We start from the raw sequence: 72089 nt of genomic DNA on the forward strand, positions 1-72089 counted from the left end.
TGGTCCGGTGTGCCCGTGTTCCCATGTTGAGATGCATAATTGCATGTAATTGCATAATTGCTCTGCTTCACTAGAAAGCAGGTAGCATCCGAGAGAAAGGCATGCTCTCCAGTGGATCTCGTAGAACCACTCCCAGACAGTTAGGGAGAGTAGTCAAGAATGATTATAGGACAATTATATATACAAGAACATTTTGCCCATGTAACAGCAGAAATGTCACATGTAATTTTGCATGTAATGTTTATGCACTTTTTACAGTTTTGTTGATTTCCCTTCTGTTTTTCCACAAGTTTTATTATACTATAGTAAACTTATTTTAAGTGAAATCTAATTTATGTTATAGAATTATGTTAACTCTATCTGCATCACTTTGAAAAGGGAAGAAATGAACTGACTTTCAAACTATGAAAATTGTCATATTTGGGTTATTTTGGAGACTCAATTGATTACTTTACGGAAAGGTTGCTCCCGGTCATTATTTTATAAATATGAGATGTTTAAAATGGTCTTAAATTTTCATTTACATTGTTGTGTTCCATAAAATCTAATCTTCATAAGAACAAAATGTTCACATTATAAATTCCTTGTTTTAAAACAAGGGGCTGGTCCCATAGTGCACTACCTTGGTTTGGGTCACTTGGCCACCTGCAGTTTTACCCATTAAAATAGGCTGCTGAGTCAAGTTTTGCCTCCAGGGCTAAAATTTGCCAGCCCTCCCCTGATGCCCATATTTTTCCATCAGCAGCCTCTCATTTACTTCCATCTAGATATTTATCCCTTGCTTGCCCACCTTTTGTATCTCCCCTCTGTGACGGAAGGCGCATTGACGTAATTTGCATCAATGCGATTATTAATTATGTCATCAAGGCACCGCCAACTTCAGAAGAAAGTGAAGCAGGATCCGAGTGAGTAATCTACTCTGTGACTCCCAGGCAATTTGAGGATCCCCCAGACATTTCTGTATTGTTTATTTTGTTACACAGATAATTGGCTGGCAGTAAAAGTTTAATTCTACGCCAATTGTTTTCATCTGATATTTGCAGATAGTATGTTATGTCATTAGCCTATTATAACCATATAAGTAGGATGGTGGATTCATGGAGCTACAAAACAGTATCCGTCACTTATATATGATTGCACTTTCTTCTGATCTGGGTATTTGAATGGTTAATGATAATAATCACTATTGTACCTGTAACTGTCTAGACATATCAGATAATTCCGGCTCCATGCACTATGAAATTGCAAATTATATCTGATCACTGACCTTAGATTGCTAAGTGTGACACCCACTAATCATCCTATGAAAACCAGATAAATTTCGCACATGTTGGTAAATAACCGCTATCAGCCTGTGTGAGTACCCATATTATGGTATGTGTTGGGCATATGTGGAGAGGTGCATGTGGCAGGTCAAAGCAAGGCTGGTAAGAGGAATTCAGGGCCCCGGTACAGCAACTTCATGGGGCCCCCCTTATAGTTCAGCATAGCAATAAATTTTGTGCTGCCGCTAAGCGGTGGCACGCCATGGGAGTGGATGTGGTCATACAATTAGGGGCGTGGCTGTGCGTCATTGGGGTATGTCTAGCAGGTGTAAAGAGCTAGACCACCCTCCTACAGAAAAAAACCCTGCATTCTTGTGTACATTATTGGCAGAAGTGCGCAGTGCCCGCTCTCCAGAGCGTGACATATGTCCCAGCAGTCAGGATAGTGACCTCATAGTGCCTCTTAGTTGTGCCTGCAAATGATATCATGCCCCATAGTACAGGCCCAGTTAATACTAAGATAAATTGTCATACCCACAATTCATAACATACCACATAGTAGAGTCCAAGTTCATATTATACCCCCAATGCCCCCAATTCATTGTATGCCACACATAAGTGCCCCCAGTTCATGTTATGCCACAGTAGTGCCCTCAATTAATTTTATGCCACAAATAAGTGCCCCGATTCATATTATGCCTCACATAAGTGCCCACAATCACATTATGCCTCACATAACTGCTGTGTCGGACAGGGGCATGAAGGGTCCACAAGGGGAATACAGTGGTAAAGGCCACCAGAGGGGGTGTGGCCAGCCACTAGAGAGGCGTAACCAAACCACCAGAGGGGGTGTGGTAAGCCCATGATGGACAGCTAGCATCATAGAGTAGTATATAAAGAATGCAGTTTAGATATAAAGAGTACACAGTCTTTACCTGCTCCTTAGATTGGGCAGAACAGTCACCAAAAATCAGGATTGTCCCACTAGAATCAGAATATTTGACAGACCGTCCTGCTCTCTCCTACCTGTTCTTGTCACTTTCACCACCTGTGGCTGCTGGTGTTTTTAGTTGCGACTTGTCTGGGTCCTGGAATGTTGGGAGCCCTATTTGAAAAAAAAAGGGTACATTTAGAAAATTCCAACCAGTCCTGGCATTAAATCAATAGCACCCACAATTAAAAATTAGGCCTTTCTCCAGCCGCAAAATGAAAAGAATAGTATTCCCATTTGATAAATAGATCTATAACCATCCAACCAACTTCAACATTAAAGTAATAGTATTCCCATTTAATAAATAAACCCATTTCCAATTTCTCCAATCAGCCCCTGCAATAAATTAATAGTATTTACATTTCATAAATATACCTATTTCCCGCAACCATCACTGCCATTAAATAATTCATATTCACATTTACTACAGACCTCATTCTCCCAAAACTCACCCCCACATTCAATTACATTGCCACATGCCCCCTGTGCCATTATAGATACTACCTTGCCACAAGCCCCCTGTGCCATCACACACACACACTACCACAAGCCCCCTGTGCTACAACACACACACACTACCACAACACCCCTGTGCCATCACACACTACCACAAGCCCCCTGTGCCATAACACACACACTACCACAAACCCCCTGTGTCATCACACACACACTACCACAAGCCCCCTGTTCCATCACACACACACATTACGGTGCCTCTTCATCATCACCATGCTGTGCCTCCTTATGATCACACTGTGCCCTCCATGCTGCTTTCCCCCCTTCATCGCACTGTGCCATTCTACTTCCCCACCTTCATTACTCTGTGCTATGCTGCTTCACCCCCTTCATCGCACTGTGCCATGCTGCTCCCCACACCCCTTCATCACTCTGTGCCATGCTGCTTCCTCCCCTTCATCACTCTGTGCCATGCTGCTTCCTCCCCTTCATCACACTGTGCCATGTTGCTCCCCCCTTCATCACTCTATGCCATGCTGCTTCCCCCTCTTCATCACTCTGTGCCATTCTGCTCTCCCCCTTCATCATTTTGGGCCATCCTGCTCCACCCCTTCAACACTCTGTGCCAGGCTGATTTCCCCCTTCATCACTCTGTGCAATGCTTCTCCCCCCCCCCCTACATCACTGTGCCATCCTGCCCTCCCCCCTTCTTCATTACTCTGTGCCTTTCTGCTCCCCCCCTTCATCACTTGCTGCCTTTCTGCCCCCCCCACCCCCCATCTTCATCACTTGCTGCCTTTCTGCTCCCCCACCCCCTTCTTCATCACTCAATGCCTTTCTGCTTCCCCCTACTTCATCACTGCGTGTCTTTCTGCCCTCCCTCTTCATCACTCTGTGCCTTTCTGCTTTCCTCCCCTTGCCTTCATTTTTTTACTTACCTGTGTATTGGCTTCTTTCAACTCTTTTCTTCTCTTCTTCTCTTTTCTTCTCTCCTTGCTGGCTCCTCTCTGCGCTGCTTCTCACTGAATGTCGTGCATGACGTCACCCCGACATTCAGTGCGAACGGAGCAGGGAGGAGGAGAGGCGGTGACGCCGTGATGAGGTGAGGTTTTTTCATTTTCTTTTAGTACCCTGCTCCCCCAACCACCGAAGAGAGTGGAGGAGTGGAGCCAGTGTGACCCTATCATACAGTGATCCCGGCAAGAAAAAAAAAAGAGAAAAATAAATTTAGGTTTAAAAAAAATAACGGCGGTCGGCAGTGCATGCCCCGGCCCAGGTAATTAGTACCTGCCCCCCCCCTCCCCACCCCCTCGGCGGCCCTGGGTTCAAGGAGAAAGCCACGTGCAGCACAACAGGAAAAATGAGTCCAGAAGGACCAGGAGAAAGGCGAGTGCAGCAATATCAGGTAGGAAGAGATTGTGGTGGCTCGCATGACATTTCTCATTTTTCTCATAGAGACTTAAATATTAGCTGGATGCTCGCAGCTTTCATTCAGCCCAGAGGCCCATATCATCCATGGCTGCATGCACATGGCTTATATTAGCCCAATGACCAGCTTCAGGTTGTCTATACTAATATATGGGGTATATTTTATAGTAGAGAAGGAACAGAAATGTTGCTTTAACTTGTCTTTATGGAGTGCAAAGAACAATCCTATTCTTTGATATCACAATTTTTCATCCTGCTCTTAAGATATGCAATCATCCTATTAAAATACAACCTGAGCTTATTAATCCCAGCATATTGTACATAGCATCTGGTCAGATACTTTATAATAGAACTGTCAGGTGAGTGATTTCTAATTACTACTCATACTCATATATCTGCTCCCATTAAACAATACCATCCCTAACCTCACTGACATTTTGGTCATCAGCAATAGGCTTCTAGCTTTTTAATGTGACCATTTCCTTTAAATATAACTGCACTTTGTAACTTGTGGTTATGTTATAATGCATATCTCTTTAGTGTGATGAGTGTAGTTCCTTTATATTGCCTGAAAGTGTTACAGTTGTTATTGCTATGAATGTAATGTTTAGTTGGCAACCCTCATGATCCAGCATTAGTACAGAATCTGCAACCAGTAGTATGTTACATACATGCCAACTTTCAAAACTTTTCCCCCGTGAGATCCCGGGAGAAGAGGGGCGTGGTGACGTTGCCCCACCCCCACCAAAAAATGCCGACATTCACGGCATTAAATAGCGGGGTTATCGACGTGATTAAGCCCCACCCCTGCCATTCAATGCCTTGAATTTTGTCGAATCTGAAAGGTTTGCCTACTTTTCCAGGAGTCCGGGAGGACTCCCTGAAATTCGGGAGCCTCCCGGGAATTGCGGGAGAGTAGGCAAGTATGGTATGTTATGATATTCTAATCCCTTAAATCTTTTCCACTGTTAAGACTATTGTGCATTGTAGAGATGTGCCCCTCGGATGCTGTGCCCATGACGAGGGCGAAGAAAGAAGAGGAGATTTACTTACCGTTCCTGCGATCTAGCGTTGGTAAGTATTTTCTTTCTTCCGCAGGTCCTGTCGGCACCGCGGCGAGCCAATGAGCGCTCGCGGTGGCGCCCAGTAATGACGTTGCGTCGGCGGTTATATGAGCCGCCGGGCGGCACCATTACTTCAGGAGTCTGGCAGAGCAGTGAGAAGAGGACGTAGTGGGACGTCCGGAGAGATCTTCAAGCAAAACGCCGGCGGAGGTGGCAGGGTGCCCTTGTCAGGGCAAGGAGCTACCCTGCCACAAGAAGAAATCACCGCCGGAGACGTCGGCAGGGAGCCCTTGAAAGGGCTACAAGCGCCCCCGTCCAGAAGATAAGAAGAGGGCAGCGCCGGAGATGCCATCGGGGAGCCCTTGTAAGGGCTGAGAGCACCCCCGCCCTGAGAGCTCCTGCAAGACACGTGCCGAACAGGAGAAGAGGCGCCGCCGGCTAGAGGGTCTGGAAGACCCGGAAAAGAAGACTGCTGGGCCAAGTTGAGTATCCTGCTCAGAGTAGGTAAGTGTACTCTGCTTTAGGTCGGGCACAAGGCACGTGGCCACAATCAGGCACTAGGCTCGTTGGCACATGTTAGGGACATAAGGCCCAGGGAACTGGGCACAAGGCCCTTAAAAGTAGTTAGGGGGCTATAAGTCCACTAAAGTCAAAGGGCACAAGGCCCTAGGTAGTGGGCTAGTGCCCATAGCTAGGTAGGCCGCAAGGCCTAGTGAGGCAGACGCTAGTGCCCCTAGGTGACAGGGCACAAGGCCCTAGTTAGTGGCCTATAGGCCATAGTGGATCCTCCCTCCCCCTTCCCCACCCTCTCTAGCTGTGCATTGAGCGTACTGAGTTGCTGTGTTTACTGTACTGTGCTGTCTCCCATTGTATTGTGATTTTGTTTGTCTCTGTACGGCGCTGCGGATGCCTTGTGGCGCCTTATAAATAAATATTAATAATAATAATAATAGTGAAGGGCACAAGACCCTAGTTAGTGGGCTAAGAGCCCAAGGCATAGAGGGTGCCAAATGGGCTCATAGTCAAGGCACCAGGCCCTGTAGGTAGCTAGGTGAGAGGCCCATGGTGTAGGATGCGAGGACCTTGGTAAAGAGGGCAACAGGCCCTATATGCAGTGGCGTGAGAGCCCTGAGAGAGTAGGGTGCGGTCCCATGTGTGGTGTGTGTACTACGTGACAGCTTCCAGGTACAGAAGAAGGGTATTATTCCGCCTGTGCGGCGAATATTACATTGTGCTTTATATTTTGGTGTGCTGTGTGTTTCTTTACAGGTGCAAGATGTCAGGCCCCCATTAAAGGTAGGCTCTTGTTACTTGCTGTTTTCCTGCAATAACCTGTACTGTGGGGACAAGGTGTAGTTAAGAGCTTACACATAACCAGGGAAGAACACACAGTAGTTTTCTCGTCCCGTAGGTCCCTGGGGTTACACTGGTTTCCAGAGGTAGTGACTGAGTATCTCACTGGCAGTGCGGCACAGCTCATTTGAGTTCCAGGGGCGTCCCGTGGTTCTATTTGGGTTTTCCAGTCCTCAGTTCTGGCAGGTTCTCTGGCGGTTCTGGACTGGGACAGGGGTTCCGCTTGAGTGAAGGCAGTCGTGTCGAGTTCCGGCGGTGATGACTGGTGGTTCCGTGCGGCAATTGACACTCCGGTGGTGTGCTGTTCCAGTTAGCCTCTTTCGTGCCCTGTGCGACTGGTCCTTAGGATTCCGTTGGTGACCCCATAGCGAGAAGACAGTCTTCACGGTACGACCTGGGTGAGGGTGTTAGGAACAGCCCTCCGGAATAGACCGTGAACAGTGGCTGGTGTGAAGGGAGGAGGTTTAGGTAGTGCACTACACCCAGTTCTAGTTATATAGTCAAGTTGCTTTCCCGGCTTTTAGTTAGTTGTTAGGGTCATATCGCCTTTTGTAGTTAGTGCAGTTCTGTGGGTGTACATACTAGCCTCACTGGTAGAGTAGAGGAAGGCTGTGTGTTGTCTGTCGTGCACAGGTGTCGGGAAGGAGCAAGAGAGCATGGACCGGACGTTGGAGTGCCCTGTGAGTAAAACGCTCTATTCCTTCTTTCGGTTAGGCCCTCACCGAGGGGTGACAGAGGTTCGGTTGCTGGTCTGCTCGGATAGGACAGCGGCTGGGGTGCATCGGAAGCGGACAGGAGGTGACCATCGTTTGTAAGGTAAGTTCATCTGTGTTCCTCTGTCCTGTTCCCCGCAGGCATTACAGCATCATGGTAGTATCGCTCAGAAATGGTAGTGCATCCATGTTAATCAGTGAGGTTCTGCTCACTTTTATAGGATTCCCATAAAGATCATAAAGTCTCATTTTAAATTACTGTTCTTCATAGTGTGCAGCGCAATACAGGAATTCAGTAACCAATTACTTCATAGATGTCCTATAAAGATAGAGGCTGTGATTCCCTGTCCAACATTACCATTTGGCGGCCATAAGGGCCAATGTCTAACTAATTTGGTCACCACTCAGACATTAGAGTACAACTGCCATGAGCTGCTGATGTGTTTTATATTCACTACACTGTGAAATAAAACATCTCTCTGCCTTAACAGCTTTGTTTGCTCACAACATGTCTAACAAGGAAAGGGTTAATGTCCCACTTTGTGCCATCACTAGGAGGAAGGAAAGGGGTTAATGGAGCCTGGCGGCCCCACAGTTCCTGTTCTGTAAGCACCGCAATGCAGAACAAGGATCATAAATTTATAAACAGCTCTGCTTCCCCCGAGACTGTAACCTGCATGTTCCCAAATCCACTCTGCACCCTCCCTTACATTCCATACAGCTGGGAAGTGGATCAAGTGTGTGTCACCAGGCAGAAATATAGGAACAATTCATTTACATTATATATCATTCCCACTTCTCACTTCAGAGCAGAGGCCGCTTTTCCAGTCTGCTGCGGCACATTGTCAAATTTAAGTCAGAGGGAGCAATTGTTGGTGGTTTTTTAAGGGATGTCTCATGGAAACTACCAAAGTAGACATGTAGGTTGTAATCTGTGGGCACAGTTTAGAGTTGGATGTACAGTAAACATTCACCTTTTGCGTTCAATCAAAATGCCTCTGCAAACTTGGGTTTTTATATCTGTATTTTGAGTTGTATTTATCTTGTACATATAACCTAAAATACAGCACATAGATGCATTCAGAACAAAGATACCTCAGTCATCATTATCAACACATAAACTTGTATCATGCCTATGCGCAAAAGATCTTTCCCATAAGTGGCGCATCTAAATATACTTTCAACTCTAAATAGGACGCATCTCTAATGGGCCCTCTAAACGTGTGTCTGCATGCCCTGATTGTATTGCATTTGCATGTGAATGCACTCAATCCGTCTCTCCAGACACAAGTGCAAGATACATGTAACTCTAAATAAAGATGCAGCTTGTGTGCATGCACAATGAGAAAAATGTTTATGCAAAATGCAAATTTACGACATGCAAAGGCACTTATGTGTAAATCTGGATTAGGTCCTGTCTGTCCGGCTGAAATCACATGCCCGGGGACCATTCTGCACAGTTTCCAAAATGCAGCTGTATTGCTAACACTACAAACAATCACTTCCATTCATGTGACCCTGGGGGGCCATAATACAATTCCAGTAATGTGACCCTGTTGGCACTCTAGAACAGTTCTAGTCCTGTTACCCTGTCTGTGGCACCTAGAACAGTTCCAGTTCAGTGACCATGCCTGTGAGCCCCTAGAACAGCTCCAGTCATATGACCCTGCCTTTGCATATGACTATGCCTTTGCATAGTTTCAGTCCTGTGTCCTTACCTGTGGGTCCTTATAACAATTCCAGTCCTAAGTCCCCACCTGTGAGAACTTAGTACAGATTCAGTAATTTATCATGCCCAATGACCTCTAAAACAATTTCAGTCATGCCTTTGGGGCCCTAGTACAGATCCAGACCCTGCATATAGGTCCTTAAGACAATTACAGATCTGTGATCCTGCCTGTAGGACCCTAGAATATTTCAAGTTATGTGACCTGGCTGTGAGTCCCTAGAACAGTTCTTGTTCTGTACACCTAGTTGTGGGCCATATATTGTAAGCTTGCGAGCAGGGCCTTCTCACCTTTTTGTCCGTTTTACCCAGTTTGTTTGTTAGTTTATTATGTTTGTCCCCAATTGTAAAGCGCTACTGAATATGTTGGCACTATATAAATAAATGATGATGATGATGATGATGATGATGGGCTCCAAGAATAGTTTCAGCAATATGACTCTTCTTGTAGAAGTTTTACCCTGTTTAAGAGTTTTTACTTTAAATACATTAGAGAAGCCTGAAACTCCTTTCAATTGTCTTGGAATATTCTACTTCCCATCAAAAAACATAATTTTTCCCAACCTCCTTCCTTTTTTGCATCAATGCCTAACATGCATTGGTACTGCCCTAAATCTCATCGTCCCTTACTTATTCTTTGCATACTTAGAATCTCATTACTTATTCTTTGCATACTTAGAATCCCATTTTTTCCCTAGTAATGTTCCAGACTCCTTTCTTCCCAAATGTTGCCATGATCTTCAGACACGTCTCCCCTACGATATGCCTGGGCAGAGATGTGGCTAGGCATTCATGGGCCCCGTAGCAAGATTTTGTAAATGAGGCCTCCTGTACCGCCCCATGGTGGAAAAAAACAAATATACATATGGTGCTCTGCCAGGGAAGACAGGCACCCCAAACTGCAGGCCCATAGCAGCTGCACCCTTTGTTATTATGGCAACTGGGTTTCTTTAAACCATTTATGTACATAACTTCACTTTTTGCATCCACTTTAACTAATCTTCCTACTGGATTATAATGCCTTTACTTTATAGGAATAGTATAGGAGCCATGTATTTTGTTGTAGTTGGTATATATGTTTAAGAAGTCGCTGCATATTCTACCAACTGTCTTTTACCTGAATCCAAATGTAATTTTATCTTATATATTATAGGGATGAGCGGGCTCGGATATCTGAAATCCGAGCCCACCCGAACCTTGCCGATCCGAGCCGGATCCGAGACAGATCCGGGTATTCCCGCAAATTGCAAAACTGAAAGCGAGGCTCCGAGTCATAATCCCGTTGTCGGATCTCGCGATACTCGGATTCTATAAATTCCCAGCTGGCCGCCGCCATCGTCACTCAGGCATTGATCAGGGTAGAGGGAGGTTGTGTTAGGTGGTCCTCTGCCCTGCTATATCCTGTGCTGTGCTGTGCTGTGCTGTGCTCAGTCCAGTGGTGCTGTGTCCTGTGCTCTGTCCTTCTGAGTTCAGTGGTGCTGCTGGGTCCTGTGCTGTGTCCTGTTCAGTCCAGTGGTGCTGTGTCCTGTGCTCTGTCCTTCTGAGTTCAGTGGTGCTGCTGGGTCCTGTGCTGTGTCCTGTTCAGTCCAGTGGTGCTGTGTCCTGTGCTCTGTCCTTCTAAGGGCATTGTTATTTCCCCATTATTCCCAAGTTATAAAAAAACATTAAAAAAGTTATAAAAAAAAAAAAAATTATAAAAAAAAGAAATTAAAAAAAAATATACAAAAACAATCCTGCAGTATAACTCCATTAGTACTGCAATATTACAAAGTTCACTGATTCTGCAGTATAAGTCTACCAGTGGTACTGCAATATTACAAAGTTCACTGATTCTGCAGTATAAGTCCAGTGGTACTGCAATATTACAAAGTTCACTGATTCTGCAGTATAAGTCCAGTGGTACTCTCCTGTGCCGCATATAATTTTTAAAGGCTTTGCCGAGTGTGTGTGGCTTAGGGGTACGCTCTCTTGTGCTACATATAATGGAAAACAAAAATTTGGAGGATAAAGCTGCGAGGAAAAAGCTCAGTTTTCCTAAAAGACCCGCTGGCGGGGATGCTGATAACATCTGGTCCGGACTGAAGGACCTGCCAATCATTGCAGACATGTCTACTGTTGCTGCATTGGATGCTGTCACAATTGAAAAAATGGTGGAGGATTATTTTGCTGACACCATCCAAATAGACATGTCAGACAGTCCATATTGTTACTGGCAGGAAAAAAAGGCAGTTTGGAAGCCCCTGTACAAACTGGCTCTATTTTACCTGAGTTGTTCCCCCTCCAGTGTGTACTCGAAAAGAGTTTTTAGTGCAGCGGGGAACCTGGTCAATGAGCGGCGAAGGGGGTTGCTTCCTCACAACGTTGAAAAAATGATGTTTATAAAAATGAATAATCAATTCCTCAATGAAGTACAGCACTGCCCTCCAGATAGTACAGAGGGACCTGTGGTTGTGGAGTCCAGCGGGGACGAATTGATAATGTGTGAGGAGGAGGAAGTACACACTGTAGGGGGAGAGGAATCAGAGGTTGAGGATGAGGACGACATCTTTCCTCAGTAGAGCCTGTTTAGTTTGTACAGGGAGAGATGAATTGTTTTTTTGGTGTGGGGGCCCAAACAAACCAATCATTTCAGCCACAGTTGTTTGGTAGGCCCTGTCGCTGAAATGATTGGTTTGTTAAAGTGTGTATGTCCTATTTCAACAACATAAGGGTGGGTGGGAGTGCCCAAGGACAATTCCATCTTGCAACTCTTTTTTTGGCATTATGTGACCATTCAACAGTCGTTTGCCATGTTCAAAAAGTAAAACAAAATTTCAACAAATTCAAAAAATTAAATCAAAAGTTAAATGCCCTGTCATTATTTAAAACAAGAGGTATTGACGTGCTAGAATTAGTGTAGTGTTAATATGTTATAAACACTACACTTGGAACTTGGAGGAGGTATTATGGCCCCGGGTACCAAATTTAGTACCGGGGCCACCCCACTACGCAGTCCAGATACTTGTTTGGTGGAATTCTGACCAGTTGAGGGTGTATTAATTATATTGTGGCCCCGGTATCAAATTGGGTACTGGGGCCACCCCACTACGCAGTCCAGAATTTTTTTTTGGGGAATTCAGACCCGTGGAGGGTTTTTTATTAATTATATTGTGGTGACCACTCCTCTACGTAGTCCAGGTACATTATTTGGTGCGATTCATACAAGTTCAGGGTTTTTAAATTATATTGTGGTGACCACTCCTCTACGCAGTCCAGGTACATTTTTTGGTGCGAATCATACAAGTTCAGGGTTTTTAAATTATATTGTGGTGAACACTCCTCTACGCAGTCCAGGTACATTTTTTGGTGCGATTAAGACCAGTTGATGGTTTTCTTATTATATTGTGGGGACCACTCCACTACGCAGTCCAGAAAGATACCTCGTTGCAACGTTTTGGACTAATAACAATATTGTGAGGTGTTCAGAATACACTGTAAATTAGTGGAAATGATTGTTATTGAATGTTATTGAGGTTAATAATAGCGTAGGAGTGAAAATAAGCCGAAAAACTTGATTTTTTAACTTTTTATGCTTTTTTCAAAAAAAATCCGAATCCAAAACCTTAAATCCGAACCAAAACCTTTCGGCAGGTGTTTTGCGAGACAAATCCGAACCCAAAACCTCAAGCAAATCCGAATCCAAAACACAAAACACGAGACATCAAAAGTCGCCGGTGCACATCCCTAATATATTACAGGTCTACCTGTACTAATGTTTTCTTACATCTACTGTCAACATATAAATACATGAGAGACAAGTAAGAAGGGCAAAGGAGTCGCCCATCCGTCTTGTGTGCTCATATGAATGGAAAAAGAAAGACCAGACTAGTGTACTACATCAAACCAGTATATAATGACTATAAACCCAGTCCCCAATATATATGCATAGCAGAGGAAAAATAATATTTCTGCATAAGTTCTTGCCAGAGCAATAGTGTTTCCATCCGATTCACTCCATCAACAGATCTAGGAAAAAATAAAAAGGCCCCATATGGTGTAGTATTTTATAAAACAAATTCAATTTATTAACAAACAATAAAATGCACACTCACAATACAAATAAGAACATAAGAGAGTCATTAGTTTCCACTTCAGTGGATAGGATATCAGGCAAACTCAGCAACGAATGTATCTGGATACAGAGGTTAACAAATGAGAGTACTAATGTGAGTCCCTCCTCCTCTACACGTTTCATCTGAAGACTTCCTCGGGAGGGTAATAAAGCCAATAAACAAGTGTGTTTATAGAGGAAGCGACAGCCATGTGTGGCACGATCGTGACCACTCTTTTGTAGTTTACTTCATTACCATTGTCCAAGGTTTGTATATAAATCAAGGGCCACATTAAGTTTATATAAATACTGTACGCCTATATAGCATACAAGAAATACCCACTTAAGGGTTGACTCTGGCGCTCACGAGGGATACGGGATAAAGAATCCTTTAAATAATATACAACCAACAATCTCTATATCAGTAATATAATCTCCACTAGCAATCTATATCTCTACTGCTGCTGATCCGTGGGTCTGTGAAGCCCAAATAGAAAGAAAACCAAAATACAAGAAGGATCGCGCTGCGGATAATATTGTAATGATGGATGGGTCAGACAATTCGTCTGTAATGATATAAAGAAATATATATAGAAGAAGCTACCTCATTTAACTTAGGCAGAAGATGGTGCAATATAAAATGGACATTTATTAATACTCCACAATAAGATCAAATGCAAAATACATCATATACATTCAAATCTTTGAATACATATATACACACACATGTGCGGTATAAAAATAAAATAAATATAAAAAATACATAGATAAATATCAATAATAGAGAAACATATATAATAATAGAGAAACATATATAACTCTCACATTATCCTCAAGGATGTGGTAACACAAATGCAATAAGACATGTGTTCCACAGAAGAACTTACTTCTTATTGCATGATCTTATTGTAGAGCATTAATAAATTTCCATTTTATATTGCACCATCTTCTGCCAAAGTTAAATGAGGTAGCTTCATGAATATTTGTTTACATCATTACAGACGAATTGTCTGACCCATCCATCATTACGATATTATCCGCAGCGCGATCCTTCTTGTATTTACGCTTGTTTAGCATACCTATTATTTTTTTGGAATATACTCCTTAAAATACTACACTACTAGGACCCCGTTTGTCCTTCTTATTTGTCTCTCATATTTTGTGTATCGACTTTATCAACTGGAGAATTGAAGGAAGACCACCGCTTCATATGGAAGAAGTGTTTTGGTGTGAAAGATTTATCATATGGTTTATCCAACTCTGAACTGAGCGCCATCATTTATTGTTTTAGTTTGTATTCTTAAATATAAATACATTGTAACTTGACTTAATTCAGGCACACCTTATAAGTGAGTTTGCTCAATGGTGTCACCAGAATAAAAAATTTGTAGTGTATCTATCTCTATTTCTATATCTTTCATATCAATCGTATACCTATCTATCTGTTTATCAATCTCATATCTAATCAAATTTATTCAGGTGAAGGAAAATTTGAAGTCAAGCTCAAACATCAGGTATTTGCATTTCAGTAAAAAAGCCAGGGCTTCTCCTGGAAGGGTGATGCAGTCTAGGTTTCATGGTTAATACATGAAAATAGCCCAACTCTCTGGTAAAATAATTTCTTCAAAGTGCTGTTAAGAAATTTGCTTCAATTTCTAGTGAAAATTCACTTGTGGATACCTGATGGCTTGCCATTGGCAAAGCCAGAGAGTACACCTTTTCTTTAGCCCCTCATAGGGTTCATTCCCGTATAGATTTCCTCGTTGTAGATTCAGCTTTTACTTTGAGAGCTAAAAGTGCAGATATTAGAAGAGATGTTCACTGACCCCCGTATTTTGGTTTTGAATCTGGATTTAGTTTGTATTTTGGTTTTGGTTCTGGTTTTGCCAAAACCGCCCTCGCGTGTTTTGGTTTTGGTTTTGATTTTGGATCTGTATTTTTTAGAAAAATCGCTATAATATAAGCACGGTGGCTTAGTGGTTAGCACTTCTGCCTCACAGCACTGGGGTCATGAGTTTGATTCCCGACCATGGCCTTATCTCTGTGGAGTTTGTATGTTCTCCCCATGTTTGTGTGGGTTTCCTCCGGGTGCTCTGGTTTCCTCCCACACTCCAAAAACATACTGGTAGGTTAATTGGCTGCTATAAAACTTGCCCTTAGTCTCTCTGGGTCTGTGTGTGTATGTTAGGGAATTTAGACTGTAAGCTCCAATGAGGCAGAGACTGATGTGAATGAGTTCTCTGTACAGAGCTGCAAAATTAGTGGCGCTATATAAATAAATAGATGATGATGATGATGATGAATATGCTAAAATCACATAATTTAGCTCTTTTTTGGTTCCTACATTATTATTAACCTCAGTAACACAAATTTCCAGTCATTTCCAGTCAATTTTAAACACCTCACAGGTCACAATATAATTTTCATACACTTTCGGACAAAGACTGCAGCGAGCTGGCTGGATGCTAAGCGACAGAGCAGTGACACAAACACACATCAGTTCATAGCACATGTATGAAACATAGCCACACAACAGTGGCAGAAAAGAAAAGTGGTGCAAGATGGAATTGTCCTTGGGGCTCCCACCCACCCTTATGTAAGATATTGAAAAGGACATGTACAGTTTAACAAAGCAAGCACTCCAGCGACAAGGAGTGCCACTTTTGTGGCTTAAGTACTTGGTTTGTTTGGGCCCCCACAAAACAAGCTACCAATAGCTTAGCTGCCTTAAGGCCAACAGAGCTGTCAATGAACTCTACATTATTAAAGCATGTCTGCTGGTGCTGCATCTTTAATCTCCTTCTCCTCTATGGATACCTCCCTCTCATCCCTGAAGAACTACCAAAATTATGTAGACACAGGAATGCATATTATAACTGTAGTGGCATTAGATCTGTTTCAGACAGACTGTGACATGGAACATGTGGGCAGCATGAAATCCGTCTTGTTGGAATACACTGCATTGAACAGAGATTTAAAGTAATATATAGACGCAGTTGAGGGCACTGGAGAATACTTTCCGTGTTGTGGAATGTGCTGAAACCATTCGAAGTAGTCATCTGTGAAGTGAGTTCAGACACTGCTAGCTTGAGTCAAGTGATTCCCTTAATTAGACTTTTGGAAAAGCAGCTTGAGAAACTGAAAGAGAAGATTAAACAAAGCAATTATGCTAAGTATGTTAGACTTGTAGATCAAGTACTTTATTCGCATCGCCAGGATCCAAGAGTTATAAAAAAAAGTAAATCGGATCACTACATTTTGGTGACTGTGCTTGATCCTAGGTTTAAGAGTTATGTCTTCTCTTTGTTTCAAACTGACCCAGATCTGAAGGGATCCAAGGAGCTCCTTGTGTGCAAGATGACAGCTCAAGTGTTACGTGACAAGACGCCTCCTTCAGTTTCTCACTCAACTGCTGCTATGAAAAAACTTAGCTTTTCCAGGACACCCAGGGATGATGCAGATGACTCAGCACCAAATTTTGACATCTGGTCTGGTCTAAAAGAATTGCCCAAAAAGCGTGACACCTCTGCCGTAACTCCACCTGATCCTACTATCAACATCCAAAGGATGGTGGAGGATTATTTTCACGACAGCATAGAAATAGACACATCAGACAGTCCCTTTACATACTGGGAGGAAAAAAAGGGAATTTGGAGACCCATGTACCAACTCGCTTTGCGCTGCCTAAGCTGCCCACCCTTCAGTGTGCGCTCGGAAAGAGTTTTCAGCACAGCCGGGAACCTTGTCAGCGATTGGCGTAGGAGGCTACTTCCTCAAAATGTGGAAAAAGATGATGCTCATAAAAATGAACTTCAAGTTCCACGAGGAAGGCCTTTCCCGCCAATTACTTCAAAATATTAAGACTTCTGTAATGGTGGATTTCAGCGGTGATGAATTAATAATGTGTGAGTATGATGTACACACTGATGAGGGCGAGGATGAGGCTGAGGATGATGACAACAACATCTTTCCACAGTAGAGTTAATTAACAGCACTGTTACCTTAGGTGGCTTAAGGCCATTGTTGCCTTGTTTTGTGGGGGCTCAAACAAACCAAGCACTTCAGCCACAAGGAGTGGTACTTTTGTGGCTGAAGTGCTTGGTTAGTTAAAGTGTGTATGTCCTTTTTAAGATCCAACATAAGGGTGGGTGGGAGGGACAATTCCATGTTGCACCATTTTTCCTTTCAGCTACCGCTGTGTGCCAATGTTACCTACATGTGCTACATATTGTTGTGTGCTTAGTAAAAATCTTAGACACCCATTGATGATGCAGATGACTCATCACAACATTTTGACATCTGGGGGTAAATGTATCAAGATGAGAGTTTTCCGGCGGGTTTGAAAAGTGGAGATGTTGCCTATAGCAACCAATCAGATTCTAGCTGTCATTTTGTAGAATGTACTAAATAAAAAATAGCTAGAATCTGATTGGTTTTTCAACCCGCCGGAAAACTCTCAGCTGGATATATATACCCCCTGCTCTTGTCTAATGTAAAAGAATTGACCAGAATTAGTGACACCTCTGCTGTAACTCCACCTGATCCTACTATCAACATCCAAAGAATGGTGGAGGATTATTTTTAATTTTTTTGAACCGTATAAAGACAACAGTTTTAATAACAAAGAACAACGTTGCTTGCAGAAGTAATGTAAGCATGGATATCTAAATGGACGTGTATATATACTACCTTCCACTTTGCTGCTGTTTCATCAAGTGTTTGTAATCTGCACTTTACATCAAAGGTACCTAACTAGATTATAATTTTGTGGGAATTGGGGCTGATTTCAAGCTCACTGATGAACTGGGTTTTTGCTGGGAATTACAATGGCACTTTTTAGTGCATTGTCTGGCACCCTGGATTGGTGTGGATCAGATAAAAGCACGCATCCCAGGGGGGTCATCCCTCATTGCCATGTATTAGCTGTAGAATTACCTCACTTATCCAAGAAACAGTTGGAGCGATCAAATGAACCATAACTGGTTTCATGATCCAAGGACAATTCCATCTTGCCCCACTTTTCTTTTCTACCACTGCTGTGTGCCAATGTGTCCTAGATGTGGAAGGAACTGTAGAATGTGACTGGAGACTTTTGCCAGCCCTCCTCTTTCTCTTTCTTAACAACGCTCCCCAACTGAACTGAAGACTGCCAAGAACCCTGCTATCCCCTCTGTCTCTCTGTGAAATGGCGTTGGATCTCCGTGGAAGGTGGTACCTACAGAATCGCAAGATCCGACAACGCGACAATGACGTTTTGCCTCATTTTCAGTTCCGGATTTTCGCGCGGTTCGGCTATGTTCGGGTGGGCTCGGTTTTCAGAAAACTGAGCCTGAGTATCTCTACTTTTAATATGTGTGGGGGAGGCGGAAAAAGGGATTTCATGTTAGTGTAGGGGGGTGTATTGTAATGTGATATGGGTCAGCTGTGAAACATTTATTTCCTAGTAGGGTGAGAGTGGGGTTGGGTACGTCTGAACGATGATGGAAAATCCGACAGTGAGAAGACCTGCAAGAAAACAACAATTTAATGAAAAAACTACATGAATATTGACAGACTTACCTCCAAAACGACTCTGCAAATATCCGATGGAGGCAGAAGGATGACAGGAACTCCTTCCGACTGGCCAGCTCTCCGGCAGCACTGTCTGAAATCAGTGTGACCTGAATTAATTAAAATTTAAAGCGGCAATGTCGGGACCAGGCAGGTTAACTGTTTAAGCAGTTAACTAGCAGCAATACCTGTTTAAGCAGTTAACTAACAGCAATATCCTTGCCTGTGAATCCCTTATTGTGCAAAGCAATGATGACTGCACGTGTATCCTTGCAGATAACCATGCTTAACAGAGGAAAAACAATGATTTCAAGCACCACCCTCCTTTAAAAGCTTCCAGTCTGTTATTATAACTCAATCAGCATGACAGAGTGATCTCCAGCCTTGTCCTCGTCAATACTCTCACCTGTGTTAATGAGAGATTCACTGACTTTATGTCAGCTGGTCCTTTTGTGGCAGGGCTGAAATGCAGTGAAAATGTTGTTTTTGGGACAAAGTTCATTGTCATGGCAAAGAGGGACTTTGAAATTAATTGCAATTCATTTGATCACTCTTCATGACATTCTGGAGTATATGCAAATTGCCATCCTAAAAACTGTGGCAGCAGACTTTGTGAAAAATAATATTTGTGTCATTCTCAAAAGTTTTGGCCATGACTGGATATGCTGACACATTAATTTTTATATATTGTTTGTTTCTGAGCGCTGGACAACAATTTTCTTTAGATTTGGAGAGCAGCCTAGCACTGTCTTAAATTATAGCCACGCCCCCATGCATGCTGGTTATGTCCACTGGCATGAAAACTCATCTCTAGAAATCTTACTTCTGCCTCTGCTCTGTGGGCCTGATTCATCAAGGCACGTATCTGCTGATTTTGAGCGTATCATACACAAAATCAATCTGCGCATGCCCAGAACCGGACCATACGCCAGTAAAGGCAACTATGTCTGCTTTGTCTCCATACCCAAAGGACACTTACTACAGCCTACGATTCCAAGGAGTGAACGGGAAAGGTGCGTTTGGCAGTAGTCAATTTACAGTAAGGGTGTGCCAAACTCAAGCGAACGCTGCCACGTCCGAATCAAGCTCTGGGCATCGCAAACTTACTTGCTTTTCTGCTGTATGTCTTGCTCCAGCTATAGAGCTAGTCTAAGCCCCGAGTACAAGTGATGACAGTCTCATGCATGCTATAACATGTGTTTTCAATCAGGAGCAAATGTAAAAATGTATTTTATGTTCTGTAGTCATTAAGATCAGCCTACTAATGTATTTCATGAGGGGAAACTGTTTAATCATTAATGCCTATATTATTAACAGGTGACATTAATTATTATTTTTTTCTGTGCATTCTTTTAAAAATTTATATTCCACATAGGTATTGGACATCCTGTAGTGTCTTGTCAGCACACGTATATATCGTCAGATCTGTTCCTTGTTGAATTTGGGAATACGCAGAGGTGATTTAAACAAATCACGTTACGCTCAGAATGTGTGCCTTGATGAATCAGGCCCTGTGTGTCTCTATCACTGAGTACTTTATACAAGTGGGAGACGTTTATGGGAGAGTCCAAAATCCACAAAAGCCCTATGTAAATAGCTTAGTCACTGTGGTTTCTGCACTGGAGACACATTTGCTTGTAACAATTGATCACCAAGTGGTGAATTGGGATCGGAAGGGCTAGTATAACATACCATTGCATTCCGGCCCACTGTTAATAGAATATTATTTTTATACTGACCGTAAAACTTTCAAAATAATACATAATAATAAAACATCAAAAACAAAAGTAGTCAACTTGAAGCATAGCTTGTAGTCACAGTTTCTGCTACACTAACTAATCTGTCAAGGCATAAATGGAAAACCTTTTTTAATTCAAATTCATACTTACCTACTTTCTGTATTCTGATTCCGGGAGATGGGCGTGACTGGAGGGCGGGAGGGGGCGGGGCGGGGCAGGGCAAGACAAATCGCGTCATTTTAGCCCCAGGGGCGGGGCCAAAATGTGCGCAATTATGGCTGAATCGTGTCATTTAGCGGTGGCTGCAGCGGGATGCGGGAGATTTGCCAGCTCTCCCGGTAGCCCGGGAGATTGACCCGAATTTCGGGAGTCTCCCGGACATTCCGGGAGAGTTGGCAAGTATAGTCAAATTATGCCAATACTGCTCAATGCACTGGGCATAACAAGAAGAATATTAGTGACCATTTAGAATTTGGGGCTTCAATTACAATTTTAAAATATAGTCCTGATTAAAAGCTTACAGTTTTATTATTACTGAGATTGTAGATAACAGCTAAATGTACCCCCTAGTGCCAATGATAATTAGATCAGGACTGCTCACATTGTAAATAAGACTTCTGGCTTGGTAGTTGGTACAAGTACCAGTTGTCATCAACTAAAACATTTACAAGTGTTTCTGTACTTTGAGCATACTTGCCAACATTTAAAATGGTTCTTCCGGGAGCTGCCAGGGAGAGGTGGGCGTGTAAAGGGCGGGGAACCGAAAATTGCGTCATTTTAGCCCCGCCCCCGTGACGTAATGACGCAAATCGCGTCATTTTACAGCGGGGCAGGGCCAAACACCGCGATTCCCGGTGAATCGTGGTATTTGAACCGAATTCTGCCCACTTCACTAGGATTTTAACTGCGAAATACGGGAGTCTCCCGGACGTTCCGGGGGAGTTGGCAAGTATGACTTTGAGTGATGCAGAGAAATTATCATCTTCAATCAATCCCCAGCCCAATCACTAAAACAAATCAACATGACAAGACCCCAACATCCAGACCGGGTTTCTTTCAATTTTAAAAATGAAAACTTTTTTTTTTTAATTTCACCACTTCAAGGTTCATGGGTAATCCTCACTTTCCACCACTGTACTAAGCGTATTCTTTAAAACAAAACAAAAATACCCCGCTCAATTTATTTATGAGCAATGTTTTGGAAACCTACTTAAAGTGTTTTGGAGTATAAACCTCGAATATATTAAAACAAACATCCATCTTTCAGGTGATCTCCAGAAAATTGATACCATCTTATGTATGTGAATTGTCAGAGCGCGACTACTGTGAACTCTGTATAACATTTTACACTGCATTGTTCGACCTTTGTCTGATTATTTATTACCACTTCTGTACTCTGTTTGTATACTCACTATGTTCTCTTTGCGATGCTACCAATAAACAGTATTTAAAAAAAATAAAAACAAACATCCATCTAGCCTAGTTAGTGTTGTATTCTCAGTGACCAAGGTCGCTCTATAGGTACAGCCTACATGGAGCAGCACATGAACAATTTTACTCACTAATTACATTTATAGAGTGAGAAGACAATTATTTGGCATAATTTCTAATTACTGCATTGGAGGATGTAAATTGTGCAGAAATATTATATATCTGTACTCAAGACACTTATCTGATTATGAAATGAAATACATGTGTTAGGACAAAAATAGCAATTGGTCTTTGAAGTTCCTAACTAATTTATTTGCAATAAATTATTCTGCGGTTGTAAAAAATGCGCTTCTTGTTTTGTTGCGTATCAAACGACTGATGATTAAGTGAGATGTTTAATCAGAGTCTATTCTCTTACAGCAGCCATAGTAATTATCTCTCTCTCTTTCCAAAAAATACATTCAATCCAACTTTAATTCAGAAGCTTCTATTCCCAGGGAACATTGAGTATCTGATGCACCGGGCTGATAATTATGCTATGATTAGTGATCATGAATGTTACAGAGACAAATCACCAGCTTTCTTTCTCCATCCTCGGTCCCCCACTTTACTTTTCTAACTGACCAACTCCTAATTTACCTGTCCTCTAAGTCTCCTCTATCTATTTTCCCCAATTTTTCCTACCTCCCTCCTAATATGTGAGTCTCTCACATATCACTGTCATGGCTAACAGTTATTGTCATAAGCTTGTAGAACAGGTGGTAGAGGTCTTCACCTATAGCAGCCGCCTTTCTCCTGGAGCTTGTTGCGCTCACAGGTACTCAATCGCCCCCATGTCTTAAACTCAGCACAGTACAAGCTTATGGATACAACTGTAGCGCGGCAAGGGGATGATGGCAGGAGATAAGAACAGGCCGAGGTCACAGGGCAAAAGCAGGTAGCGAGTTGAGGTCCAGGCAAACAGTCAGGTCCAACAGAAAGACAGGATATTCGAGTCACAGGCAGAGGTCAGCGTCACCAACAATAAATCACAGTCAGAGGACATAAACAGAAGGATCTATCCAGAAGTACCAGAACAGAGTACAGGAGCAAGTAAGCAGCCAGGAAACTAAATGCTATAACCAGCAGAGAGGCTAAGCTCCCCGTGCCCTAAATACTGACAGTGGCCAATCAGGAGCAAGCTCCAAAAAAAGAAGATAATGGGTCTCAGCTGACAAGGAACCAACTGCGCACGGCTACCCCCTTGCCGGGTCGTGGCGTTAATTATTCCATTCAATACACTGTGAATATTTGCCGTGATGCGGGACTAGGAACGCGTCCCGCCCTTTGTCCTGGCAATGGCCGGGTCGAGGAGGAAGTGACGTCTCCCGGTCATCATGACGACAGCCGGGACGAGGGACACTAACAACAAACAAGCCGCAGTTGCTTGTGGTGGCTCGTAACTATCACCCCCAGCAATAAACCTAACTCTTGACCTATCCCACTGCTCTGCCACCCTTCAACCCCTCCAAGTTGTTCCGCCCTAACATAGCAGTCTCCTTTTCAAAGCTTCACCATCTCTATACCCCTGGTTGAAGCCGCCCCTGACACCACACTTCACCTCTGTCATTCTAAACCCCAAGTTTGGCATTTCAAACCTACTTGCTACCCTCAGTGGTGCTCCCTTTTGTCTGAGCGCTGCTGAAAAATTACCCGCAGACTTTATCCTTTTCAAATTCATCCTGTCCTGCTATTACGCTGCACTCTTTCCAAACAGTCCTATTTCAAAACCCTTATCTCCTCCCATTCCAACAAAGCCCGTTACCTCTTTTCCACCATCAACTCCCTTCTCTGCCCCTCGCTTCCAACTTTGATTCTTACTTTAAGAGGAAAATCTACTCCATTTGTCATGACATCTCCCCCTTCCAGCTCTCCCTTCCCTCACCCCACCCCATTTCAAATCCCCTTGCAATCCTGTCCATCTTTTTTCCTCTCACTCCATCCCCTCAATTCCCACTCAACTTGTTCTCTCAACCCTGCTCCCTCCTGCCTAATCCACTCTCTGTCCCCTGACATTTGCAGTCACATAGCCCACCTTTTCAACCTTTCCTTCCCTACTGGCATAATTCCTTCTGTCTTCAAACATGCGCTCATCACTCCAATGGTCAAGAAAACCTCTTTTGATACTGCCATATCCCTAATTCATTATCTTTCCAAACTTTTCGAATGGATAGTCTACAACTGCTTAACAAACGTTCTCACAGATAACTTCCTCCTTGATCCCTTACAATCAGGCTTCCGTCCTGGCTGGATGATACCTCAAGCGCAACATATCCAAAACTGAGCTTGTTATCTTTCCACTGCATAGTGTCATATACTTTCCTGTATCCCTTAAGGTACATGGTGCCAACCTCTCCCCTGGTCCCCAAACATGTGACTGGAAATCATCATTGACCCATCATTGATCCAGAACCCATATCCAGTCCCTCGCCCAATACTGTCACCTACACCTTCCAAACATTGACAAGGTTCACCCTCTCCTGGATATCACCAAGACCATCATCCATGATCTTCGTCATTCCACCTTGATTATTTTAATCTTTTCCTATATGGCTTGCCTAATGTACATCTGCCCCCCTGAAATCTGTTCTGCGGCGTTGCGACTAATCTTCCTCTCCAGACACTCCTCTTTGGCTGTGCCTCTCTGCAAAGCTCTCCACTGGCTCCACATTACCTTCAGAATACAATTTAAGATTCTTACCCTCACTTATATCTTTAATGCCTACCCCTCCTACATCTCCGACCTTGTCAAGAAATACTCCACTTGCTGACTATGTAATGTCAATGACCATCGCCTTTTATAACCTGTCACCACCTCACACTTCTGCTTTCAGGACTCTGCCTGCACTGCTTCCTACATTTCGAACTCCATGCCCTGCCCAACCAGACTTGCCCCATCCTCGAATCTTTCAAACACTCCCTCAAAACTCACCTTTTCACTTTGTTACCCCATCCCATCCTAAAACTGTCCCCTCCTCCTGCCTCTTATTCTTTCTTTACGTCACTAATTCTCTCGAATGTTAATTCGCAAGCTTGGCTGATTCTACCTCAATCTTTGCAATGTTTGTGTCAGACTGAGAAAGCGCTGTAGACTCAAGACTGAAATTCGCTAACTGGTGTTTACGCCACTGAACTAGAAGGTGCGGAGTCTGACGTATCTCTGGTTCACCAGAGACCTACGCAAGGAGGTTTCGGCTTAGCTGCAAAGGGTACGCAGGTTTCAGTCCTCCAAGACAGTTACCAGTGTAGTGATAGAAAACAGTCAGGACGGTCTGGGTCAAACCAATCAGGAGGACACGGTACTGAAGGGAGATCCTCAGAGAAGTCAGACAGGCCGAAGTCACAATGATAAGGCAGATAACGAAAATCAGGAGAATGGTCGAAAAGCCGGGGTCACAACAGAAGGCAATAATGAGCACAATCCAGAAGAGTAGCCAGAGGAAGCTGGGACAAACCAAACAGGAGCAGGAACATACAAATGCTGGAGACAGGAGTAATGATACTCTGGCACCCTAATGGTGTCAGAGCAGAGTGACACGCTGACCTCCAAAGCCCAAAAGCGTCCTGCTGCATAGCAATGGGGCACACTACCACGCATGCGCCAGACTGAGCGAGGGCGGCCGGGGGCGCTGCGCACATGTTGCCTAGCAGCAAGATGGAACTGTAAGTCCCTGCTCCACAGAAGAAAAGCGGGTATGGCGTCTGACAATCCACTTCTCTCCCCCAGATAAGGATCAGAACTACCAAGAAACTCAGCAAGGAGACAAGGGGCATGGAGGTCATCTTTATCTACCCAGGATCTCTCCTCAGGGCCATAGCCGTTCAAATGCACAAGGAACTGAGTTTTGCGTTGAAAAGAACAAACCTTTAAGATTGACAATCAGATGAGAAGCATCGCAGAAAGCACTCCAGGGGGTAAATGTATCATAGTGCGGGTTGTACAAGTCGCCGGAAATCGGCGAGATGACAGCTTAAATTTTAAGCGGCGCTGTCTTGTAAAGGAAAGTTGCCATTTACAAGGCAGCGCCACTTTAAATTTAAGCTGTCATCTCGCCGATTTCCGGCGACTTGTACAACCCGCACTATGATACATTTACCCCCAGGTCGTCAATGTATCAAGGTCCGATTTTTTCAGCAATTTAAAATCGCAGCAAATCATGGGTGATAACCCCTGATTTTAGTCCCCAAGTTGCCAGATGTATTAAGCTGCAATTTTTACTCTGATCTTCAAAATTGCTGGTCATCACTGGTGATTTGCTGCGATTTCAAACACTCACGTGTTAAGCAAACTCTTCCTGTGTGTCTTAGCTGCGAGATTAGTAAACACATCACTTTTACACTGCCCTGTCTATACAGCTGCAGCACCCAGTGGCTGTCAAAAGCTTAAAAACAGAGAAATGTTAAAAAAAAAAAAAAAAATGTGTGGGTTCCCCCCTGCCCAATCACTGTCAACCCATGTGCTGCCAGCCTACTGCTGGTTGCATGAAAATCGGGGAAAAATTTGCGTAGGGTCCCCCTGATTTTCACATAACTAGCGCTAGGCAAACAAGCAGGGGTTGGAAGCACTATAGCAGGGGGACACGCGGCAGGGGTCCCCCTGCCATAATGACAAACTAACCCCAGGCTGTTCAGCGCTGGGCTGGATTCCCTAGGGAGTGGGGTCCACCCAAAAAAAAGTGCAGACCCCCCCTCTAGGAATAACCAGCCCAGTGCTGAAAGGACTAGGGCTATTCCTACACACCTTGGCGGTGTGTATAGGGTTATATCGGCAAAATTAGTATTTAAAATAAACAAACGGACGCTATTTTGTTTTGTGGAACTACAAGTCCCAGCCAGCCCAGGCTGCCCTAAACAGTGTGGGCATGCTGATGCTTGTATAACTACAAGCACCAGCATACTCATGGCAGTCAGGTCATGCTGGCACTTGGAAAACCACAAGTGCCAACATGACCTGACACCCATGGCTGGCTGAGGCCTGTAGTTCCATAAAACATAATTTAAAAAAACATAACTCCCTGTTTAAAACCACTACTTTCTATTACAAATATTAAAACCCCAATATACTTACCAATTTGATGTCAGCATCTTTTAATCCAAATGTGTTTAAAAACCATGTCCAAATGTCCATGCTTGAGAGTCCCAAATAATTTGTAATTCCAAATGTCCATGCTTGTAAATATCTTCTGCTTGCAGTCTTCTGTGCTTCAGGCCAGAAGGGCCCCCTTGTTGCTTGCAGTCTTCTTTTCTTCAGGCTAAAAGGGCCCCCATAACTGTATTCCAAATCCGGAACATGCTTGGTTAAAAAAAAGAAACCCTGATCACAGAGATGTAAAGTTAGCTTGTACCTAATACGAGCTCCGATACGTAATGAGTTTAGCACAGGCGCAAGGTCTATTTATAGTCTAAGGGATTTTCCCATGACCGCATCGCAAAACATTCAGTCTATACCATAGGTTGCGGCAAAGAATGGAACGATATATGGAGCTATGAAACAAGAGTGGCATATGAAGTTTTCTGCGGATCCAAAATCCACAAAGGCGGGACATACAAAAGAAACGTTCGAAGTATTGAGGGTAACTGGCATCAGAAAGTTGTCATTCTTGAGGGAACAGAGGGTGTTGGAACTGGATCCTAGGAGGATGCCCCTCTCATCGCCCATTTCCCGGCCTTAGTGCAAGCAGACAACAGGTGACCGGCCTCTCCGGGGTATAAACAGAGGTGATTTTTTTATGTGGTGCTCACGTTCATCCCAGGAAAAACGGGAGCGTCCAATCTGCAACCGAAGAAAGAGGAGACTAAAAGCGAGGGGCCAAGCGGGAGAAAAGGCGTTGGTTTTGGTCCCTCTCCAGGGAACGTTCCTGATGACTAATGTCCACCTTGATACTAAGAGAAATTAGGTCATCCAGATTAGCAGGAAGGTCACATGAGGCTAGTACATCCTTAATTTGGTCAGCAAGTCCTTGCCAGACGGTAGCAACTAACAGCTCATTTTTCCACTTTAGCTCAGAAGCTAATGTCCGGAATTGGACAGCATATTGCTCAGCTGAGAGCGAATCCTCACGGAGAGCAAGAAGACTTGGAGCGGCAGATGAAACTCGACCAGGCTCATCAAAAATGAAGACCAAGGAATTATGTAGAGAAACCTTATCACATTCCCATAGAGGGGAGGCCCATACCAGAGTCTGCCCGGTAAGGAGGGAATACATGCCACTATGGCTCTTTCTGAAGAAAAGTTGTCCAGGCGGGTTTGAACTGGATAGAGCATTTGTTTAAAAAGCCTTGGCAACCCTTTGGATTTGCATCATATCTCTCTGGAGTGGGTATGTGCAAATTCCTGGAGGTGGTAGGACTGGCACTGGCGGAAGGCACAGCAGCAGATACTGGTTGTGATGGATTCAGGGATCCCTGAAGAGAATCTAATCTAGACATTATCCCCTGAGTACACTGAAGAAGTTGTGTCTGATTTGTCTACTGTTGTTCCACACGCTGAGCCAGATGAAGAAGTTCATGAGCAGAGTGACCCCAGTTCCATATGATATGGCCAGAGTATACCGTCAGACTCAGAAAGAGCTGTAGACTCAAGATGTACTGAAAACCACTAACTGGCATTTACGCCACTGAACTAGGAGGTGCGGAGTTTAACATAACCCTGGTGTTCACTAAGGACCCACACAAGGAGGTTTGGGCTTAGCCGCAGGTTGCGGTCCTCCAAGACAGTTACCAGTGTAGTGATAGAGAACAGTCAGGACGGTCCAGGTCAAACCAATCAGGAGGAGACGGTACCGAAGGGAGATCCACAGAGAAGTCAGACAGGCCAAAGTCACAATGATAAGGCATATAGCGAAAATCAGGATAATAGTCGACAAGCCGAGGTCACAACAGAAAGCAATAATGAGCGCAACCCAGAAGAGTAGTCAGAGGAAGCCGGGTCAAACCAAACATGAGCAAGAACATACAAACGATGCTGGAGACAGGAGACCTGATACTCTGGCACCCTCATGGTGGCAGAGCAGAGTATTAATAGAGGCTGGAGGCAGTGGGTGGACAGATACGCGGACCACCAAAGCCCAAAAGCGTCCCACTGCCTAGCAACAGGATATGCTAACACAAATGCGCCTGACAGTGTGAGGACAGCCAGGAAAGCTGTGCACCTGTTGAATAGCAACAGAACACCCCCGGCCGGAACGGCACCTGACAATTTACTTTGTTCTAGATGTGTCTTCTTATGTATTTTCTTTCTCTATTCTCTTGTACTGACTTTTACTGCTTCTATTTTTTCTCTTGTCCCTTGTGTATCTGTATTTTAGTCAATTTATTTGTTGTTTATTGTGTGGTGCTGCGGATTCTGTGAGATGGTGATGAGATGATCCCTAGCCTACTCTCTCCCTTTATTTTCACTGCTCCTATGCGGACACACTTATCGATCTGGCATAAACATACACCACAGCCAGTCATTCCGATGAGGCCGCTGTCCGGCACTTCACTTGGACGTCAGTGCGCCGTTCATTCATGTTAATTTAAAGTGGCAATGTTTGGACTCCTCAGGCTTAGTAAGGCTTAGTAAATCGTGTCAGGGTTCTCGTCCCCATTAACACGATTACCACCAGATCAAGGGAGTTCCTTGCGAACTGGGGATTAGGATCATACGTGTATTAATGTGCAAAACAAGATTTATGTTTTGTAGCAGATTTAAATAATGTAAAGGAGAAGGCAGATTCTGGAGGGGGAGCACCCTGCTTTGCAGGAGGGGACAGTCTTTTTCTCCAGGCAAAGGGACTCGATTTTACACGTATTGGTGCCAGAAATCGGGTCTCAGAATATACATAATGGGACATTTTTATACCTTCCAGTTGCACTTAGGAGGAAAAAGAGTATTTCAAGGTGCACTTCAAGCAATGTAATGAACAGATGCAAAAAAAAACCCAAAACAATTGCTTTATGTAATAAAGACAGCCACAATGTAACAAATTGAAGCTGTAAATGAGCCTAAGCTAGAGGAGCTCAACTCAAGTCCACAAGTATCACCAACAGGTTATGTTTTCAGGATTTCTTTAATCATGCACAGGTGAGAATCTATTTTGCTGGGTCTTTATTTATCCCGGAATAGAGGAAATACAGTTGATAATAGATATCAACTGAACAAAGTAGTATGCGAGGCACTCCTATCCATAGAATTTGTAAATATAAAATCTATTTTATTAATTATTATTAAAAAGTTTTAGAATAACCAAATGTCATAACAATCGGCGAATTTAAAAATATATAGATGTGAAAAAGATCGAAATAAAGTGACGTCATGACGTCACGGATCCGGAAGTAGGGAGCCGGTCAGCGGTATTTCACCGCGATCGTGTCTCACAAACAAGGGTAATTTTTAGAAATAATTAGCGGATAGGTTTAATCGCGTTGTAGGAAACAATCTCAGGGGCTTATTTAAGGGCTCTATATGTATCTGCGGGCATTTCGATGATCCAAGTGGGGAGTTTAGTGTTCTATTTGATAGCAGATGTCACGGCTGTGAGACTCTGCAAAGAGGGATTTCTCACTTGTTGATACTGCCACGCAGATATAGCGGTCCCCAATTAATACCAAGCCACAATAGAACATATAATCCTATGGTGAACTTATCTCACCTGTATAACAGGGTTCACAACTGGATTATATTTTGGTTTGGATAAAAAAAATAAAAAATATGTACATTGATGGGCACTTTTGCTACACACATATAGTGTCCTTGTGATATGACTAATTATCTACAACCTTTGCCGATATTAATCTGTAAATAAACTGAAAGAGATTTTTCTCTAGAATGAAGGATGTATTGATTAATACAGGATAATATCACGCAGATACATATGACCTCATTTTTACTCATATGGGGTCAAAAATAAGAGTTGGGATTGTATGTGGAAATTAATTATAGCTACTGGCACTGTGTATGAATACAAACCTTTGTCACAATCTTCTTCTTACAAGCCCAATAATATTTTCCCTACAAAGGATACACTAACAACATATGAGAGTGTCTCAGATGTGTCTATGACAGTATCCCAATTCATGTGGGATAAATATTAACCCTGTGTTGGCCACAACAATAGCGAAATATATTATAAATCTATACCCTGATGAGACCGAACATATTATTTAATATTAGAAACAACCACTCAATTAGAGATTAGACCAACCCCTATGTATTGAGCTATGCTTAGCCAACATACGAATCCGTTAATAAATAGGGGCAACTGACCCTCCCTACGGGTCAATTTTTATATATTTTCTCTGACACTTTATTTGAATCTTTTTCACATCTATATATTTTTAAATTCGCCAATTGTTATGACATTTGGTTATTTGTCTAAAACTTTTTAATAATAATTAATAAAATTGATTTTATATTTACAAATTCTATGGATAGGAGTGCCTCGCATACTACTTTGTTCAGTTGATATCTATTATCAACTGTATTTCCTCTATTCCTAGATTTGTCTAGTTATGAGAGCACCCCCTCATGTTATGTGGTATTTGTAACCATATAAATTTGAGGTTTATCCTTACCTTAGAGCGGATTGGAAACCCCCCCCCCTTTTTGTTTTTATTTATCCCACCTGTTTCTACAGACAGATGACACATATGAAAACATGGCCTGTTTGTGGTACTTGAGCACCCATGGCATGAGCAGTATTTTTTGGGGGGAAAAATTTAAAATCTGAAAAGTGGGGCTCTCACCTAGGAATCAGATTACCCTTTCCCATTGATACAGCATTTTTTTTCTTCTTTCTTCCACATACCATAGCTTCAACAGCTGATTCCCTGCAGGCAGGTGGTGCAACTCGCAAGGCTGCACTGACCTTCCTATAACAACACTTTGGTTACCAATGACACTAGTATAGAGTACAGCATGCAGCACACTATAAGGCAACCTACTGTGGCAGGAAGTATGTATGACTGCAAAGTAGATAACGCAATCCAACTGGAAGAGGAATGATATCCACCAAATGTAAGCTGTTTACGGTCTCCCTAGTGACATACATGCAAATGGTTTCACTGTCGGACATATATATAAGTATATGACCCTTATGGATAATTTAGTAGGTTCAAGTAGTTTATTTTCTAATCAAAATGTCGAAGTGAATAAAATGCTGCATGATTATAGTCATTGACCTGCAAATAACAAGTTTCAGCATCAGGATCAATTATCCGAAATTTTTAGCAATTCTACAGCACTTTACTTGTAGTCCATTTATACCACGATCAGGGCACTGATCCCACCTTCCAAAAGCAGGCTACTGAACACTCTGGGCCTTGCACAGAGCCAGTTTGCGAAGTGCCTTGCTAGAAATCGCTCTGCCCAGATAAGTGGCTATATACACATGCAGATATCCACGATTCTGGCAATTACACCAGGAGAGGAGGGAAGGGGCAGATAAAAGGTCTTGCCTCACCCAATTCTGCTGCTTTCTTCTTCGCAATATTGCTCAAATCTGACCCATCCATTCTCTGATCATTTCCCACCTTGACTACTGCAACCTCCTCCGCTCCTGTCTTGCTCCTTTTCAGTCCATACAATGCTGCAGCGAGACTAATCTTCCACTCTCACCATTCCACTTCTACCTACCCTGTCAAACTCTTCACTGGCTCCCCCTCCGCTATAGAATCATCTTCAAGATCTTCTCCTTCACCTACAAAGCCCTCTCTACCTCATCAGCTCCTTACTTCTTCAACCTCATTTCCATTCATACTGCCTCTCGACCTCTACAGTCAACGACCAGCATCTCTCCTCTCATCTGGTTACCACGTCTCACTCCCGCATTCAATATTTCTCCCGTGCTGCTCCGCTTCTATGGAACAACCACCATCATTCTATCAGGCTTTCCCCTTGCCTAAAACCTTTAAGTGATCCCTGAAACCACACCCTTTCAGGATCGTCTACACTTTCTCCATATAAACACTCCCCTGCTCTTTCCTTCCTCCCTTATTTTTATCTCACCAGCCCTTTCCTGCTCTCCCTTCAGATTTCCAATCCGCTCACTACTAGTCATTCATATTTCTAGACCCCTCACCTCCTGGTGTTCCCTATTAGTCTGCCCCCTCCATAGGCTGTAAGGGGCCCTCTAGTCTGTGTCCTCCTCTTACCTTCCAGCACCCGTCTCATTCATCCACCTCAACTCTGGGCTTCTGCCTCAGTCTCCTCCTCTCACTTCCCCTCCATTACTGGCTCTGGTGTTGCTAGTTGTGTCCACCCTCCACATCTCTTCCTTCCCATTTCTGGCTTCCTTTATTCTTTCATACCAAAGATATGTGGACCAGGATACAGACATGAATACACCTGTCTAAGCCGTATCATTTGCTGAAGCTCCAGGGCAGGTGCAAATATTGTATGATTATCACAGCCAGCCATAGCAATAACCATTTATGATTGGCTGTATGTGTAAACTACACTAATGCAGAGCACCTTTGTTACTCATGCTCATTCATGTGTTATGCTTTTGAGTGCATGTTTAAACAAATTTATTTCCCCACATACAGAGCCATGTCTCATGAATTACAGGATTTTTACATTTTATTGATGCTCAATAGCAAATATGTATTTTGCAAACAAAAGAAATGGTTATAAACAGCCTTAGTGATATGGTCTGGATGTTAGGCACACAGTACTGGTATTTTGCAATTGCCCATATTTTCACAATGGCAGACCTTTTAAGTGAACACAACTGCAACAAACTCTGAATCAGACCCTATGTGCATAAATATCCCCCAAAAAAAACCCAAACCCTTATTGTGGGATTACCAAACATTATAGCATGTTTTATTATGCCACACAAGTGAAATACTGACATATCACCCGTGTTCCAGGTACTGCAAAACCAGGCTGTGTCCTAAACAGTGCACTGCCTAATGTGTTAGATACAGGGCAAAACATTATAAGACTTGGGCACAGCAACCCCTGCAGGTATGTGGTGTAATTACCTCATCCATAAAATCAGCATTCATCTACAGGATTAGTAAGGTATGTTGCTCAATTTAATGAGACAGGACAATTTATGAATGTCCTCTGAAGGAATTTGATACTACAAATAAAATGGATATGCCTGTAATAGTTATAATACTGTGTAGATCAGTATCTCACATTCCTGCCCACGATATGCAGGTATTCTTAAGTCCCCACTGGAGATTTAAGTTTTCATTTACCCACTTATAAAATGAGCTGTGTAGTTATCTGAAGCCAGATACCAGTCTTAAAATGTTTAAATGACACGACCACTTACCTATAATAGACATTTTCCCTTACAGTGACATGGTCCTTTTTCACACCAAGGCTTTTATTTAGACAGCACCTCAAGAATTCCATCAAATGAATAGTAACTCTTCATTGTCAATGTATCAATTATCACTAGCTCACTGCAGTTAGAACACATTCGTTCCAACCATTACTAATGAACCTGGGCATCTTTCTTACTGACCAAAGAAACATGTCTTGGTTAGTTCAAGCCTTCTGGCTGGTCACTAGGAACAAAGCAGGATTCAGCATCACCAACTTTTTTTTCCGATCTTAATGATTAAAAACCAGATAATATCCACCATGAATTTAGGTGGTTAATAGTTTGTGAAAATAGGGTTTAGCAGTCCTTTGATGCCATGGCATGCTTGCAGGTTCAGTTGTACCAGCTCACCCAAACAGTTTATAGCTGCTAGGACTAGTAATGCCACATACAAATCTTACATTTAACTATTAACCACTACACTCTTCTGGTATGTGTGTTGGGAACAACCCTTAGTGCTTTTAGCAGATGGCTGTTTCCTAGGAAGGTGGGTTGTCAATTTTTATCAGGCCCAACACCCTAAGGAATTCAATCCTGTGTTGAACACGCTACCATGCTGCCTGATAGCTGCCCATCAGAGCATTATCTACTGCTTTAGTATACAAAGCCACATGTATCTCAAGTTACATGCTGCTCAGCATACACCCATATTTGCATAATAATTACAGGCTTGCAGGCTCCACAAGTGCCTTCCATATTGGTAAGTCTTTCCAAAACTTAGTGGTTCAGTTATCAAGAAAGGCATGTTAAATACCTTTCCTACACCAGGTAATACCTAGGCAAGCCTTGTAACCCCAACTGCAGACTCCTTGAAGCTATGTTTAGGCATCAATCTATATGTTCAATTAAACAGTGACCCTTTAACAAATTTAGTATTAGAGCTGCACTTCTAGCCTAATAGAAGTGATCATAATTACTGATAACCAGTCTACACTCAGGTCTGATATAATTTGCTGGTTCATATTAAACGCAAGCAAACATCTACTTGGGAAAAGCCAGTAACACCAGAGGTTTGACTTTACAATAAAGCAGCTCCTACTTCCAGCTGCAAGTACTAGTAATTTGTTCAGAATCTATAAGATAGGAGGGGGGAAATAAACATTGCTCCCATAACATTGGCCTGATGTGACTCCTTATGATCAGGCTACAACCATGGACAATACCAAATGCTGAATCCATCATATGTTCCGTTATTCAGATGCGGTTCTAGAAAGTGCATATCTGCCTGGTACTAACTAGCCAGCTGAGATTAGGCACCATAAATTACAATGGACACAATAAGCCATTCTCTGAAATGTTTATTACATATATACATCAGATGAAGTGACAGCCTCACAATATCCAGAAATTACACATCCTGTGGGGAAAAATAGGAAAGTGTCAGTTACAAGAATACTGATGAGCATGACGCAGTACTAAAATTACACTGCAGTCAACAGTATTGGAAACTCTGAAGAATCTCCCCACCCACAAATATTTTAGTTTTATGCAACATGAGCCTACAGTACAAGTGCACTGTAACCCACAACCAGCTAGTCCCATTTTAGTATGGGCCCCTTAATTCAGTGGGAAGCTGCCAATAATCACATTGCTGATCTGTGTATCAGACAAAACTGGCTTAACAGCATCAGAAGTCAACAGTGTCGATCTGATGGGGAAAAAAATTAGTCATCATGTACAACAGATGGCAGCAAGTAATGGCAGTATTCAACCTTTCCTTTATTTAGAAACTGACTGACATACCTGATATTTCTGGGTGAAAAGCCATGAGGTTGCAGTAACAAGATACAGGTGTGTTGTGTCCTGTAAAGAGAATGTGTTAGCAACAGGCAACACATGCACCTTAATACCAATATAAATGCTGATGTATCAGACAAAACTGGCTTAACAGCATCAAAAATCAACAGTGTCGATCTGATGGGGAAAAAAGTTCAGTCATCACACACATCAGCAAGTTTTAACTAGCGTATTCAACTACAAGTCTCAGCAAGTAAGATGCAACTACTTTGAAATGAGATCTCCGTACATACCTGCAATTGTATGTGTCTGGCTGCTGTACCCATCAGCAGTGCTGCTCAGCAAACTGTTTCCTTAAAACTAAAAAAACACCATTGTATAAATATAACATCTCAAACTCTGTATAACAAATGAATCTACCGATCTGTCAGAAAAAAAAACTGGCTTAGAAGCTTCACAAATCAACAAGGTCGATCTGATGGGGAAAAATGTTCAATCATGCACATCAGCATTGCTAGTAGGACCAGGTTCAGCAGGGGGAAATATTAAAAAACAAAACAAATATAAGCCGATGTGTCAGACAAGTTTGGCTTTTTAGCTTCACAAATCAACATTGCCGATCTGATGGGGAAAAAAGTTCAGTCATCACACACATCAGCAAATCCAAACAGTAGCTTGTTGGACTTTTTTTTGGTCAAGTTGTAATTTTTGTGAGCATGGGGGGAAAAAAATAAATCATACATACCTGCCAATACCAATCCATTCAGCTATCAAAAGTGCTGCTCTGCAGTTGCTACAACAGAAACATTAATGTAAATGTTATGCCTCAAATGACAAAGCCAATGTATCAGAACAAGGTTTGGCATTCACTATTTAAGGACTCCCAAGAGTATTTTAAAAGTACATAAATTGGATCACAATACAAGGATAAGAAACAAGCTGGTGTGTCAGACAAGTTTGGCTTATTAGCTTCACAAATCAACAGGGTCGATCTGATGGGGAAAAAAGTTCAGTCATCACACACATCAGCAATAAAACATTCCCAGCAACATACTAAATCTGGATTGCTGGGCTACAAATCCTAGCATGCAGGGTGTGAAGGTTGTAAAGGTTTAGTTTTAGGATAGGTATTTCAGTACGTACCTGTGATTGTATAAGTTCTCTTACACAGAACCATTCTGAGGAAGATTAGTTACCTATAAATACACAGAAGCACAAGTATTTAAGTCTCAAATTATAACACAAACAAGCAGATATGACAAACCCAACTTGTTAGCATCACAGGCCAATCAAAGTTTATCCAATGGTGGTGGGGGACACTGCAGAAAACACAGGTCATACACAAAGCCCTGAGGGCGTAATAACATGAACATTCGCTGCACAGTGAGTAGGTTACTAGAGAATAGGATTAAGTGGTTAGCAGTCCTGCCTCACAGCACTGGGGTCATGAGTTCAATTCCCAACCATAGCCTTATCTGTATGGAGTTTGTATGTTCTCCCTGTGCTTGCATGGGTTTCCTCCCACACTCCAAAAACATACTGGTAGGTTAATTGGCTGCTATCAAAATTGACCGTAGTGTGCGTGTGTGTGTATGTATGTATGTTAGGGAATTTAAACTGTAAGCTCCAACGGGACAGGGACTGATGTGAACGAGTTCTCTGTACAGCACTGCAGAATCAGTGCCACTATATAAATAAATGGTGATAGAACACCTGGTTCCCCGGAAGAGCACCACACTAGGGGTGTTGACACAAGACAGTTTAGTTGCATACAACAGTTACCAAACTATCACACTGCAGTGAACATATATAGAATAAGAGGTGTGCATGTACATAGCGTGACAATGGTTGACAAGTTTTATGGAGTAAAATATACTCCCTACTGTGAGATTACAATAAGGCACAAAAGCTTTACAAAACCTGTATGAAAAGCACAAAGTCTCAATAGATTGCATTTCCCATATATTACAAATCCAGACATATAAATTGGAATCACTTACCATTGTGTAACAAGCCACTCAACCAGGTATTGAGAGCAGTAACATCAGCCGCTCACATGTTAAACACTCATATACTGGCTTCAGCACCTGTGATAAGAAATACAGTAAAAGGCTCTGTTAACCAAATCTACAGCATAAGCTTTATGACCCATAAGATACCCAATACCCACAAGAACTGTTCCACAACTCATCACCCATAGTGCCCCCACAAGGAGCCACATGTCCCCCCAAGCGCTAACACATTGTAGCAATAGTATAAATCATACGATGCAATACCTACTCGTGGCACGTATTGGCACTGCGGGAAAATACACGATAAATAAAGAGTCTACTAACTAAACAGTGAGGAATACTGACACCAACAGATACCTCATCGCACGCTATAACGTACCTCACAGAAAACACTGCAAACCGCCATATCACAAAACAAGATTGCAACAGATTCACTCCCCAAGGAAAACGCAAGTAAAGAACGAGCGGAAGTCACGCACGGACTTTTATACCCAGTGGTTGACACGCATGCGCACCATTCTCCATGCGCCCGACCAGTCAGAGGCAATCAGACATGCGACAAGGCGCATGTGTAGTGTTTCCCTTGCGCATGCGTGGATTGCGTGCTATAATTGAGAATGCTACCGTATATTGTGCCGTCACGTTATGCGCGCCATTTACGAAGAGCTCCTGGTTTTACGTGGATTTTAGGCCACGTCGGCGTCTTCATTTTACAGTGTAATATGAGGAATAAGGTGCGGGTATCGCTGGAGCGGCGTTAGTTTTGCGATTCCTCAGAGCCTATTCGTAATGTAAAGGGATGCAGAGGTGCCGGAGATAGGATACCAAATATTGCTCTAGATACACGAGAGCCTCTAGGACTCTTGATACTAAACCCTGCACGGTTAAAAAAAAAAAAAAAAACTTACTCTATGCCTTGCTGTCTCCACACACACTGGATCTATGGGAGCGTTGTTATCTTTACTGTGTACATAAATGCGAAACCTGCTCTCATAGGGGCCTATTTAAAACACAACACAAAAAAATGCAAAATAGTTTTTAATCCTTATTGCCTTGATAACGATTGAACTATTTCTCATACAGCAGTGCCGATAAACTGCTGTTTCTGTGATTAAAACAAATACCACATACTCTTTGTAATGCGCTTGTGTCAGGATCTCCTTTCTTTATTCCTCTTTAAAATGCATGTGCGCATGTCCTGAACGAAAATTGAGCCTGTGCACAGGCATCCTCCAGTACAAATTATGTCATGTGACAGAGAGGGATTACATGATCCCTCCGCACATGCGCTGTCGGAGCAGAGCTGGACATAAATGAAGAATGAAGTGAAGTCTTCATTTACAATGATGTACGCCAGCTTTGTTTTTTTCGGAACTTGTTAGATTGCGTTACGAAGCAGTCGCCATACTATTTTATGATGCATGCTCATTAAAACAAAATAGAATGCAAAGCAGCAGATATCCACAATATCTGCTGCGATGCAACATTGATAAATTTGAGGAATACTCCAAATTGCATCAGAATGACGGTAAGTATAGTTAAATTACACTACTTGATAAATAGGCCTGATAGGATCTTTGCTTTAGATACAAGATACTACCCAATGCTTTAGGTAAACAATTCCAATAATACACACACAAAATAAGGTTTTAGACGCAAGGAATCCTTCCTATAGATACACAAGAACCGTGCTTTAGCTACAGGATTATAAAATCACTAGCTATGTAACGATCCTGCTCTAGATATATTAATCTCTGTTCTAGAGTTATTAATGTTCTGTTCTAGATCCACAATAATAAACCCTGTTCTATATACATGGAATAATAACTCCTGCTCTAGATATAAAAATAATAGTCTCTGCTATTGATATCAAGCCCTGATTTGGATAAATGGGAACCATGTTCTACAGATATGATTATGCTCTAGATAAATAGGAATCCTGCTTTAGATACACAATAATTAGCCCTGCTCTAAATTCAGGATAAGCCTTGCTCTGGTTGCACTGGAATCCTGTTCTAAAAACACAATATAGTCTGCTCAAGATATATTGGAGCCCTGCCCTAGACATACAATAATAAACCCTGATATACAGGTACCTTGCAATAAAGTCATGATAATCTTGCTCTAGCCCTGCTCAAGATTCATAATCATAGTCTTTGCTCTAGATCAGTGTTTCTTAACTCCAATCCTCAAATCTTATGTTATTTATGTACCGCATCTCTACTAGTGTACATGTAGCGTTCATTGTATCATTCACAAGAGTCTGCAGCAAGCCATGTGTGTGCTATATAAATTTTTGTCAGGGTCACAAAAATAAATATATACTTATAAAATAGTTTATTTAAGTTGTCTTCCAGAGAGGTACCGATAAGACACACCTTGGGGTCAAAAAAAGAGTCTAGAATCCGTACAACACCCCACACTTCCACAACATATAACAAAATGTGCTATCACTGGAACCATATTTCGGTCAGTTCGAATTATTTCTGCTACCCATTTCAAGTAGAGAAGCTGGAAATTAAAACAACATTTTTAGTGTTCTCATATGTATTTAATTGGTTTGCAGTGGAATAAAGCAAAAAGCAGAAAAATGCACATAGCTTAGTCCACACAGAAATCTTTCAACTGGCAATTTTTTTTGACATCTTTTAGTAGTATTTTATAATATTTTAAGTGATTCTCCTTCACTTTGGAAATTAACTCAACTGTGGTGAGCAGCAGGTGCCTGTAGATATACTGGTAAATTCAGACAGTGAGCGACAGACATTCTTCATCCCCCTCTAAAGCATAATACAACATGTAACATGGTTATGTAAATATAACATTGAAACAATAAATTATGTAACAGTGATAAGCTTGCCTGTAGTTTCTACATGACAGTGTCTTGAAATCTAGGCTTGGGTACCCCCAGATCTGGTCAGAATGAGAACTACACTCTGCACTCATTGTCAGGGTTTGGTGGGTCATGTGAGGGCTCCCAATCATGTTGTACAGAAACTGTTTGACCTTTCTGCACTGGAGGTGTCTTAAATTCCTTGATGGTGTTTTCACCTCTGGTGAGTGTGTTGCAGGCACCTGGAGAAGGTGTCACCTGTTTCTCTCAAACGTATTGTCCTCAGTCTGCACCATGTAACTGTTTGGCTAATATTATAGGACAGTCCACACAGCCAGTCAATCATATCTGCATGCGCTCAGTCTGGCTTTGGAGGAGAGATGCCAGTATACGACTTAGTGATGTTATACTAAAGCTAATCATTATTTATCTAATATAGTAAAAAAATACATTCAGTTGATAGACTAGTCTCTCAGATATCATTAAATAAAAACTTTATCAATCATACTTTAAAGTCTATACAGCTATACAAATTCTACCCAGTAGCTGGAGGCAGACACAAATTAGCACAAAAACCAAGAGAAGAGTGGCTCTAAAGTTTATAGAGGTGTCATCTGCTAATTCGTAGTCTGTTCCATGTAGTATGTTGGATACAATTTTGAATTTGCTGTCTTGTAGAAAATGGTAAGTGAGCAATATAACTTTCCGACATATCAAAAAAGTGGCGAGTTTGTATTCTTTTTCCAAAGACCATTCCACCCAGTTCATCCTGAGCAGATAAAATAGTTTCTCTAAAAAGAGATGAGGGTTGGTTAGTATGCATCCAAGTATGGATAATGGTTTTGCGTGCTACTGCCCTAACGGCTAAAATTAATCTGCTACCTCCAGAAGTTTTCTGGTTTGTCGGCAATATTCCAAAAATTGTCCTCTCTGGCATAAAAGAGATATAATTAAGATTGGTTAATGCGAATCTTCTAACCTTTAACCAGAAACCTCTAATTATGGGGCATTGCCAAAAGCAATGTGTTAGATCAGCCTCTTCCATGCTACATCTGCTACAACGAAAGTTGGCAGAAATTTTGAAAATCTACGATGGGGAGATAAGTACGCACTGTGGAAAATATTAAAAAACATTTCAGTATACATACTAACAGGGCATGAGCTTACAGGAAGTCCCCAGAGCCTTTGACAAATCTTTAATTATTAAGAAACAGAATACAGAGACCCATTCCTATAATGGAACTAGAATGATTGAAATGGGCACGTAGGTAGTTATAATGTAGGGATATAGCTTTGACAATGGGAGAACTTAAGAATTTATCGACCGAACGGTTTCACTCCTGATCAGAAAACAACCTAATCACTGAGCTTACATAGTGTTGAGATTGCACAAAAAATAACGGGTAAGCCTCCACAACTGGGTATTTCGCTTTTGCCTCAATAAATGTTAAAGGGGCGGCTGTTTTGTGTGTCAGACTCTCAATTGCCCTAATTCCCCCTATCTTCCAGATAGAAAAAGGTTAGGTAGCTACACCATGCTAAAATTCAAGATTTAACACCAAAGGTAAATGTACCAACTTGAGTGCATTCAGTTTTGGGGGAGTATATGCCACAATTTTTTAGTAGTCCATAATAGTGGAATATCCTTTTTCTCTTAAGTGATCTTCCAATCACGCAAGTGTAAAAAGCCAATCAAATCTATAGTAGTAAAAAATTACCCCCATTGGATTTACTTTGTTGTAGTTTTATTAGACTAATTCTTGGGGGTATATTTACTAAACTGGGTTTGTTTGCCTATAGCAATCATATTGTCACGGGCACTAGGAGTCTTTACCCAGGGATCACCAGATGGTAGGCTTACCAGAGCAATGTAGATGGTAATCGAATACTCTGGTAGCTAGGTGATCACGGAACATGAAATGATGGCCGATGAGATGCTCAGGAAGTCTATGACTAGCAACACTGGTAATAATGAGGTAATAATACACAAGGAACTGTATGGACAAGGACACGTGAAGATAGTCAGTGGTCTGCGATAGCAAGTTGTACCACTGCTATAGGGAGGAGGAATGTCCAACAGAAACAAGGAGGTGATGAGAGTCAGCGGTCTGCGGGTAGCAAGTTGTACCGCTGTCTGAGTGAAGGAATGGAATCCAAGTGGAGGTATCCGGGTAGTCAGTGGTCTGCGGCAGCAAGTTGCACCACTGCTATGTGAGAGGATGATGGAACAGGTGATACCGGAAACAGGGATCAGTGGTCTGACATCAGCAAGTTGTACCACTGAATATATATGTGAGGAGGTGCACAGGGGAAGACTGCAACACAGGATATACACAGGCACCTTATACACGATCCACAGTAATATGCACAATATAGATATACATATAGATATAAATGACTGAGCAGGTCTGCAATCTAGAAAGTCTCTTGAAGTAGTCCAGCACAATTATAACACAGTCAATGATGGCAATAGACTCAGCGGATAGCAGACTCCAGAGAGAACCAAACACAGTCCAGCAAGATATGCAATACACAGCACAGTCAATGAGAAGTATGCATACCGTGGTTCAGCAGTAGCAGTCAGATGGGATAGCAGCGGTACCTGAGCGGCGGGAGGCCGCCTGGATAGGAAGTCCCTGGATAGGTGAGGCAGCGGTCTAGCAGGTGCAGCGCACAGGTGAGTAGACCAACAGGGACACGAATTCACAGGAGTCAGCAACACGTGGAACTGGACTCATAGGAGACCCAGGAGAATGGAGATGATCCAGCAGAGGGTAGTAGATGAGATACAAATCAAATGCTGACAGGAGGGTAGAGACCAGTGGAACACGTGAAGGCGTGGAGAGTGGATCAGCAGGAGATGGAGGATAGCGCTGACCACAGCAGCAGGACTCAGCGGCACACGGAGGTAACCCGTAGCAACCACAGGAACCAACAGCGATGGGAAACAGGAGTGCAGCGCAGGGCAGGAGCTGTTGATCACGAAGTGAAGCAGATGGTAATGAAAGCGGCAGGCTCGAGGAAGTCACAGCAAAGATGAGATGAGACTGTAGTGCACGGAGGCAGCGGATAGTAATCAGCTGGCAGTCACGATGTTGAACACAGGCGAGTTGAAAGCAGGAGACTGTAGTGCACGGAGGCAGCGGATAGTATTCAGCTGGCAGTCACGATGATGAACACAGGCGAGCTGCAAGCAGGAGACTGTAGTGCACGGAGGCAGCGGATAGTAATCAGCAAACAGACTTGATGAGAAGCAGGTGAGTGAAGTAAAAGCTGGAGTGCACGGAGGCAGCGGATAGCAATGAGCAAACAGTCACATAGATGTAAAATAACGTAGAAGTGGTTTAGAAGACTGTAGTGCACGGAGGCAGCGGATAGGAATCAGCAAACAGTCATGATGATACAGTTGATGGTAGAAGTGGTATGGAACCACAGTAGTAGAAGTGGTTTGGAAACCACAGGAATCAGCAGCGCTGAATACACGAGTAATACAGGAACACCTTCAGAGACTCATGAGGAATGAGACTCCAAGATCAGGCAACTTGGTGTTGACCACAGGTGCTTAATATAGGGAGTGTTGCCTGATCTGCCAATTGAGTAAAAGGGGTATACACTGAAGTATAGAAAAGGGCTGCGCATGCGCAGACCCTCAGGATGGTGGACGGCCACGGTTCCTAAATGTCCGGGAAGAGGCACTCACGGTCCGGTGAGTGACACATATTTTAGCTGTCATTTTATAGAATGTACTAAATAAATGATAATTAGAATCTGATTGGCTGCTATAGGCAACATCTCCACTTTTTCAAACCCGCAGTTTAGTAAATATATCCCTTGGTCTCTTAACTGCCCAAATAAACTTTCTAAAGGGACCATGGATATGGAGGACATCAGAACGGGAAATGATTGTAGAAGATACAGTAATTTGGGGAAATGGACCATCTTTATTAGATTTGCTCTACCAGTATATAACAGCCCTCCAATTCCCGTTCCAGTCCTTTAATGTCTAAATAATAAGTGGATATCAGTCAGATATATTTTTAGCCAGGTATGTAAAATGGCTTTGTCACTCACCAGAATGTGAGTGCTTCTTCCCGTGTGTTTAGGAACCGTGGCCGTCCACCATCCTGAGGGTCTGCGCATGCGCAGCCCTTTCAAACCTTCAGTACCTGTTCCTTTTAGTTAATTGGCTGATCAGGCAACACTCCCTATTTAAAGCACCTGAGTTCCATACCTCGTGGCCTGATCTTGGAGTCTCATTCCCCATGAGCCTCTGAAGGTGTTCCTGTGTTTCCTCGTGTATTCAGCTCAGCTGATTCCTGTGGTTTCCAGACCACTTCAACTCTCCTGTGGTTTCCAGACCACTTCAACTCTCCTGTGTTTCGTCGTGACTGTATTAGCTGATTCCTATCCGCTGCCTCCGTGCACTACAGTCTTCAGCTCACTTCAACTCTCCTGTGTTTCATCGTGACTGTATTAGCTGATTCCTATCCGCTGCCTCCGTGCACTACAGTCTTCAACTCACTTCAACTCTCCTGTGTTTTATCGTGACTGTATTAGCTGATTCCTATCCGCTGCCTCCGTGCACTACAGTCTTCAGCTCACCTCAACTCTCCTGTGTTTCATCGAGACTGCACCAGCTGATTCCTATCTGCTGCTCTCCGTGCTCAACAGTTCCAGCTCAGCTCTACTCTCCCGTGTTTCATCGTGACTGCACCTGCTGATTTCTATCCGCTACCTCCGTGTACCTGCAGAGTCCTGCTGGCTGCTATCCCTCAGTTCTACTCGTGTCTGCAGCAGCTGATCCGCTCTCCGTGCTTCTCAGTGTTCCTGCCGGTGTCAACTCGCCAGTCTGCATCGGATCTACGCCTCGCTGCTTTCATCTCGTCTAGACCATCTCTACTCTTCAGGGTTCTCCAGGAGTCCAGTTCTACATACTACTGCTTCCTGAGTATTTGTTGCTATCCCTGCTGGTCCACCTACCTGTGCGCTGCACCTACTTGATTACCGCTTCCACCCTCCTGGGACTTCGCATCCTGCCGGCCTCCAGCCGTTCAGGTATCTCTGCACTCCTGTCTGACAGCCTGCTCCTGAACCACGGTATGCATACTTCTCATTGACTGTGCTGGTGTATTGCATATCTTGCTGGACTGAGTTGTTCTCCTCTGGAGTTTACTATCCGCTGAGACTATTGCCATCATTGACTGTGTTATCTTTTGCCCGGATAGTTCCTGAGACTTTGTATTATTGTGCAGTGCTGTTCAGTCATTACTATATTGTGCATGTCATCGTGGGATCAAGTTCAGGGTGCCCGTGTATCCTCTGTATTGCAGTCTCTCCCCGTGCTCCTCCTCACATATATATTCAGTGGTACAACTTGCTAGAGGCAGACCACTGATCCCTGTTTCCTGAGTCACCTGTTCCAGTATCCTTACACATAGCAGTGGTACAACTTGCTAACGCAGACCACTGACTTCCCGGATACCCCCACCTGGATTCCATTCCTTCACCTAGACAGCGGTACAACTTGCTAAACGCAGACCGCTGACTCTCATCACCTCCTCGTTGCTGCTGGACATTCCTCCTCACTATAGCAGTGGTACAACTTGCTATACGCAGACCACTGACTACCCTCACGTTCCCTTTGTCCATTCAGTTCCTCGTGTACTACTACATATATATTACCAGTGCTGCTAGTCATAGACTTTTCACGAGCATCTCTATCATCTGCTGTCTCCTGTTCCGTGATCACCCCGCTACCAGAGTACCATATTACCATCTATACTGCTTTGGTAAGCCCATCATCTGGTGATCCCTGGGTAAAGACTCCTAGTGCCCGTTACAGTAAGATCAGGCCATGACAGACCCAGATTCGGAACCTACAGCCAAAGAGATGCTTCAGCATCTGGTTACCCGGGTGGAGCAACAGGATGCTCGCCAACAGCTGTTACTTCAATGTTACCAGGCGTTAGCCTCCCAAGGAACATCTGGACAGACCGTTACAGCTAATGTTGAAGCTCCTGTGCTTTCCTCCGTTTCCCCAGTGCCATCCCAGGTGTCTACGGCTTCCACGCTTCACCTGCCTACTCCGTCAAAATATGATGGAGACCCCAAAACTTGTAGGGGTTTTCTCAACCAATGCTCAGTTCATTTTGAGCTCCAACCTCAAAATTTTTCTACCCATCGTTCCAGAGTGGCCTATCTTATTTCATTGTTTTCTGGACAAGCTCTGGCTTGGGCTTCCCCTCTGTGGGAGAGGAACGATCCTGTATTACAAGATAGTGCCAAATTTATTTCTATGTTCCGAAGTGTATTCGATGAACCAGGTCGTGTGACCTCCGCTGCTTCCAGCATTCTCCGTTTACGTCAGGGTTCTTGTACGGTAGGCCAGTACGTCATTCAATTTAGGATATTAGCCTCTGAACTTCAGTGGAACACTGAAGAATTAATTGCCGCCTTCTGGCAGGGGCTCTCCGACAAAATTAAAGATGCACTGACTACCCAAGAGCTACCTACGTCATTAGAAGATTTGATTTCTCTCTGCCATCGTCTAGACATGAGGTTTCGTGAAAGGGAATCTGAGAAAACAACTTCATTTAAAGCACCTCTTCGCTCAACCCCTCAACTTCGTCCAGCTTCTTCTCCCGTGATCCCCATGGAGATAGGACGTGCCAAATTAACTTCAGAGGAGAGGAACCGAAGAGTAAAGAATAGACTTTGTATCTATTGTGCTGATTCCACACATATGCTCAGTTCTTGCCCTAAGAAATCGGGAAATGCCAGGCCCTAACTAGTTCTGGAGAGGTGAAGTTAGGGTCCCTGGAGTCCTCTCCATCTTCTACGAAATTAAAAGTTTGCGCTTTTGATGTTACGATTTCCTTTGCTACCAAATCCTTTGAGTCTCAAGCACTGATTGATTCTGGAGCAGCAGGAAATTTCATTTCTAAATCCCTAGTGAATCAATGGTCCCTACCAGTGATTACTTTGAAAACACCGATTACTGTGACTGCTATAGATGGATCACGTCTCATCAATGGTCTCATCACTCAGAGTACGTCTCCAGTAACGCTTCAGATTGGTGTGCTACACCATGAAGAGATTTCGTTTTTAATTCTTCCTGTTACGACAAGTCCGATTGTTTTAGGCCTTCCATGGCTTCAATGTCATTCTCCCCAGATTGACTGGCGCACTCCTCAAGTTACGTCTTGGGGAGCTGAATGTCATCATCGTTGTCTTTCTCAAGTCATTCCTCTTAAAATACAGCAATCTTCCATCTCATCTTCCTCACCGGGACTTCCTCCTCAGTATGCTTCATTTGCCGATGTTTTTGATAAAGCTCAGTCTGAACGTCTTCCTCCTCATCGTTCATGGGATTGTCCGATCGATCTTCTACCTGGCAAGACTCCTCCTAGGGGTCGGGTGTATCCACTTTCGTTACCTGAAACTCAAGCTACATCTGATTACATCCAAGAGAATCTCCAGCGAGGGTTTATTCGACCTTCCACCTCTCCCGCTGGAGCCGGATTCTTCTTCGTAAAAAAGAAGGATGGATCACTACGCCCCTGCATAGATTTTCGTGGACTCAATGCCATTACTATTAAAAATCGGTATCCCATTCCTTTGATCACTGAGTTATTTGATCGCATCAAGGGAGCTCGGATCTTTACCAAGTTGGATCTTCGTGGTGCCTATAATTTAATTAGAATCCGGTCCGGTGACGAATGGAAGACAGCTTTCAACACCAGAGACGGGCATTATGAATATTTAGTAATGCCTTTCGGGTTATGTAATGCCCCCGCTGTTTTCCAGGGCTTCATTAATGAGATCTTTCGGGACTTGTTATATGTATGTGTCGTTGTCTACCTGGACGACATATTGATCTTTTCACAGGACCTGCCTTCTCATCACCAACATGTGGCAGAGGTCCTTTCCAGACTCCGGAAAAATTCATTATTCTGCAAACTAGAAAAATGTTCATTCGAGTTGCCCCAGATTCCATTTTTGGGTTATATTGTCTCCGGAGTTGGCCTACAAATGGATCCAGAAAAGGTGAATGCTGTATTACATTGGCCCCAGCCAACTACTCTTCGTGCCATTCAGCGTTTTTTAGGTTTTGCCAATTACTATAGACGCTTCATTCAAGACTTCTCGTCCATTGCATCTCCTATTGTGGCCCTGACTCGTAAAGGGGCCAATACTAAGCAATGGTCATCCGAGGCTCTCCAAGCCTTTCAATTTCTTAAAGAGTCCTTCTCCTCTGCTCCCATTCTGCGACAGCCTGATGTGACACTTCCCTTCTTCCTAGAAGTAGATGCCTCTAATGTTGGCTTAGGAGCCATTCTCTCCCAACGATCGGAGCAACAAAAATTCCATCCTTGTGCCTTTTACTCTCGGGGTCTCCTGCCTGCGGAGAAAAATTACACTATCGGGGACAAGGAGTTGCTGGCTATCAAAGTAGCATTAGAGGAGTGGAGATACTTGTTGGAAGGAGCTCGTCACCCTGTGACGATTTTCACGGATCATAAGAACTTGTCATACCTACAGTCTGCCCAATGCTTGAATCCTCGTCAAGCAAGATGGTCTCTTTTCTTTTCTCGTTTCGAATTAATCATAACCTTCAAACCAGCTGCCAAGAACAAGAAAGCTGACGCTCTATCCCGAGCTTTTGTGACGTCCTCTGACGTTGAAGAGGTTCCCAACCACTCTATACTAGACCCCAAATGTATCTCGCTGGCTGCTTCTTCCACTAAAGTGCTACCATTTGGGAAGACCCTCGTGCCTCCTACTCTTAGGAGGAAAATCCTTTCGTGGTTCCACTCTTCTCGTTTTTCTGGACATGCTGGTGAACGCAAGACCTTTGAGATTCTCTCTCGAAGTTACTGGTGGCCCTCGATGAGGAGAGACGTCAAAGAGTTTGTAGCTGCTTGTGAATTGTGTTCTCAGTTTAAGTCCTCCCGCAGAACTCCAGCGGGGTTGCTTCAACCACTACCCATTCCGTCCAAGCCCTGGACCCATATTAGTATGGACTTTGTTACTGATCTTCCGCCTAGTAAAAATTGTAATACTATTTGGGTAGTGGTAGACAGATTTTCGAAGATGGCTCATTTTGTCCTTTTGTCTGGTTTGCCTTCCTCGTCTACTCTGGCTGAACATTTCGTCAAGGAAATCTTTCGTATTCATGGATGTCCGTCTGAGATTGTGTCAGATAGAGGAGTACAATTCGTTTCCAGATTCTGGCGGGCCCTTTGTAAAACCTTGGGCATATGATTAGCACTCTCATCTTCCTACCATCCTCAATCAAACGGACAAACTGAAAGGGTCAATCAAGATCTTGAGACCTTTATAAGGATGTTCTCATCAGCCAATCAAGACAACTGGGTAGAATTGCTTCCTTGGGCTGAATTCGCTCATAACAACATGTACCATGAGTCATCTTCCAAAACTCCATTCTTTGTGGTTTACGGTCACCATCGGTCTTTTCCGGAATTTCCTGCCCTCCCTCCCACCCAAGTTCCTGCTGTAGAGACTATTTGTCAAACCTTCAAAAATATTTGGTCTCGGGTCAAAACCTGTTTAAAGAAGACATCTGCCAAATATAAGTCTTTCGCAGATAAGAAGAGGCGGGCTATTCCACCACTGAAAATTGGAGATCGTGTCTGGTTATCTACCAAAAATATCCATTTGAAGGTCCCATCTATGAAATTCGCTCCCCGTTTTATTGGTCCATATAGGATCATTCAAGTGATAAATCCAGTTTGTTTCAAACTTCTACTTCCTAAGAACCTTCGTATTTCCAACGCCTTCCATGTGTCCTTGCTCAAACCTCTCATCATCAACCGTTTCTCGGCTCCTCCTTCAGCACCTCAGCCAGTTCAAGTTCATCAGGAGGAAGATTTCGAGATTACTCATGTATTGGACGCAAAAATTTCGCGAGGAGTTCTTCGTTTCCTCGTTCATTGGAAGGGCTTTGGTCCTGAGGAGCGTTCATGGATCAAAGCTGAAGATCTCAACGCTCCAGCTCTTCTTAAGAAGTTTTATTCCAAAAATCCGGACAAGCCCGGTTCCAGGTGTTCTGTGCCCACCTTTAAAAGGGGGGGTACTGTCACTCACCAGAATGTGAGTGCTTCTTCCCGTGTGTTTAGGAACCGTGGCCGTCCACCATCCTGAGGGTCTGCGCATGCGCAGCCCTTTCAAACCTTCAGTACCTGTTCCTTTTAGTTAATTGGCTGATCAGGCAACACTCCCTATTTAAAGCACCTGAGTTCCATACCTCGGGCCCGATTCATCAAAGTTCGCAAACGCATACGCATCTGCCTTGCATACTTTGAGTGACGTAAACCGAAATAAGCACCTCAAACAGCAAAAACACACCCCCATGTGGTCTAAGTGACGGAAATAAGCAGCGCAAACGTTAGAAAACACACCCACCTGCGGATCTTTAAACATGCTACACGCATAAGCGACGGCTCTCAACTGATTGACGACAAGCCAAGCAATGCAAACCTCACGCCCACTGTGGGAGGGACCAACAGTTTGTTTACACACAACATAAATGCCTGGGGCTTATTTTCACGACATAGCTCTCTACTCATTAATCACTGACAAATAACAATGATGTGCAACACTCTGGACGGTTGTTTTTCCTTTGCTACTAATTAACCTAATACACACTTGTCAAAAACACATTGCTCACGATCTGTGTTTAGGATTTCTTCGATTTCAAGTCGCCGTATAGTATGCAAAATGCATGCACATGGCTACATTAAAAACACATGAATAACGAATGTATTAAAATGTATGTGGTGTGAATACATCTTTGCCTTTTCAGCAAAATGAATGCATAGCATACTCTTCCATAAAGGATACACACAAGAGTGTATACAACCTCCACACAGAGGAAGGGTTTCTGTCTGGATTACAACTCAGGAATGACTGTATGCAAATGGGGACAGCTACCCGCTACCCCAACCTGAGACATGAAAATACACAGACAACACCAACAATACAGCATGCGTGCTACACAGACACCTCACACTTAATACTACTCTACATTATTCACACAAATTACTTACAAAATACCAATCTCACAGGTAGCTCACTGGTTAGCACTTTGGACTCACAACACAGCAGACATGAGTTCAAATACTGAGCACACACATAACTAATGTGTGGACTGGAATCATTATCCTAACAAGAAATGGGACACAATGCTTTCTTTTTTTATTTTGCATTTGTTATACACGCTCAACCATATTGTAAAATATGCCCTCTGATTTATACTGTATTGAAAGTAAATATTTATTTGGAGGGAAAAGCCAAGAAGCCTCACGGCCTATACTTCACATGCACAGTATTAGGTGCATGCTGACATTGAGTATTCTAAATGGACTAAGAGGGGGGGGGGGGTGTTGTAGGTGACAGCTTCCTTGGAGGTAAATGCAACATTGTCAGCAAATAGACTTTCATCTGGATCCATGGCGTACACGTTATGTCATGTACTCAGCTGTATCCAAACAGGCCGCTCTCCACACTCCAGTACCATGGTCCTTTGCCTCGCTTGCACTTCTGCCTTACATCACTGACGCCACTTCTGGGTACACTTTCGAGGCTCTCTTCAATGTGTTACTGGCTTTGCTCTGTTACTTGAATGTAACCTTAGACTATCACTACAATGACATATGTATTTGGGGGAATTGGTAACTAGCTAGAGCGTTTGACATTTTTGGATTTTATCTTGCACACAGGGCCTACAGATGCAATACCTCTTATAGGGGTGGCTTATTCGTGGAGGGCACATGTTACTTTTGGATAACATGCAAGCAGCTAAAGAAATCCTTTTGTGCTATACAAATGATGTTATAAGCAAAACATCTTTCTTCATTACTCTTTTCGGACTATTATTTATACCCACATGTTGTGTAATGAGATGAATAAAGACACACACACCAAGGTTTGTTTTTTGATAAACGTATATATTTGTACAACGCAACAATGTTTATGAACTATTTACATCAGAAAAACAAATACAAAAAATTTATCATTGAAATGACCCCCAGTACGCCAATTTGAAGCGAATGTTGGCTACTATATTTGCCAAATGTAGGTGGAGGCCTTCCAGGTCGTCCGCTATTTCACCCATGTGGGCCATAAGTTCTGCTGCGGTGGGTGGTGGTGGAACCCAATTGGCAGCTTCCTCAGTGGGTGCTGAAAGAAATCAGAAATTAAACATTACATACATGGATACATATTTCATCAAACAGACAGGATTTACTAGAGATGTTTACTGTTACATTACCAAAAGTTATGCCTCTGGCCACAAAACCATTTGCACGCACATTAGACATTGAGAAGGCATTCAAATCAATGTACTAAATTCTGGTGAGCCACGGGGAGAGGGCCATGTACAGGGTTGTCTTATCCAGCATTATTGGCCCCAGGTCTATGCACTACATGGGCCACTACCTATACAATCACTCACAGGAATTCCAACGATTTTGGTGTATATTAGATTTTATAAACAAGTCATTAATATACTGACGAGTTGACCAGGCTAGCGGCCACATTTTTTTGCCCAATGCCCTGCGTGCCCATGTGTTAAGATGGCTATGGCTGTGGTTTGAGTGTTTAATGTATAGGCAGATATTATAAGTGTTCCACCTGTGGCATTTAAGGCACCATTTAATCAACATATGTCACAGCAGGGATTATGTACAAGTATAATGCACATGGCAATCTTATATAACTATGTCCATCACTTATCGCAAATACTTACAATCTTCCAACTCCACTGCCTCTTGGCTGCCCGATGTGGAGTCCGCTAAATCCTGGGGCTCCCGGTCAGCCTGCTCCTCGTCCTCCTCCACCGCTGCTGCCACTGGCACCGGCACTGCCACCGCCTCCTCCTGCTCCTCCACTGCCATTGCCACTGGCACCGCCTCCTCCTCCTCCTCCTCCACTGCCACTGGCACCGCCTCCTCCTCCTCCTCCTCCACTGCCACTGCCACTGGCACCGCCTCCTCCTCCTCCTCCGACACTGCCACTGGCACCGCCTCCTCCTCCGGCACTGCCACTGCATCCTCCTCCGATGACAGTGGCACTGCCACCGCCACTGGCTGCTGCTCCTCCTCCTCCTCCTCAGCTGCCTGCGCCTCGACCAATGCCTGGCGGCGTTGGCGGCATTCCCAGCGTGCCCGGTCTGTTTGAAAAAAGGAAATATAAACAAAAGGACATGTTAACACAATCACCATTTGAAAAAACTTATAGTATTTAGACAATCAGGTGATCATACATATTCAATCAACTTTACATTGTCAGCAGGCATAAATATTTGCTACTAACAATGCAAGGAGGTAAACATGATGAACACAAAGCATTTCACATGACTTGTCAGCCCAGCACAGTGGTCTAGTGGTTAGCACGTCTGCCTCACAGCACTGGGGTCAGGAGTTCAAATCCCTGATGATAGTTTCATATGTGTGGAGTTTGGAGGCTTGCTCCATATTTGCATGTGTTGTCTACCACACTCCCCAAACATACTACTGGCCGCCTAATTAGGTTTTGTTCACATTTGGCCGTAGTATGTTTTTTTCATGTAGGTGCTTTTAAGTCATCAAACTCCCTTGGCCCTGGTCAATTAGTTCTCTCTTTACAGGACCACCGAATTAGTGGATGGAGGTCAAAAAGCTTTGAATGTTGAGTATACTTTGGAAATCACCCTTTGTTGGGAGTACCTTACAGTCTAAAAGAGTCTAAATAGGCAGTTAAGTAATGATTGATTAGCTATATCTAGCACACTATCTAATCTGTTTGCATCTTATGGGAGCTTGCAAAAATCAGTCTAAACACTAAGGTGTTTTGTCTTTGAAACGTGCCTTTTAAATCTTGACCCAATAATGACAACACATCTTCCACTCCAAAATGTTTTTAAGGTTAGACTAGCAAGTTACAGCACTCGGGTCAAGACTTAGAATGCCTGATTTCCTAAACCACACTTATTGGTAAAAATTGTCACACAAAAACATTTAGGGCAGTAAATGGATAGCACACAAATTTAGGACACAGGAGCCAAAGCTTATTGGGTGCACTGGAAGGGGCATGACCTTTATAGTGTGCTTGCACATTGTTATGTAGGCCATGTCAGGTGTTTAGGGTGAACATATTTACAAACATATAGGGCCTGATTCATGAAGGATCCTTAACTTGAGAAACTTCTTATTTCAGTCTCCTGGACAAAACCATGTTACAATGCAAGGGGTGCAAATTAGTAATCTGTTTTGACCATAAATTAAATACGGACTGTTTTTTCATGTAGCACACAAATATCAACTTTAAACTTCCGTGTACAAATAATCTATCAAGTATCTGTGTGCTAAATGAAAAAACAGTCAGTATTTAACTTATGTGCAAAACAGAACACTAATTTGCACTCCTTGCATTGTAACATGGTTTTGTCCAGGAGACTGAAATAAGAAGTTTCTCAAGTTAAGGATCCTTCATGAATCAGGACCATAGAGCAAATATATATATATGTTGACTTTTTTTTTGCGATTAGTAGAGAACTCACTTATTCTGATCTCCCTACGGAGCTCCTCCAGAAGCTGGGGCTGGCGGCACCGGAGATCGCTCCACCGCCGTTGGAGCTGAACGGTGCTCCGCCAAATGTTGTATCGGAGGCGGAGGTGTCTGCGGACCCTTTGATAGGCCCGCACCTTCACCTCGTTGGACACATACCGTCCAGAGGGTACATTGTCCATACCCTCTGCAAGGACTCTCAGCTCACGCCTGCTGAAAATTGCAGCCCTCATTTTGGTATAATGTCTATAACACAAAATGGGGGCCTCTGCGTTCCGATTGGTTCACTGAGCACGTATGGGCGTGCTCACGTCACACGCGGAGCTTTCACACACCTGTGTTGTGACTCTGATTGTCTCTCCCACCAAGAACATGGCGGGCGCCTGCACTGAGACGAGTACAGTGTGCTCCACAATTAGGAAGAAGAGTGTACACCTGGTTTATTAATTCAACACTCCATTTAAACCCACCTGTGCTTTGGTCTAGTGCCTGTTCATTCGCTTTTTAGCCTTGATAGAGCACAGTCAAGATTTCATTACATTTGGATGATTGGTCTAAGAAGCCAACAACAAACAGTAAGTACCAAACTAAATCAGAGATTGAAAGATTTTATTATTTTTTGTGTTCTCCTAAAGTTTTCTGCCTACAGTATGCTAAGTTCTTTTGAACCTTATCCATAATCAAATTAGGAAGTTAGCTTTGTTTACCACATTACCTTTTCTTGCTTATAAAAATTAATTAGGTTTTTTTTTTCGCAGGCCATACCACGCATTACCCAGTTGACTATCAAAATATTTTTTGTCTTTTGTGCCAAACTTTGGAGAAAAGTAAGTATAAGAATTTATCTGAAATTTCTGGATAGTTCAAAAATATTTTTATCTCCTAATGTAGTAAACTGTTTGCTCTGCAATATGTGTGGCCGGAATGTAAAAAAAAACTGGTAAGCAAAGGGCCCCTGGCCTCACATTTAACATGTAAAGTTTTCAATAGTAGCCTACAGTATGCTAAGTTCTTTTGAAACTTATCCTTGTTCAACGGCATAATAACTAGCTCATTGCATTGATGGACACATGGGTCCAAATGTATACACTTATTTTGCCCACATACCTCCACAATTGCATTTGGAGTACACACTTAAGTGTGTTGCTGGCTGATTTGTAAACAAATATTAATAATAATTACACAATATAGGGTTTGCAACTGAGTGATATCCTTCATTTTGGTGTGTTGCTAACCTGTAAACCAATGTTATGGTTTGAAAAGTGAAGAGTAGTAGTAGTAGTAGGAGAATGTTGCTATAGTATTTGACTAATATGTCAGTCAAAATGCAGTGGTCAAACTAAATGGCCGTTAAATAGACAAACCACACTGTTTATTATAATAAGGGGCATGTGTTTTAGACCTAGTTAGAAGTTTGTGAAATTGTACTTTATGTAGGGGGGGAATGTGCTTAGATTCTGTATCACCACCTGACTGTGTGCATTGCCTATAAAGACACAACTTATCTTTGAAATAGGAATATGTCTGATGCTGGCCCAAGTAATGTGGAGGCACCAGGGCTGCCAACTAGGCGTAAAAACAATTTCATAGAGGAGGAGCTGGAGGTGCTGGTAGAAGGTGTTCTGGCGAGGTTCCACAGTGGGAACCGCCAAATAACCGGACGCGAGCGCCAAACGCATTGGCAGGAAATCACAAGGCTCATAAATGAAATATCTCCGTATGAGCGTACAAAGGTTGAAGTACAAAAAAATTTAAATAATAGCCCTATTTAACTTTACTGACTGTGTCTATTTGTCAAATAATATATATAGATATCGCTAGAGATAAATATGGATATTGTGACATAGTAGCATTAGTCACCTGTGAGGTGAAACCACCTTGTGACTCCAATGCATTTGTTGATCAGGCCCTTTGTTTTCAGAAACGAACACCATGGCCCTTGGTCACATTGACATAATATGTTTACCACATTATACGCGCTTCAAAAGAGCAAAATCTGTATTACTGTATGTGAAGGTTAAATTGTTGTGATTAGCAAACGTGCTATGTATTTGATTGAAAAATGTGTCATTTTGAGTTGAAGGTACTATGTGAGGCAATAATGTTTGTCTATTCCACAGATGGGCAGACTATAAAGGACGCCTGAAAGCGAAGCTTGTTGAGATTCACAGGCATGCTCAAGGCACTGGTGGGGGGCCTCGACTACGTACTATTTTAACACCCCTCGAGGAGCGGGCGAGGGCTGCAATAGCCCTGGTGGAGATAGTTGGGGTGGGCGACATAGATACTGGCTCTAGCCCACCCCGAACAAGAGAGGCCGCTCCACTAGGTACATGATGAGTTTGCTTACTTAATGTCTGTAAAGCTTTGTATCTGTCTGAGTAAAAGTGTCAACTCTCAGGATGTGTGTGTGAAGGTAAACTTCAATTGCACAATGTGTTTGCCTATCACATAGTAGGAAATTAAATTTACACACTGAAGACAAATGGTCTCAATATGTAGGGCTCATCCTAAAATGTCAGACCATAAGTGGGAATGTTTGTATTTGGGGAGCGGAAAGGGCTGCTAGCACATTCAAGGGAAGCTGACACTTTACCAATGCTACATCACGCGTTGTAAGATGTTTTTGCCAATATAATATCGCACCTTACTCATTGATTCTAATTACTTTATTTTACTTATTATCACTCTACAGCATGTGAGCAGCAGGTGCCTGCTTCACCAGTGGATGATGAAGTTGCCCGTGATGTGGAGGAGCCTCAGCTGCCTCCAGCTGAATATGTAAGGCAGCGGACACTCGCACGCGCAGCCGAAAATCTTAAAGACGTCACTCTTGCACAGAATGTTCACCTGTCACAAATATCAAGCACTGTCCAACACATGGATCAGCAAATCGCCAGTCTCACTAACACACTCTCCGATTTCATGAGCACACACACCTCTTTACTGACGACACTCGCCACCAAAATGGATAATTTAAATACTTCAGTGACAAATATTGCAACACTCCTGGGTGATATCTTGCATGTCCACTCCCAACGCACCTCCGGCACAATCCCTTCACCCAGCTCAGATTATTTGTTCGGCAGCCCCCATACCCAGTTGTCTGTCGCCTCCGCCCTCCCTGATGTGTCTGTCGCCTCCGCCCTCCCTGACCCCGAACTATGTCGTCTTATGTGTTTAGCCTTTGCTCGTGGCTATGGCCAATCCCCTGTTGTGCCCACTTCCCCCTCGCCTGTCGTGGCCCCATCCCCATCCCCTGACCCTGCACCTTCACCTCGTCGGACACAACCCGCTTGCCTTGCCCCATTGCCTGGTTCCTCTGACTCCTCTACATCACGGGTGACAAGAAGTCGGAGTAGGGGAGCCTCCCGTCCAACCGCCTTTAAAAAAACACGGAAAAAATAATTTGTATTGTTTTAACCTAATAAATATAGTTTAATATATGACGAAAATATGTATATATTTTTTTTTTTGTAATAAAAAAATTCCTACTACTGAAATGTGTATTTCTTTTGTACGGCAGATTCCATAATGTTTTTTGTAATAACAATGCTTGTTATCAAGTCTAACCATAGTATAATCTCCAAACAAACTGGCTGATTCATTAACGTATTCAAACAAATATGTATCTAATATCAGTGTGCTGACCAAAACCATGCCATGGCCCTGATTGAGTAATGAACCTAGATGTCAAGGATACATATTTCTGAATGCTGCTCAAAAGCCTTTTAAAATGCAAGTGGTGCAAATTAGCAATAGGTTTAGAGCACGAAAATAAAAAAATGTCTGTATCCTAATGTACCGCACAAATACTTGATAGCTTATTTGTACACTGAAATGTTCATGTCAGGTAGGACCTCTCCTACCCCAAAATTACATCTCCAATGACATTTTTGGTTTACATCCCCCTCCAAACTGACATGCTTTGCCCTTGCTTAGTTACTTTGCCTTACCTTTCCAGAATGAATCTGGCCCATGGTTTGCTGAAGAAGACTTAAACAAGAAGTGTATCAAGGTAAGCTTCTTAATGCTTTTGCCACAGTGTTTCTTTATTTGCCTGACTAAATAATTGCAAACACAACGTGCAACTACAGTGCTCCTTTAGAGGTAGGGCAAATCATTCTGTCAAGAAAGTATTGCATTTGCAAACTGTAACCTGACACAAAGGAGCCACAAAAGACAGGTGTTAAAGTAACCCAAATAAATGTAAAAAAATTTTTTCCCATGATGGCACAGGACAAATATTGTTAACTACTATTTTGTACAGGTAAGAATCTGTGCTAATTCTAAAAATCTAATAAGGGATTTGTATTTAAGATTAGTGCTAATGCACAGTGTGTGGTACACTGGACGTCATTTAGCATAACAGTTATTTACAAGTAACCTCATGACCTTATTGCACTAAGCACATATAGGTTGGGTCTCACATTTGGATCTTAGGTGCACTTACCCCATCAGCCGCTGTCATATCACGGCTACCTGGGTGCCTTCTGGTCGTCAGCAACATTCCCGTCCTCCACAGCTCCGTTTGTAATCAAACACACACTGTTTGTTCTGCTGCATGTGCACAGGCATCTTGGATGCAGTCAGGTGATCATTCCAGATCAACCAGATTCAGCACCTGTGATCCCATTAAGTGCTCAGCCAATAGTTGCTTGGGACAAACTATTTAAAGCTGCTGCTGTGATCTGTTCATTGCCTGAACAACACACTTCTCTCCAGTGGATAGTTATTGGCCCCAGTGTTTCTGGCTGCATTACAAAATCAGTGTTTGTGTCCACATTCTCAGACTGCTCATTCCCCTGCTAGATTGGACAATCAGCAAGAACATGAGCAGGAAGATCATCCAGGCTGCTCTGTTCAGATTCAGACCTGCTGCAGGTAATGCCAAGGGTCCCTGATTCGGATCAAGAAATACAGACTAACGTGACAGTTTGACACACTATAAGGGTGTATGTAGTGCTGTGTGTCTGACTAATCATGTAAGACGCAAATGAAAAAGCTTGGAGTATAGATATGGTTTGGTCAGGCAAAGAAGCACACTCTGTAATACAAGTAAGTAGACTCCAAGAGGTAGTTTGTCCACCAAACTCCTCTATCCTGTAAAGACTTTTCCAAACTCTATGATCTGATCCCCCCAATCCATGATAGTTTAAGCCAATCTGGAACCTTGAATACATTATTATAACAAACAGACCCTAGAGTTTCTTACGTAATGTACACTGATACATTCATTGTTAAAGTGGGCACGTCACTTGGATTTGGCTCCCTTCCAGTTTTGGAAAACATTTATGCAAGGCCAAGCAATTTTATATAACGGGCAACATATTATCATTTGAAGCTTGGTATGTTGTGATTTCTTGCCAATACAGACACAGGTACCCATTGCACACGTTCACCCTCTATAAGCCAAAAAAACTGGATGCCTCACCTAACAATGTAAACATCAACAATATCTACCAGACATTAATCCCTCAAAATACTGTGTGCTCAGCCCAACACTCTTGGATTAGATCAGGGGTGGGCAAACCTGTCCTCAAGGGCCATATCCAGTTCATGTTTTTAGGATTTCTGTCTGTAGAAACAGGTGGGATAATTACTGACCCAGCCAAATAGATTAACTCAGCTGTACATGATTAAAGAAATCCTAAAAACATGAACTGGATATGGCCCTTGAGGACAGGTTTGCCCACCCCTGGATTAGATGGTGGTAAAGGAATTTGAACATGGAGCCATAATCCTAAAGGGAGGATATCTGTACATTAAGGCTTTGTACTTCCCTTGCCCAAGGCATGGACAAATGCTGCAAAATATTGTTAACATTGACTAGCATGTTTAAACAGACATAGGTGGTATTACAACACACACTTTGAAGAGAAACAAAGGTGGAATGTGAATTTGTCACTACTTTCCACTTTCAGAGGGCAAGCTACTTGAAAATGGTATTGAGAATAAATTTCACATTTCTACACCACAATAACATTGGAGACCTACATTATCAGGTTCAGCAAACATATCAAGTGACTGCTGCCTAACAATGGGTAATCAGACTAATGTAACTAGTTCTCATGTGGAGTATCTATGGTGGCTGTAAGTTTACATATAGCTGCCTTGACCAATTAGCAAACTAGGGGCCTGATTCATTAAGGATCTTATCTGTCATTTTTTGCTTATCTTAAGCTAATCCACTCTGTTCATGCTCAGAAAAGGGAGATAAGAAGCAAAAGCCACTGCATAAGTGACAAATTTCTTACGCTAGGATGAAAATCCATCTTTGCTTCACTCTTATCTCCCCGTTTCTTCGTAACAATAAGCATCTTACCTTTTGCACAAGATAAGAAGATTACTAATGATTCAGGCCCTAGGTGATGGTATTATGGCCTTGTAGCAAGACTCCACTAGCTTAGTGCCCTAATGCATTCCCCATAATTGTTAGTGTGGGGTTTGTGTCTGGCATGTGGGTGTTGGACCACTTTGAAACAAAGTGCCACTAGCACAAGCGAAAAATATTGTTATCCCATTTGGCCAAGGGCCAAAAGTTGGTAGTGTGTGACCTGACACTGCTAACATTTTTGCTTTCTTTATATACATTTACCTGTAATGTGATGCCTATATTCCTACGCACATCACATGTTCGCTCTAAAAGCTGAAAGTGTCCAAACAATTTACTACTAAGTACCAAACACACATACAAACCTCCACACTATAGACATTTTCTAAAACTATACATTTACCCCATTTAGCATGTTTGTAGGCTATGGTGTATCTGTGGCAAAGGAGAAAATAACCACACCTAGATTTCATATATTCATTTAAAATAATACCTGTTCCACAATAGTTTTGAAAGCACTACACATGGATTTATGGGTATTAAAATATTAATCAGTGCACTGTAGTAATGGTACAAAATGGCATGACAACTGATTGCTGACACATTTGCAGCATAGGCTAGATTTATTACATATATGAATTCAAATGTGCTGACAAAAACAAAGCAAACAAGGTAATGGTCTGTGTGTGTAAAAATTCCTTGGATTAAGAGATGACAATCTGGCCAGACTGAAGAGACATAAGCAGGCTTGGAGGTCTGGAGAAATTCAACAACATGTAGTGAGACACGAATTGCACAAATCCAAAATCCACGCCAACACACCCTGTTGAACGAAAGGCAACACATTAATATGGCAATATTAGGTCAGACAACTTGCATTTTGATATCAAGAGATTGAGCAATGTATTGGCATGTGTAAACAAGTCGGTAATATTATAGTGTATAATAATGGCTTGTGTGTTTGGACTATACCTAGGATTCTGAATGCACTATTTGACTTAATTTGAAACACCAAACCCATATGTTACATAGCTAGCATCTGCCCATATGTTTTGTTTGTGCAACCACACATTGCAGGCTTAGTAACGACGACATTATTGTATGGAGCACACTCACTGGCCAATCACATTTTAGTGCAGATAGCACTATACTACTTACATTTGACAACACCCTTCACCATGGCAACATCCACCAACTCCAAAAGGAAGTGCAATGGCAGAAAAGCCAGCACTGCAGGCCAAGTGTAATCTAAAGGCTGTAGATATAAGAAAAACAAATAAAGTGTCAATGTGCACTTCTCAACACTATATGTGCTGATCAATAAACTGTAGAAAAACCAAACATCAATTATGTTGCCACATTAGGCTGTTGATTTAAACTACCCCATTAACGTGCATTTAGCTAAAGACATTAAGGCTAAACTTGGAGGCATGAAGCTATACTTTCTACACACATTGTAAAGGTAAAATACAGGTAGGCATGGTTTTTCCCCTATTATTACACATATAAACCATTTCAGTAACACACCAGACCATGTCTATTCATATTCCCATTTTGAATAACCATAACCTTAGATAATCAACCCTTGACTAAGCTTGCACATGATTTGACCACTGATCTTTTAAATGTAAAGATATTTATGTTTTGTTCCAAAAAAAAAAAAAGATTAAATAAAACATTGACCCCTTACATTGTAACATGCTTTGTCCACTAGAACATTTACTTATTTTTTATCCTTTGCTCTCCTTAATGACTCAAGCACAGAGTGTTAATGTGTCTTTAAGGTAGGGTCTGAAAAACCACACTTCAAATAAAAGGCATTAGAAAAAAGAAAAAACAAAAAACAGTATGGACATTCTTAATGCAAAGTATTTTAACAAGGGGTATGTAATAAAACAATATCTGGTTTCTACTTACCACACACACAGACAAATGTGGAATGTCAATAAGCAATCACTAGACACCCAAAAAACACAATCCAGGACCAAGATCTGTGGAGGGGAGGGTAAACAGGTACAAAATAAATCAATATAGATGGATAATCTTTATGTGTGTCACTACAGTCGAGAGGTATCTATGCAGAGACACATCCCAAGTCTACACAGTTGCCTCAATATTCAAACTCTGCAGCTAATTAAAGACTTTTCCACTAACCTTCAACATAAAATTCTTAACCATTAGGACCTTTCAGCATAATTTTCTATCTGTATCTCACCAATATCTTTTCCTACAAATAAACATGAGTGTTGAGCAAGGTACAGCAATAAACTGCAGAGATTATGAAACATTTCACCATTAAGGGCTACTTACCCAGAATTGTGAATCTCCCAACAACACAGAAGGTCGAGCAAGGTCTTTTTAAGTAACACTGTAATTAGTGAATTAAATGCAGGTGAGTAGGCCGGAGAGTATGCCGGACACGTCATTAGGAGCACGCAGGTGCGTTCTAATTAGCCAAGTGTGGTTTTGTGTAAAAGTGACCTGACATGTGAGCAACGTTTATTTTCTGTAGGTAAGTAGAGATTATAACGATTATTACAGATGTCATTAATGAGCTAAGCTGTTAGTGTTGTGGCAATAGTATGGGTAAAATAGTTTTAAGTACAATTCTATGAGGTATGATTCATTTGCATGTGCTACATTTAGATGTGCCACGATAGTGTAGTGGTTATGTATTTCACCCCCCAATACTAAGTGCAGAAGTTCAAGGCCCCAGGTCAACCCTAAGCACCAAGTGAGTTAATAAAACACATTATTAAGCATACTCCTAAAAGTAAAAAACTATATGCAACTGCTTGTATTTAGCGTAAGATTCGCAAACACACTTAATTCACATTTGTTTGGTGACGTTTTTGCAGCTCCTGCAGCTTTAGTAAAACAGTGTTTTTATTAATGTGTGTGTTTATCTAGGGTTAATATTTTAATACCACGTTATCCATCATGCTGTTCATATTAATTGCAACATGGCCAATTTATCAGGTCTAAGACAGTCATTCAGCTGTGCTAACTAGTTAATGTGCAGTTTGGTGTTGGTGTTTCAATGTGAAGTATAACTCAGTGAATAAAGAAATGAGCTTGCAACAACAAGGTAATGAGTTTGAACCCTGAATGATGCGTGTATGTGGCTAACCTTGGTATATTTACAAGTTTGAGGGTATTTATTCCACTCTGTGACTTAGTATATGTTTTGGTGTGTAAGGTGGCTATATGTAATGTTCAACAGTGTTATCAGCTACAACACAGCAAAGCAGTTGTTGGCAAAGACTTTGGATTTCAAAGACATAGGAATTCTGTACTGGCAACAGTGGAAAAAGCTAAGTGCTCCACCAAATCAAATTGTAGAAATGGGAGCAATAAATGTTCTATTTTTGATTTGTATTTATCAACATGGATATATTTCGATATGCATAAATTGTGACTCTGCATGCACCAAATCTTTCTGGGTATAATATTTCCAAGTATTGCCATCTTTCCCCATGTTTTAAGGGAAACAACTTATGCTAGAAGTTGCTGGTCATCTTTAATTTGTATTCTATTCCCTTGACATCACCACTTGTACAGTGGTGTAGCAGTTAGGCAATCCACCTTGCCAGCTTGCTACGTGGGTTCGAGTCCTCACCAGCCCTCGGCTCTTAGGGATCATTAATATCCTTAGACAATTTGTGTTGCTGTTAAAAGTGTCCCTGTGGTAATAGTACACTTGTTTTAAATTTGCATAAATCATGTGTGTAAAACACTAAAATATATTTTCGAGTTATTATATGTCTATTAATATTATTTGTTATTGCAAACGCACCATCACCAACTGTCAAATCAGGCATGTAACATATTGAGACTAATGATATTGGTAATTGTTCAGAATGGTTGGAGATTTATCATAAATATTTATGACAAAGTCTATTGTTTGGGAGACATTTTACATAAAATGAAATAATTACCCATGCAGTGTGCACAACAATTCCGGCAGTGGAATGAATGTGGAATGCACTGAGGCAACCATTCCGGCAGTGGAATGAATGTGGAATGCACTGAGGCAACCATTCCGGCAGTGGAATGAATGTGGAATGCACTGAGGCAACCATTCCGGCAGTGGAATGAATGTGGAATGCACTGAGGCAACCATTCCGGCAGTGGAATGAATGTGGAATGCACTGAGGCAACCATTCCGGCAGTGGAATGAATGTGGAATGCACTGAGGCAACCATTCCGGCAGCCGGAATGAATGTGGAATGCACTGAGGCAACCATTCCGGCAGTGGAATGAATGTGGAATGCACTGCGGCAACCATTCCGGCAGTGGAATGAATGTGGAATGCACTGAGGCAACCATTCCGGCAGCCGGAATGCACTGTGACCTGGATTATCCCCATAATGCTGAGAAGATATGTGGCTCGCAGTGTACAGGCCTATAAAAGGCAGTCCTCTTTACTGAAGAGGCAGTAAGCAGCAGAGGGCGCTATTTCCAGCTAACTAATTCCGGCATTCCGGCAGTTCCGGATTGAGGCCAAAGGGCCAAAATAACATCAAACATGTTGCACTTGCGAATTGCATTGATTAGAAAGGGGTATGTAAAGGAAAAAAAGCTTAATTTACACAAACATACTAATGGAACATTTGTAAGATATCTAAAAGCTCAATAAAAAAATTTTTTTTACCAAAAAAAAACAAAAAACACAGGCAGTCTGTATTGATATGTATGTATGTTTTGCATATTTCGTTTTGCATTTTAAACGCAAAAGATGCTCCTAAAGGCGTTTAATAGTGGTTTTAGCTAGCTGTATTGGAGTTAAACATGACCCTGGCCTTCCTTAACTTTTGTGAAAGATTTGAGACAGGAGTGACGTCAGTTTCACTCATCTGGGCAGAGGGAACGCCTACTATTCTCAAGTGAAAAAGCATAACGCCTACTTTACTCAAGTACTATCTCATCTCCACCCAGTCCGCGCCTACTCTCCGCCCATTCCCACCCATATGTTCTCAAGTGGTCAGCAGTCATCTCAAATCTATTTGCGTTGCAGTTTGAGATTGAGTCGCCTTTTGAGAGCTGTATCTGCCGTGCTTGAGTAGCGTATGTAGTGTTTTGCGCTGCCTAAGCGTCGTTTCGCGCATGCGCAGAGCCATTTAGCAGATGCGTATGCGTTTGCGAACTTTGATGAATCGGGCCCCTCGTGGCCTGATCTTGGAGTCTCATTCCCCATGAGCCTCTGAAGGTGTTCCTGTGTTTCCTCGTGTATTCAGCTCAGCTGATTCCTGTGGTTTCCAGACCACTTCAACTCTCCTGTGGTTTCCAGACCACTTCAACTCTCCTGTGTTTCATCGTGACTGTATTAGCTGATTCCTATCCGCTGCCTCCGTGCACTACAGTCTTCAGCTCACTTCAACTCTCCTGTGTTTCATCGTGACTGTATTAGCTGATTCCTATCCGCTGCCTCCGTGCACTACAGTCTTCAACTCACTTCAACTCTCCTGTGTTTTATCGTGACTGTATTAGCTGATTCCTATCCGCTGCCTCCGTGCACTACAGTCTTCAGCTCACCTCAACTCTCCTGTTTCATCGAGACTGCACCAGCTGATTCCTATCTGCTGCTCTCCGTGCTCAACAGTTCCAGCTCAGCTCTACTCTCCCGTGTTTCATCGTGACTGCACCTGCTGATTTCTATCCGCTACCTCCGTGTACCTGCAGAGTCCTGCTGGCTGCTATCCCTCAGTTCTACTCGTGTCTGCAGCAGCTGATCCGCTCTCCGTGCTTCTCAGTGTTCTTGCCGGTGTCAACTCGCCAGTCTGCATCGGATCTACGCCTCGCTGCTTTCATCTCGTCTAGACCATCTCTACTCTTCAGGGTTCTCCAGGAGTCCAGTTCTACATACTACTGCTTCCTGAGTATTTGTTGCTATCCCTGCTGGTCCACCTACCTGTGCGCTGCACCTACTTGATTACCGCTTCCACCCTCCTGGGACTTCGCATCCTGCCGGCCTCCAGCCGTTCAGGTATCTCTGCACTCCTGTCTGACAGCCTGCTCCTGAACCACGGTATGCATACTTCTCATTGACTGTGCTGGTGTATTGCATATCTTGCTGGACTGAGTTGTTCTCCTCTGGAGTTTACTATCCGCTGAGACTATTGCCATCATTGACTGTGTTATCTTTTGCCCGGATAGTTCCTGAGACTTTGTATTATTGTGCAGTGCTGTTCAGTCATTACTATATTGTGCATGTCATCGTGGGATCAAGTTCAGGGTGCCCGTGTATCCTCTGTATTGCAGTCTCTCCCCGTGCTCCTCCTCACATATATATTCAGTGGTACAACTTGCTAGAGGCAGACCACTGATCCCTGTTTCCTGAGTCACCTGTTCCAGTATCCTTACACATAGCAGTGGTACAACTTGCTAACGCAGACCACTGACTTCCCGGATACCCCCACCTGGATTCCATTCCTTCACCTAGACAGCGGTACAACTTGCTAAACGCAGACCGCTGACTCTCATCACCTCCTCGTTGCTGCTGGACATTCCTCCTCACTATAGCAGTGGTACAACTTGCTACCGCAGACCACTGACTACCCTCACGTTTCCTTTGTCCATTCAGTTCCTCGTGTACTACTACATATATATTACCAGTGCTGCTAGTCATAGACTTTTCACGAGCATCTCTATCATCTGCTGTCTCCTGTTCCGTGATCACCCCGCTACCAGAGTACCATATTACCATCTATACTGCTTTGGTAAGCCCATCACCTGGTGATCCCTGGGTAAAGACTCCTAGTGCCCGTGACAGGCTTGTTGCCCAACAAAGATGAAAACCAGAACCCCAAGTCAGGATCCCAGCTCCCCTACCCAAATACATTACCACAGACTTGTCCAGGTTGACAGAGATGCTTGAGACTATACTAAAGGAATCAATGTCATCAAGAATCCTTTTCAAATAGGCCTGAGGATTACCAAAATAATAATATATCGTCAGGGAAAACTCTCATTTTAATCTTTCTGGCCTACTATGATCCCCTCAAATGCACAAGAGTTTTGTAAGAGGCATAGCAAAGGATCCAGTGCTAGATGGAACAGTAGTGGTGAGAGTGGACACCCCTGCTTGTTCCTTTCTGCATTGGAATCAGGCCTCTGCGGTGCCCATTAGCAAATTTACTGTGCAATTGGAGTCAAGATAGATATTCACTGCCTTGAAGTCAGCATTAAATGCTTTATGTAACAAATCAATATCCTAGGCCAGTGGTTCTGAAAAATTCTCAGTTCGAGGCACCCTTAGGGTCTCCATAATTTTTCCAAGGCATCCCTAAGCGAAAATAATTTACCAGGTAGTCCCAATTTTTAAGTAGTTGGGCCGGACCCATAAATGTAATGTTTTTCTTGACCAGTCAGCGGACAATCGGGCAATGGCAGGCAGAGGTGAGATTTTGGCACCCTGCCTTGCTTACTTCTCCGCTTACTGCCGGCTATGGCATTGGCCCCCCTGTGTGATCACCACGGCACCCCAGCGAGTCACGGTGCACAGTTTGGGAACGCTGTCCTAGGTGCTAATTTACTTAGAATAAAGCAGCGGGAGTCAGCAAATTAAAGAGGGAGGCGCAAAATTCCTCCAAAATAGTAACATGTAAATCACAAAAAAACATTAAGGAGCGCCAATTACCTTATATCATCAAGTAAACAGAAAATAAATAAATTTGGCAGGATAAACAGACTCCTGATTAAATAATTGCACTAATTATTCATCATACATATACAATTTAAATTCAAAAACATACATATTCAAAATATTAACATATCATTTATACAAAATAGTGTGTCAGTAGGGGTACTGAGAATTGAAATCAATATAAAACAATTGTCCCTTTGTCTTTTGTATAAAATACAGTCTCTTATGACATTCAAAATTAACAAGGTGTCATATATAAAATGAAGTAAAATAATAATGTATAACATAATAAGACAGAGGGATCGAGTGGCCAGTTTACCCCCCACACCACTAATTAGATGGCAGTTCACTTAGCGCACCATATACTTATATGTTCAGTCACCTATAATGCAGATTAGTGTCCGACCCTATTTCCTGTCATTTAGTGCACAGTAGTAGTTGGTATTTAATATAGGTTGCAGTGGTGGAACTACCATTGGTGCAGCAGTTGCGGTGCACCGGGGCTCATGGAGATAATGGGGCCTGCTGCATGGGGAATTGGCGAGTTGTGGGCCCTGGTTCCCTCCTCCCTGCTTCCCTGTACCCCTGATAGGTTGAGTACTTGCTGTCTGGAAATCACAATCAACCTTTAATGAATTCATCTCTGAACACCAGAATAAATAATATATGTGGAAGAAATCACAAAAAACGTCGTCACAGCAGCGAGGATCGACTTCATACCCAAAAACAAGGCTGTTTTAGGATTTACTGAGCTACCATCTCTGTTCAGCTGTGGGACCCACAGAGCTTAACTGTCATTGCTGTTTCAACATCTGTTCAGCTGCCCAATGAGCTCAATTGTGATTGCTGTTACCATCTCTGTTTGGCTGCTAGACCCTCTGCACCCAACTGTCAGCAACTTTTTGAACCTTGTCGTGTCAGAGCGGCAGAAGATGCCTACATTAACCCCAGCCAGGGGGCGATGAAGTATCCTTCACCTCTTTCCTTAAACCCGCATAATTTGGATCATTTGTTCTTTCCATTTTCTCATTATCTACCCTAGTTAATACATATTCATTCATATCTCTCCATCATGCACCTACTCAATTTACAGTCTTTCCTATTTACTGTCACCATACTTCTCTCCAAATTCCTCCCTCACCAATTATAATTTCCCCTTCAATACTTCCCTCCCCGCTAGTCTGTATACATGAACTGTTTTGTCACCAGCCTACATAAACAGAAATAAATCTGACACCTACAAATTCTACTCGAATGTCCTCTTTCTCACCATGCTCCTTCTCATGGCTGCTGGTGATATCTCACCTAACTCACGTACAATCCCCATTATTTGCTCATGCTCATTGTTCCACCCCAAACCTTTACAACCATCTAGTCCCATATTTCCTCATGCCAAATTCCACTCACTCCACCCACCCTTATCTACACTCCCCAATCCACCCTTAATTCATCAGTAACTGAAGATAAAGGGCTAGATTTACTAAGCTGCGGGTTTGAAAAAGTGGGGATGTTGCCTATAGCAACCAATCAGATTCTAGCTTTCATTTATTTAGTACCTTCTACAAAATGACAGCTAGAATCTGATTGGTTGCTATAGGCAACATCCCCACTTTTTCATACCCGCAGCTTAGTAAAGCTAGCCCAAAGTCTCTGCGCTCATCTCACTCTACAACCTGTCACCACGAACCTATTCCCTCCCAACTTCACTCCCTCTCCTCCACTGCATACTCACATCTATCTCACCTCTTCAACCTGTCTCTCTCCACTGGCACATTTCCATCCTCCTTTAAGCAGGCGCTCATCTCACCAATTTTAAAGAAACCATCTCTCGATCCAGCAACTACTGCTCCCCTTTGCCTCCAAACTACTTGAGCGATTAGAGTACAAACTTCTGTCTCATTTTCTCCCCTCTCATTCCATTCTCGACCCTGCAATCAGGCTTCCGCCTCCAACATTCCACTGAAACTGCTTTCACAAAAGTAATCAATGATCTATTTACTACAAAGTCTTAGGGTCATTCCTCCATACTCATTCTCCTGGACCTCTCTGCTGCTTTGACGGTGTTGATTACCCTTTTCTCCTACACACCCCTCATTCCATTGGCCTTCACAACAGTACTTTCCTGGTTCACTTATTATCTATTGAACCGCTCCTTTAGTGTCTCTACCTCTGGCACATCCTCCCCTCCACTCCCACTATCTGTTGGGGTCCCACAAGGTTCTGTTCTTGGCCGTTTACTTTTTTCATTGTACACCTCTTCTCTTGGAGCATTAAAATGCTCATTCAGCCTCCAATACCACCTGTACGCTGATACCCAAATCTATATCTCTTTCCCTGACTTCTCTCTGTCAGGTGCCATCCACGCACTTCTAGGTGCCGGGGAACAGTCACCTGCCTTACATCCTACTTGCATCCCGTTACCTAGCAACGGGACGCTCTTCCGGATTCTGTCCCTGGCAGCGAGCGCATGCGCATTACGACTGTGTACCATTGCTAGGCAACGGGACACTTGTTCTGTGGCTCCGTCAGCGGTCAACTTTGCTCTGACCACCGAAATCACCCTCCTCTTATCGGGGCTCACTTCCTTCTATTTAAGGAACCCACCTGCACTTCTGCTTTGCCGAATCACCAATCTCCAGCATTCCAATGTCCTGTTCCCTGTTCCTGTGTTTTTCTGTTTTGGATTCTGACCTCTGGCTTGTTTTGTGACCATCCCTTTTCCTCTGTGATTCGGTACTGCATTGTCTGCAAGGCTCCTGACTTTGGCTACCATTGACTACTCTCCTGCATCTTCC

General features: G+C 42.8%; 1 long non-coding RNA gene and 5 other non-coding genes across 6 annotated transcripts; all 6 read right to left on the reverse strand.

The window, feature by feature from the left end:
• Positions 1-35447: 35447 nt before the first annotated feature.
• LOC142160394 (uncharacterized) lies at positions 35448-38400 on the reverse strand. Its single transcript, XR_012693199.1, has 7 exons — positions 38294-38400; positions 37903-37989; positions 37046-37098; positions 36648-36695; positions 36196-36262; positions 35909-35968; positions 35448-35522 (listed from the first exon to the last, which is right to left on the reverse strand). It is a non-coding gene; the product is annotated as an uncharacterized LOC142160394 (long non-coding RNA).
• On the reverse strand, positions 35760-35851 carry LOC142095538 (small nucleolar SNORD12/SNORD106). The gene has a single exon (XR_012677802.1). It is a non-coding gene; the product is annotated as a small nucleolar SNORD12/SNORD106 (small nucleolar RNA).
• Positions 36026-36117, reverse strand: LOC142095535 (small nucleolar SNORD12/SNORD106). Its single transcript, XR_012677799.1, has one exon. It is a non-coding gene; the product is annotated as a small nucleolar SNORD12/SNORD106 (small nucleolar RNA).
• LOC142095539 (small nucleolar SNORD12/SNORD106) lies at positions 36321-36412 on the reverse strand. Its single transcript, XR_012677803.1, has one exon. It is a non-coding gene; the product is annotated as a small nucleolar SNORD12/SNORD106 (small nucleolar RNA).
• On the reverse strand, positions 36470-36561 carry LOC142095537 (small nucleolar SNORD12/SNORD106). The gene has a single exon (XR_012677801.1). It is a non-coding gene; the product is annotated as a small nucleolar SNORD12/SNORD106 (small nucleolar RNA).
• On the reverse strand, positions 36841-36932 carry LOC142095536 (small nucleolar SNORD12/SNORD106). Its single transcript, XR_012677800.1, has one exon. It is a non-coding gene; the product is annotated as a small nucleolar SNORD12/SNORD106 (small nucleolar RNA).
• Positions 38401-72089: the final 33689 nt, after the last annotated feature.

The sequence above is a fragment of the Mixophyes fleayi genome, chromosome 6, assembly GCF_038048845.1.
Source record: "Mixophyes fleayi isolate aMixFle1 chromosome 6, aMixFle1.hap1, whole genome shotgun sequence".
Lineage (NCBI taxonomy): Eukaryota > Metazoa > Chordata > Amphibia > Anura > Limnodynastidae > Mixophyes > Mixophyes fleayi.